At 49.2% G+C, this 72,089-nt stretch overlaps 1 long non-coding RNA gene across 1 annotated transcript; it reads right to left on the reverse strand.

Annotated features, from left to right (window-relative positions):
* Positions 1–18,243: 18,243 nt before the first annotated feature.
* LOC119968668 lies at positions 18,244–56,612 on the reverse strand. Its single transcript, XR_005461173.1, has 3 exons — positions 56,453–56,612; positions 19,884–20,002; positions 18,244–18,396 (listed from the first exon to the last, which is right to left on the reverse strand). It is a non-coding gene; the product is annotated as an uncharacterized LOC119968668 (long non-coding RNA).
* Positions 56,613–72,089: the final 15,477 nt, after the last annotated feature.

Genomic DNA, 72,089 nt, shown 5'->3' on the forward strand with positions numbered 1-72,089 from the left:
AAACCCCGCAGACACACCCAAGCCCCAAAGAACCATCATTGCAAATTAAAGTCCCAACTCTTCCCTTGTTCAAATGTACAACATCGACTAATTTAGTACGTACACCAACACCCAGTGAAAAAATAAAGTTACATGAGGCTACATCGGTACACGACCGACTCTCAGTCCCATTTCTCAATTCTGCCAGTGTCCTTCTGCCTTCGCAAACTCCTCCACCGCTTCTGCCGTCCCAAATAAAAGTCCTTGGATTTGTATGTCACCCTCAACTTAGCTGGATATACTATGCCGCACTGCACCTTGCCGATGTACAGTGCCTTCTTCACCCGGCTGAAAGCCGCCCACCGCCTCGACAGTTGCACCGTAAAGTCCTGGTATATGCATATACCAGCTCCAGCCCACTGCACCACCCGCTTCTGCTTTGCCCAGCACAGGACCTTCTCCTTCACGCTGTACCTACAGAAACACACAGTTACTACTCTTGGTGGCTCACTCGCCATTGGTATTGGCCTCCACGACCGATGAGCCCGATCCAGTTCATATCGGGAGGAATCGTCCCCCTCCCCCAATAGCCTCGTCAACATCATGGCAAAATACTCCATCAGCCTCGGGCCTTCCACCCCTTCAGGCAGACCCACGATTCTCAGATTCTGCCACCTGGATCTGTTTTCCAGGTCTTCCATTTTGGCTCGCAGACCCTTGTTGATCTCTATCACCTTCCTCAACTCCTTCCCCATCGAGGTGAGTTGATCACTGTGCTGTGATAATGCCTCTTCCACATCTTTCAGTGTCTCACCTTGCTCCCGCACCTCTGCTGCTGCATTTGATACTGCCACCCTCACCGGGGCAATTGCCTCCTCCACCAGCACTTTCAAAACCGTCCCCATCTCATTCTTCATTGCTTCCATGTGCTTGCTGAACTGTTTTTCAAGTTCCACAACCATCACTTTGGTCATTTCTTCTGCTGTGAGCAATGTGGCCTCCCCTGGTGCCCCAGCCTCCACTTTCCTTGCAGTTCCCGCACTGACTTTTCCACTCACCGGCAGACTTTCATTACCCCCTTTTCCGCGGCCGTTTTGTTTCCAAACTTGGACATTTCTCCTCCCTGTTCCGTCTTACAGCTTTTTCAGCCTCCGTTGCCCCCGGGACCGGGCGTTAAAACCTCATAATTTCTATTCCCAAGCGGGAGCCCTCCAGTATGCGGCTGCCTCCTGCCTGCCATCACCGGAAGTCTTGTTATTGGGTTTTAATAGAGATACGAATAAGGACTATTGCTTTCTAGAAAGGAAAGAGACATAAAGCAGGAAATTACAGACGAGTTAGCTTAACATCTGTTTTAGGGAAAATGCTGGAATCTATTATTGAGGAGGTTATGGTGGGGCACTTTGAAAATTTCAATGAAATCAAGCAGAATTAGCATGGTTTAGTGAAAGGAAAATCCTTGTTTAACTCATTTCTTTTGAGGAAGGAACAAGCAGTGTTGATAGAGGTGGATGTGCTGGATGTGCTTATGTGATTTCCTGAAGACATTTGACAAGGTGCCACAACAAAGGCTACTACATAAAATAAGAGCTCATGGTATTGGGGAAATATATTAGCATGGATAGAGGATTGGTTTGCTAACAGGAAACAGAATAGGGATTAATAGATTTTTCAGATTGGCAAGATGTGACAAGTGGAGTGCCACAGGGATCAATCAGTGCTGGGTCCTCAAATTTTTACAATTTAAACAAATGACTCGGGTGAAGGGACCAAATGTATGATTGCTAATTTTGCTGACTACACAAAGATAGGTAGGAAAGTAAATTGTGAAGATGATATAAGATTTATGCAAAGGAACATAGGTTAGGAAGTGGGCAAAAATTTGACAGATGTGGGAAAATGCAAAGTAGTCCACTTTGGCAGGAAGAAAAGTAGCATCTTCTGGTTAGGCACACTACAGCCTTCTGGTCTTAACATCAAATTTAACAACTTCAGGATGGGTAGGAGAAGGGAGCATCTCGGACATTCACAAGGAACTTATGGGGTCAGAGGAAACGCGGACCGAGGAGCTGAAGCGCAAGTAGGAGGAGGAGCTGGGAGGAGAGATAGAGGATGGTCCATGGGCAGACACGTTGAGTAGAGTCAACGCATCCGTAACATGTGCCAGGCTCCTGATACAATTTAAGGTCATTCACCAGACTCACATGACAGTGGCCGGATGAGCAGATTCTTTGGGGTGGAAGACAGGTGTGCAAAATATGCGGGAGGGCCAGCGAACCATGTCCACATGTTCGGGACATGTCCGAAGCTTAGGGGATTCTGGCAGGGGTCTGCAGATGTCATGTCCACAGTGTTAAAAACAAGGATGGCGCTGAGTCCAGAGGTGGTGATTTTCGGGGTGTCAGAGGACCCGGGAATTCAGGAGAAGAGGCAGACATTCTGGCCTTTGCTTCCCTGGTAGCCCGGAGATGGATATTATTAGCTTGGAGGGACTCAAAGCCCCCGAAGTCGGAGACCTGGCTATCGGACATGGCTAGCTTTCTCTGTTTGGAGAAAATCAAGTTTGCCTTGAGAGGGTCACTGTTCGGGTTCGCCCAGAGGTGGCAACCGTTCGTCGACTTCTTCGCGGAAAAATAATCTTCAGCAGAAGGTGGTTGGGGGGGGGGGGGGGGTTAATTTAGCTTAGAGTAGTGGATTAATAAAGGTGGTACCTGGAAGGGAGGGAGATGGCTTTTACACTATGTTTATAGTTTCATGTACATTGTTTATTGTGGTGTTGTTATAATACCAAAAAATACCTCAATAAAATGTTTGCTAAAAAAAATGACTTCACCGGATGTAGTCATCTCTGCGTAGACCAACATTTATTGTCCATCGTTATTTGATCTTGAGGAGGTGGTGATGAGTTGCCTTCTCCAACCGTTGCAGTACATGTGGTGTAGGCAAACCCACGGAGCTGTTGGAAGGGAGTTCCAGAATTTCAACTCAGTGACAGTGAAGGAACAATGATGTATTTCCAGATCAAGATCGTGTGTGGTTTGAAGGGGAACTTGCAGGTGGAGATGTTTTCATGCATTGGTTGCCCCTGTGCTTCTATGTGGTAGAGGCCATGGGTTTGAAGGTGCTGTCAAAGAATCCTTTGGTGGCTTGCTGGTGAGTTTGTAGATATATAACATCAAGCATGAACCAGCTCCCTGTCCACTTTTGGGAAATTCAGCCCCCCCAAGAAGTGCCTCATCCCCTCCGGCCCCTAGGGGTTTCCGACCTATACAGCCTTCTGTAGAAATCCCTAAATGCCTTATTCACCCCTGCTGAATCTCCAACCAGGTTCCCATCTCCGTCATTTACTGTCCCTATCTCCCTGGCCGCCTCCCTCTTTCTAGAGGCAGCTGCTGTGCAAGCATTCTGCTGGCCTTCTCTCCATACTCATAGATCGCCCCCCTCACCTTTCTCAGCTGCTCCACCGCCCTTCCCTGTGGTTAACAAGCCGAACTCCGCCTGTAACTTCCGCCGTTCACTTAAAAACCCTTCCTCTGGGGTCTCCGCATACTTTCTATCGATCTGTAATATCTCCTTTACCAGTCGGTCCATCTCTGCCCTGTCCACCTTCTCCCTATGGAGATCAGCTCCCCTCTGACCACTGCCTTCAGTGCTTCCCAGACCATAGCTACTGAAATTTCCCCCGTGTCGTTGACCTGCAGGTAGTTCTGAATACATTCCCTCAGCCGCTCGCACACCCCTTCATCAGTCAAAAGTCTCACATCTAACCTCCAGTGCGGGTGCTGGTTACTGCCTTTACTAACCTGCCGGTCAGCCCAGTGCGGTGCATGGTCTGAGATTGTGATCGGCGAGTACCCAGTGTCCACCACCCTGCCAGTAAGGCCCTGCTCAAAATGAAGAAATCGATCCAGGAGTACACTTTATGCATGTGAGAGTAGAAGGAGAACTCCTTCACCCTCGGCTGCCCAAATCTCCATGGATCCACTCCCGCCGTCTGCTCCATGAACCCTTTTAGTTCCTTTGTCATTGCTGGCACCCTGCCCGTTTTTGAGCTTGACCGGTCTAAACCAGGATCAATAACTGTGTTGAAGTCCCCTCCCATGACCAACCTGTGCGAGTCTAGGTTCGGTATCGACCCCAGCATCCTCTTTATAAACTCCACATCATCCCAATTTGGCGCATACACATTTACTAATACCACCTGCACCCCCTCCAGTTTCCCACTGACCATAATGTACCGACCTCCCACATCCGAGACTATTCTACCCGCCTCAAACATCACCAGTTTACTGATCAGGATCACGACCCCTCTAGTCTTTGAATCCAGTACCGAGTGAAAGACCTGACTGACCCAGCCTTTTCTCATTCTAATCTGGTCAGTTACTCTAAACTGAGTCTCTTGCAACATTACCACGTCCGGCTTCAGTCCCCGTAGATGCGCAAACACACGTGCCCTCTTGACCGGCCCATTTAACCCTCGAACATTCCAGGTGATCAGCCTAGTTGGGGGGCTCATTGCCCCCCACCTTTGCCAATCAGCCATCCCCTTTTTTGGGCCCGCCTCCAGCTCATGTTCCGCGCCTCCACCGGCCCGTCTCCAGGCAGACTCCGCCCCCAACTTCCTCTCCGTCCCTTGGCCCAAGTCCCTCCCTTGTCAGCAGAACATTTTCCCCCCTCCCCCACCTCATAACAACACTCTGTAACCCAACCCCTTTGATAAACCGAACATATGCACAACCCCACTGCGCTTCCGTGAGCTAGCCCGCCCAGCTAGCTTAGTGGCCCCCATTCCTGGCACCGGAGAGTCTCCCACCTATTGTTTCCCCCCCCCCCCCCCCCCCCCCCCCCCCCCCCCCGCTCATACAAACATACTCCAACGTCAAACAATCCCCACACAATTGCCCGACAGAAAACACCAAATCTAAACAAGCACACCTCCATCCCCCAACAGTGCAAATGAAAACCTTAACTCACTCAGCTCTGCCACTGGTCCCAAATCAATACAGAAGGCATTACAAACAGCTCCCACAAAATGAAAAACAAAAACCTTTTAAAGATGAGAGAAAAAATAGAAAAAAAATGAACGTTGCAGCAAAATTTAAAAGTTCTCAGACTACCATCAGTCCTTTCCTTTTCCCAAAGTCCAGCGCGTCCTCAGGCGACTCAAAATAAAAGTGCTGTTCCTCATACGTGACCCAGACACGGGCCGGGTACAACAGTCTGAACTTCACCTTTTTCTCAAAAAGGATCGACCCCATCTGGTTGAAGCCCGCTCTTCTCCTGGCCACCTCCACACTCAGGTCTTGGTAAACTCACAGGATACAGTTGTCCCACTTAGAGCTCCGTGTCTGCTTGGCCCACTGTATAACACACCCCTTATCCAAGTACCTGGGGAATCTCACCACCATTGCCGTCGGGGGGGGGACTCCCATTCGCGCCTTCCTTGCGAGTGCTCTGTGAGCCCTGTCCATCTCCAAGGGCCGGGAGAATGCCCCATCACCCAGCAGCTTCTCAAACATGTCCGCGATGTATGCCCCAGCGTCCACTCCTTCGGACCCCTCCGGGACTCCAACGATTCTCAAGTTCTGCCGGCGGGACCTATTCTCTAGGTCCTCCACTTTCTCCAGGTGCTTCTTCTGCTGGTCTCTCAGCACCCCACCTCCAACTCCACCGCAGTTTGTTGTTCCTTCTGCTCAGCCAGCACCTTCTCCACCTTCTAGATTGCCCAATCTTGGGTGTCCAGTCTAAGCTCCAGCCGCTCAATTGACTCTTTTATCGGGTCCAAGCAGTCTCGTTTCTGCTTAGTGAAGCCTTCCTGAATAACTTGCATCAGCTGCTCCATTGACCGCTGGGTCGACAAACCAGAGGTCCAGTCCTCCGCCATGCTGTCTCCCGCTGCAGCTTCAGCCCAAGCCTTCTCTGTCTTTTTGTTTCTGCCTTTACGAGCACTTCTAGTCCTTCTCTCCATGCACCGATGTGGGAATTCAGTACACAACTGTCTTCAGTTTTACAGTTCAAGTCCAGTAGAAAATCAGGGCAAAAGTTCCAGAAGTCCGACCCGAGCGGGAGCCACCAATTGTGCGACTTACTCCTTCATAGCCGCCACCGGAAGTCCCCCTGTGAAGTAATTTTTAATAAGCAGACAGGTTTTCATGTTGTTGTTCCACAGTTCATTCTACTGTTCATTTAACTTACTTTGCTGCATGTACATTGAACATAATTCTGTGGAATGTTATCGTTCTTGTTTTCTCTTTTATACATAAAAAATGGGTGTCGAATTTATGGTAAATTTAGATACAAATAGCAAATGTTAGTTTAGCTCAATAGTAGTATTTGTGCCTCTTGATGAAAAATCATTGGAGGCTAAATTGGATAATGGAGCACTCTATTTTTAGGAACTACGCAGCCAACTTAAGACATTACCAGAGCTGGTGATGTGCCTGGACTCATCCCATGGCAGGTATACACGGTACCAAATTGGCAATGCTGTTTGCAGGCAGGCACATATGAATCACTGGAAAAATGCAGAGCGGTGAGGTGAAGAAATGAATCAGTGTGCCACCTGCTTAATGCCACCTTTGTCATTTCACAACTGAACACCCCAGTCAAAGGGTCAACTTAACCTCAGACTGTTAAATGGAATGAAGATGTCCCCACCAGTGCGATTTAAAGGAATCATGAAATACTTACAGATTAGCTACCGGATTATTGCTTTTGGCTTCTGACACAACTGTATACGTTTTTGGTGGTTTCCGACACTTGGCTAAAGTTTGAATATTCTTCAGGAAGTGGCCTGGTTGGTTCTGAGGTATGGTTTTCATCAAGTAACATATTGTGCTGTAGGAAGTTGCTTCCAAACGTAAGGGGAGTCTAAGAGGGCTTCTTCTGGGAATTGAGCATGAATGGCGGAATGTGGAGAGGTCACACGGGGCAGGACAAACCACTCAAAAGAGGAGGATGAGGTGAAGGGCAGGCAAAATTATCTTTAGAGAGCAAGTTGTTTACCCTATCTTAATATTGGTCCACATTGAAGCTGTCTTTGGGTCACAAAAGAGGTTTTGAGTGTGACCTGTCAGCTGTTGCAACCACAACTGCAGTTCTGAAGCAGAACAAGAACCCATTTCCTGTGGCAGTCAAGGTGACAGTGCTCAATGTGACGGTGATTCTATAATTAGGGGGATTGATAGAATCCTTTGTCAGTAGGATCGAGAGTCTCGCATGGTATGTTGCCTGCCCGGTTCCAGATTGAGGGACATCTCTGACCGGCTTGAATGGATATTGGAGTGGGAAGGGAGGATCCAGTTGCTGTGGTCCATGTTGGGACAAACGCCATAGGCAAGAATAGGAAAGAGGACCTGTTGGGGGATTATCAGGCACCAGGAACTAAATTAAAGAACAGGTCCTCAAGAGTTATAATCTCTGGATTACTACCCTATGTGCAAATTGGCATAGGAATAATAAAATTAGGGTAGTAAACACATGGCTAAAGGAATGGTGCGGGAAAGAGGGGTTCCTCATGGTGCATTGGCGTCAGTACTGGAACAGGAGGGATCTGTACCGTTGGGACGGTCTCCATCTGAACCGATCTGAGGCCCATGCTCTAGTGGAAAGGATAAATAGGGTGGTCTCAAGGACTTTAAACTAACAAGTTGGGGGGATGGTGAGGGTGGAGGGGAGGATAAAACTACGAGAACTATAATGGCTAATGGGAAGCAAAACAGCAGGTTAGCACGTAGGGAGGTGGGTTCAACTACAAGGAAAATTATGAAAAACGATAAAGGGAAGAACTCAGAAGATGTTATTAATGTAGGTGTTAGAATTCAAAAAGAAGGTATAAAAATTAGCTTAAGGACATGTTACCTAAATGCTCGTAGCATTCGAAGCAAAGTAAATGAGTTGACGGCACAATCATCACAAATGAGTTTGCTTTGGTGGCCATTACAGAGACATGGTTACAGGGTGAACACGACTGGGAGTTAAATATCCAGGGGTATCAGACTATTTGGAAGGACAGACAGGAAGGTTAAGGTGGTGTAGCTCTGATATTTAATGATAACATCAGGACGGTAGTGAGAGATGAAATAGGTTCCGTGGAGATAAAGGTTGAATCAATTTGGGTGGAAATTAGAAATAGTAAGGAGAAAAGGTCACTGATAGGTGTAGTCTATTGGCCACCAAATAATAACATCACGGTGCAGCAGGCAATAACAAAGAAATAACTGTTGCATGTAAAAATGGTACAGCAATTATCATGGGAGATTTTAATGTACATGTCGATTGGTCAAACCAGGTTGGTCAGGGCAGCCTTGAGGAGGAGTTCATCGGATAGTTTCCTTGAACTGTATGTACTGGAACCTATGAGGGAGAAAGTTAGCCTAGATCTGGTTATGTGTAATTGGACAGGAATAATTAATAATCTCATAGTTAGGGACCCTCTCAGAAGGAGTGATCATGGTATGTTTGAATTTAAAATAGAGATAGAGGTGAGAAGTGTCTTGTGCTTAAACAAAGGAGACTACAATGGGATGAGGGAGGAGCTAGGCTGGGACAATTGAGGAATTTCAAAGCGATTTTTCACAATGCTCAGCAAAACCATGTACCAGTGAAAAGTAAGGAATGTAGGAAAAGGGATAATCAGCCATGGATATCTAAGGAAATAAAGGAGGGTTTCAAATTGAAAGAAAATGCATATAAAGTGGCAAAGATTAGTGGGAAACTAGAGGATTGGGAAATCTTTAAAGGTCAACAAAATCCACAAAAAAGGTATAAAGAAAAGTATGATAGATTATGAGAGCAAACTAGCTCAGAGTATAAAAACAGATAGCAAACCTTTCTACAAATATACAAAACGAAAAAGAGTGGCTAAGGTAAATATTGGTCCTTTAGAGGGATTTAATAATGGGAAATTAGGAAATGGCCGAGACGTTGAACAGGTATTTGTGTCGGTCTTCACATTGGAAGGCACAAATAACATGCCAATAATTGATGGCATGGAGGCTATGGTAGGTTAGGACCTAGAAACGATAATTATTACGAAGGAGGTAGTGTTGGGCAAGCTAATGGGGCTAAAGGTAGACAAGTCTCCTGGCCCTGATGGAATACATCCCAAGGTACTAAAAGAGATGGAGGGGAAAATAGTAAATGCCCTCGTGGTAATTTACTAATGGACTCTGGGGTGGTTTTGGCAGATTGGAAAACAACAAAGGTGACACCACTGTTTGAAAAGGAGGCAGACAAAACTATAGGCTGGTTAGCTTCACTTCTGCAGTGGGGAAAATGCTTGAATGTATCTTCAAGGAAGAAATAGCGAGACATCTGGATAGAAATTGTCCCATTGGGCAGACACAGCAAGGGTTCATGAAAGGCAGGTCATGTTTAACTAATTTACTGGAATTCTTTGAGGACATTATGAGTATGGTAGACAATGGGGAACCAGTGGATGTGGTTTTTTATCATAGAATTTACAGTGCAGAAGGAGGCCATTCGGCCCATCGAGTCTGCACCGGCTCTTGGAAAGAGCACCCTACCCAAGGTCAACACCTCCACCCTATCCCCATAACCCAGTAATCCCACCCAACACTAAGGGCAATTTTGGACACTAAGGGCAATTTATCAAGGCCAATCCACCTAACCTGCACATCTTTGTGACTGTGGGAGGAAACCGGAGCACCCGGAGGAAACCAACGCACACACGGGGAGGATGTGCAGACTCCACACAGACAGTGACCCAAGCCAGAATAGAACCTGGGACCCTGGAGCTGTGAAGCGATTGTGCTATCCACAATGCTACCGTGCTACCGTGGTGTATCTAGGTTTCCAGAAGGCATTGGACAAGGTGCCGCACAAAAGGCTGCTGCATAGGATAAAGATGCACTGTGTTATGGGTAATTAATTAGCATGGATAGAGGATTGGTTCACTGACAGAAAGCAAAGAGTGGGGATAAATGGGTGTTTTTCTGGTCAGCAATCAGTGGCTAATGGTGTGCCTCAGGGGTCAGTGTTGGGACCGCAATTTTTACAATTTACATTAATGATTTGGAGTTGGGGACCAAGTGTGATGCGTCAAAATTCGTAGATGACACAAAGATGAGTGGCAGAGAAACGTGTGCAGAGGACACTGAAAGTCTGCAAAGGGATATAGGTAGTTTAAGTGAGTGGGCAAGGGTCCGGCAGATGGAGTACAATGTTGGTAGGAATAACAGCAAAATGGACTATTATTTAAATGGTAAAAAATTGCAGCAGGCTATTGTGCAGAGAGACCTGGGTGTCCTTGTGCATGAATCGGAAAAAGTTGGTTTGCAGGTGCAGCAGGCAATTAAGAAGGCAAATGGAATCAGGGAGGTTATGTCGCAGCTGTATAGGGTTCTGGTGAGGCCACATCTGGAGTACTCTGTACAATTTTGGTCTCCTCAGCTGAGAAAGGATGTGCTGGCACTGGAGGGTGTACAGAGGAGATTCATTAGGTTGATTCTGGGCGTGAGGGGATTGGCTTATGAGGAGAGACTAAATAGACTCATTGGAATTTAGAAAAATGAGGGGAGATTTTATAGAAACATATAAAATTATGAAGGGAATAGATTAGATAGAAGCAGGGAGGTTGTTTCCACTGGTGGGTGAAACTAGAACTAGGGGTTTTAGCCTCAAAGTAAGATTTAGGACTGAGTTGAGGAGGAACTTCTGCACCCAATTAAAGGGTTGTGAATCTGTGAAATTCCTAGCAGTTGAGGCTGCCTTGTTGAATGATTTTAAGGCAATTTTGATAGATTTTCAAACAGTAAAGGAATTAAGGATTATGGTGAGCGGGCGAGTAAGTGGAGCTGAGTCCACAAAAAGATCATGCATGATTTTATTGAATGGCAGAACAGGCTTGAGGTGCAGATGGCCTACTCCTACTCCGAGTTCTTACGTTCTGTTAACTTTTATACGTCTGCTTCCTTTTAAGTTGCTGCTGGAGGTGTAAGGATAATCTCAATTTTTGCAGTGCCTGATTCTAAAGGGAAACCACTGAGGCTCTCTATGCACAGAGAAACAGTTTTATCCAATTTCATCTTGCCAAAGACAAACAGGAGAAGAAAGCACAAGATTTTGCCAAACTTGCAAGTTTCCCCAGAATATACGGTTCCATTGACTGCACGCACCTTGCTTTGAATGATTCTCACCTGCACGACGCATCAACAGCAGGTGATTTTACTCCTTCACAGACAGTGCATCATTCAGGTTAATGGCCATTATCATGACAGGAGTCACAGTTCTTTCATTCTGCAGCAGTCATCTGTCCAACTGGTATTTGGACAAGCACCACATGTGGTGTTATTCCCACACGAGATGTCTCACGATTCCAGTCAAAGTTCATCCTCACATGCTCAGCAAATTTATGCTACTGTGTTGCACAACTTGGCCATTATGAGGAAACAATGCTTGCTTCTATTTATCAGGAACCTGAAGAGGAAGTGGAAGAGGAACAATACACACAGCCCCTTTCTTCAAAGGCTCCAGGTGATCAGGTCATTCGTGAGCAAAAACAGTGACCTCAACCATACCTGCCTGTTCAGTGACAGTCCCACACTTCTTACCTTTCCTTGGAGCAGAGAAGGGTGAGGGGAGATTTGGTGAAGGTGTACAGGGTTCTGACAGATTTAGATAAAATAGACAAAGAAAAGCTGTCCCATTAGCTGATGGTACAAGGACGAGGATTTAAGGACACAGTTAAGATTTGGGGTGTGGGTTATGGATGGGGAATGTGAGGAAGAATCTCTTTACACAGTGAATAAAGTGACCTGAAACTTGTTCCCTTTGAAGATGCGAGATGCAGAGCCGATTAATGATTTCGAAAGGAATTCAAGTGAGAGTACTTGGGAGAAATAAAGGGCTATGGGGATAGAGCAAGTTATAGGACTGATTGAATTGTTCTACAGAGCACCAGCATGACGTTGATGGGTCAAAAGGCCTCCTCTGTGGCATAATGGCCTATGGGCCGTATTTCTGTGGAAGAGGCGGCATGATCGTCTTGGCAACCATCTTGCATCAGCAGACCCAGCTGTCATTCGAACACCCTTCAAACGATTTAAATTGTCTCAAGTAGTCAACCTGTTGTAAAAACAAACAAGCATTTACTGACTCACCACATCAAAGATGAATAATTCTTTTATAAACTCTTAAATTGTCAACCAAAATCCGAAGACATGTTGGCAAAAGTGGTTCAACAACTTTTGAAATTCAACCAAGCATTCATAATGGGCCCAGATATCAAAACAAATCACGTGAAATTGAAACAGTGGCATTTATTTAAATTGAAAAACCAGGTGTCTCCCTAATCGCACACCAGAGAATCCTGCTTGGCTGGCGATCAACAGCACCAACCAAAGCTGCAGACTGGATGGCCAGCCTGTCAGAATTTCTCCACCTGGAGAAAATCAAATTCGTCATCCGAGGGTCAGAGGAGGATTCCACAAGATATGGAAGCCATTCACCAACTTGGTCCAGGACCCGTTTGTAGCCAACAACCAATAGAGTGAGGGGAGGGTGGGCCTGCACAGGACCCAAAGAACAGGAAGACGGAAGAGAGGAGGGAGGGTAGGGAGAGCAGAGGTGGGGGCAGTGGGAACAGCCAGAATAAACAACGGAGGGGGGACAAGGCCACAAAGACAGGGCTCTGCAGCAGGGATGAAGGGGCCCAAGTCAAAATTGGGTCCGGCCAAGGCCGCACCGCTCAGTATGGGGAGGGGTACCAACCACCGCCACCAGGTGGAGAAGTCCATTCCAACTGGCAAATCCACAGAACCAGTTACAGGGCCTAGGGCCATGCCGGGGCCAGCACAAGCAAATAACTAAAACCCTACCAAAATGTAAAATAGACCAAGGGAACACCTAAGCAGAGAGGTGGGGGGTGGGGGGGGGGGGGGGGGGGGGGGGGGGGGGAGAGAGAGAGAGGAGAGTAAGGGAGAGCTAACTGATAGGGGAGGAGAAGGTGTAAATACACAATGATCACTTTTTGTAAACTATGTATAAAAAACCCAATAGAAATATTTAAAATAAAGAAATGAAACCCACTGCCAGCCCTGCGCATTCCCTAGTGCTTGTCTTCCATGTGCCTTTACCTTTTTAAGTGTTACTATAAAGTGTTTCCCCAGTGGCTGCAGCATTGGAGGTGGTAGGGTATTGACCTTCAATTGAGGAAACTAAGTTAAACTTGGAGGTCAACCTCAAGCATCTGTGGACCCAAAGGGCTCAGTATCATGCTGCACTGTCTCGGCCTGCCCTTGAGCAGTCTGCATTGGTCTGATAAGCACTAGCAAGGGAACTAATGAAGTGAAAGGAGAGGAGTAGGAATTCTATAATCTAAGAGCCATCAGCAAGTTCATGTCCCATGGAGCCACTGCCACTCTCCCAAGGTGGCTTTTCAACAATGCTGATGGCCTGTTGGAGAACAGATTGCTGGACTGCAGTGACAGTCCAGAAGCCCCTTTGAACAATGGTTCTGAAGAGAACTTGGAAGGCAACATTTTGGACATTAATTGCTGTAGCCTAAATATTGTAGGGAACTGTTTGCTCTGTAATAAAGGTTGTTTTCACTTTTGTCCTCAGAGGCTGCATAATGGTGGGTTTCCCATTTGTTCTAAGCGAGATTGCCTTCCTATCCATTTCTGAAATGGTGAGCTGGCTTGAAGCTCTGCACAAAGCCTTGTGTCATGTTGAGGCTGGACTCCTCCATCCTCCTTGACATTGTGTGCAGCCTTTCTTTTTTTTAAATTTAGAGTACCCACTTATTTTTTATTTCCAATTAAGGGGCAATTTAGCATGGCCAATCCATCTACCCTGCACATCTTTGGGTTGTGGAGGTGAAACCCATGCGGGCACGGAGGGTTAGTGCAAACTCCACACGGACAGTGACCCAGAGCCGGGATTCGAACCTGGGTCCTCAGCGCCACAGTCCCAGTGCTAACCACTGCGCCACATGCTGCCCTTGTGTGCAGCCTTTCTGATTAGGTTTCCCATGCATCACGTAGTTTGTTTTATATGTTCATCATTCTCCTTTTGCAATTTAGACCATCAGATTATCCATCTGACTGCTCGGCAGCAGGACTGGTTTGAGGCCTTGCCCTCTGGTGACCTGGCACCTATGCTATCTGTTGTCCTTGCCCTGGCACCAGCACACTCTAGCTAACTTGGAGGAGGTGCTAAAGAAATTTCAAGAGCCTGGAACATGCCTTACGAAGGAAAAATTAACTTTTCAAGCCACTGAGGTAGTCTATCTGGACTATCGCGTAGGTATACAAAGATTATACTCCATGGAAAACAAGGCCAGAGCAACAAAGGATAAAATCCAGTACTGAGAAACAGGGACAGTGATTGATTCCTGTGTGATACTTTCTGAGAGAACTTGGCAGACGTGTTTCGAGCTTGGAAGGAGAAGGAACACACTCTCCGTCTCCCTTGTTTGTTGAAGTGAAAGAACTGCTTTACTTTTCTAAACAAGTGAGTACCTGGCACATCTTTTATGTAAACTTGAAATGATCCTGAATCTACAAAGAAAGTAGACAACCTTGCCAGGGAAAAGCATTTCAAGCCTAGAAGGAAGAAGTACCGAAATGAAAGCCTGAACTTCAGAAAAACACTAACAGAAGTCATCCCAGTGAATAAAAAGGTCCTTTATCCTTTTATTTTATTAATATTTTATTTACCTTTCAACCACCCTTTCCCCTCTCTGTTGTTTGTCTGTGTGTGTATATATATATAGAGAGAGAGAGAGAGTGGGGGTGAGTGAGCAAGGGGGAATTGGGAAAGTGGTGTTAGATAGTCAATTACATTTTCAGTCCGTTTAATTATAATGCTGTACATAATAAAAGGTTTCTTCTGTTAAAGTTACAAACCTGGTTTGCAGTTTATTGGGCTCAACCAAGGACCTCATTTATTTTAAATAAAATCTCATCTCAGATGTGTTGCGATTAGGGGTCAAGTGGGGCTGGAATTAACCGTGCACTAGCCCAGGAACTCGTGACACTTGTTACATTCATTGTGTTTATTGGTGCACTTTGTCCTGTCTAAGAAATTGGTGTTGACTTATCACACCTCTCCACATTCCGTTGGTGCAGTATTGTCCCATAAGGTGGATGCCGGATCTGAGAGACTTATGGGGTATGTCTCAAGAACCCTCATAGGGCTACTCTCAAATTGAAAACGAAGGCTTGTCATTAGTATTTGCGTTCAAGAACTTCCACCAGTATATATATATGGGAGGTACTTTACCATTGTTACAGATCGCAAACCACTCTTGGTTCTTTTTGAAGAAGATAAGGCCACTCCACCATTCGCAAAAGCAAGAATTTAGCATTGGTCATTAATACTGTCCACCTATGAATACACATCCAAGCACCAGCCTGGAACTCATATTGTGAATGTGGATATGCCTAGTCACCTGCCTTTAGCAGAGAGCGTAGTACCACCGCCAGTAATAATAACCAGTTCATAGAATTTACAGTGCAGAAGGAGGCCATTCGGCCCATCGAGTCTGCACCAGCTCTTGGAAAGAGCACCCTACCCAAGGTAACCCCACCCAACACTAAGGGCAATTTTGTACACTAAGGGCAATTTATCATGGCCAATCCACCTAACCTGCACATCTTTGGACTGTGGGAGGAAACCGGAGCACCCGGAAGAAACCCACGCACACACGGGGTTCAATTCGGTGTCCAATATTTCTCACAAGGCGTATGGCGTATTGGCGTCTCTCTAAAATAATGACAGGTTACTTCTGGATCTAGATAGATGTTCGCCTGGAGACCCTAGCCGGGATTCTCCGAGCCTCCACCCCGAAGTCGCGGTCACGAGGGGGCAGAGAATGGGGCTTCAGACCCACGATCAAGTCCGACACCGGGACGCGAACCTTCGGAGAATCGGCGCCAGTCGCGCTTGCGCGGTCGATGGAGCGCCGGTCGGGATTCACTAAAAGAGGGTCCCGCAACGATTCTCCGCGGCCAACCGGCCGTGTTCCTGCCAGCGTGGTGCACGCAGGCTTTCACCCAGCCGGTGCTCGGCGTCGCAGCTGCAGTGTCCGTCCTGGTGGGGGGCAAGGGGTTAGTCTCCGGGGTGGCCCTCCGCAATGGCCAGGCCCGTGATCGGGGGCCACCGATTGGCGGGCGTGCGCTATCTGGGGGGGGGGGGGGCCTACCTTCTTCCGCGCCAGCCCACTCTGTGGGTCTGCCATGTTACGCGGGGCCAGCACGGAAGTGGCCGCTGCACGCATGCACTGACCCACAGCCAGAAGTGCAGGGCTGCCCTGTGGGCTACAGAGTCGCTGGGCCAAGAGGCCCGTTGATGCCGGCGTGAAACACTCCGGAATTTACGCCGGTGTCAACACTTAGCCACCGTTTTGAAGGATCCCAGCCCCTTCATTTTACCTAACTCATTGTGAAAAATGCTCTCATATTTCTTCATTAACTCAAGCAGTCCCTCTTCCCATACTTGCAAGATCTCCATCCAGTTTAACTTCATTACCTGGAGCTAATTATGGCCCCAATGGCCTTGACTTGATAGCATTATTATTATTGGGAGCTGATAGGACTGCTGCTGATAGCTTACAGGTACTGTGGTAGAGCCTTTTATCTTAATGGCTTCTCCTGTGCAAGTTTAGATTTAGAACAGTACAGCACAGAACAGGCCCTTCGGCCCTCGATGCTGTGCCGAGCAATGATCACCCTACTCAAACTCACATATCCACCCAATACCCGTAACCCAACAACTCCCCCTTAACCTTACTTTTAGGACACTACGGGCAATTTAGCATGGCCAATCCACCTAACCCGCACATCTTTGGACTGTGGGAGGAAACCGGAGCACCCGGAGGAAACCCACGCACACACGGGGAGGACGTGCAGACTCCGCACAGACAGTGACCCAGCCGGGAACCGAACCTGGGACCCTGGAGCTGTGAAGCATTGATGCTAACCACTATGCTACCGTGCTGCCCCGTTGTTTGTTTTGTTATGGTACCCCTCAAATACAATGGCTGGACTCCTTCTTGTAAATATTAAAATCCATATTCCCCTATCACCATGGCAGAGGCTCTCATGTCAACTTCCATCTTGACAGGCCTACCATTTACCAAAAGCATCATAGTGACGGGGGCTACTTTGGCCGCTTTCACATTGAACAATGAGTGAACATTTAGATCCGCAGTACTGCACTTTTCCATATTATGCAATGTATTATTAATTCTATAACTGGTAGACTTATCTTTACATCAGTGCCTTAAGTGACCTTTCCTGAGGCAGAGAAAACATTGAGCCTCTTTATACCGGAAGGCTTCGGGGGAGTGACTACTGCCACACTGGTAACACTCTACTTGGCTTTTTAAATCTTCTCACTCTATTTGTGGCTGTACTTGCTTCCTGTTTTAAAATGACATTTTCATTTTTGGTGCCACTGCTGACTGAAGCTTCCCACCCCAACTGGTGGACCACAGCATTTTGCACACGTTGAAGCTCCTGTGCATCTTCTCACTGCTCTCCATTGCCAACGTTATCTCCAGCACCTTCTTGCAATTTATATCCGCCTCTGTGGGATGACCTAATTAGTTACCCCACAGACTAAATCGTCCCGCAGCTTATTGTTGAGAGTGACTCTGAAGTCACAGTGCTCTGTGATTGGTCTTAACTTTATTATAGAAGTTGCAATAGTTTCCCCAGGGGCCCTCCCGGTTGAGTTAATCTTATAATCACCGCAATATTACCCATAGGTTCGGGTGTAGTGTGGGTCCCACACATGCTCAGAAGGGCTGCCTTCCTCTTCCCCGCCTGTTCTATTTTTTTGGCCTGAAAAAAGTAGCCCAAATGTTCAATGTATTGTGTCCAATCCTCCACAGAGGCATCAAAAGGATCCATCCATCCGAATAAGGGCACATCCGCAAGCACTGTTCTGTTCCTCAATTCGAACCGAATTTCAACGTGACTTAATACTGACGATCTTGGGGCTTCTTTTATTTTTTTAACCTCATCGCCAATGTAATATTTCCCATTCACTGGTTAAGTAAACAACAGCTGCAATGTGTATTTCCAAATAACTACAATGCAGATGCTTGCAGCCTCGTGGCTACAAGTCAGCTTCCAGGATTGAACTGATACAGAAACCCATGCCTTGGTTCTTGATTAATTACATGGGCCATGTGACCCTCTCAGCAGATCGCCCTTTAAAAGGGACAAATGCTACAGAACGTCATTTTAAAAGTGCACTTAATTATTAAAAAGAATTGTATGCGAGATTTTACAAAATATTGTGAGCAACTTTAGTGCCCTTTAATGGATGAAAGGCATTGCCCAAGCATTGAGTGAAAGTCTGTCATGAAGTGGAATTCCATCCAGAGAATTGTTGTTCTGAATGTTATAGTGTCCTTTCATAGATGGTGAGTCTCCATATGAACTTCTTAAAAGAAACAGAAACAGTGATTATGAATGTTTCCCAATGTCATCTTTGTAACCACCTGTATGTTATGAATTCGGTTTTTATTTCGAGACAGATTATCTACCACATGTGTCACCATTCAGTTATTATATGCACAATGCCATATTAGATGTCATATTTTGTCTCAACTACCAACAAATCACAACTGAGCCGGCTTTTATGAATCCATTTTTGAAGGTTTTGCTGACCGTCAGATAACCTGACTGCTGCTCAAGAAATGTAGCCAATCATCTGCCAGTTCAGAGAAACATCCAACTGTGTTCAGCCTCTAATTAACCTCAGCATTTGCTTGAGGATTATTTTAAAGGTTCTGGGCCAGGTTAGCAGTGTGGTGAATGTAACTTAGTACTGAAATTCACATCGTATTTACCAATACCATTGTAAGCGCAGTAGCGTTATCCGACCACTAGGGAGAGCAGCTCTGGGAATGCTCAGGAGTTTGTACAGGGCTCCACCCTTGGCTCCGCCCACGACTCCTCCCCTGGACTACTGTATAAATACCCTTGTCCAGAGCCAGCCTGCAGTTCATCGAGAGTTCAACGGGTAACAGGCTGGCTCTGTAGTAAGTAGATTAAACCCACTGTTCATATCTTAAAGCACGTGTCTAGTGAATTGATGGTTCCATCAAGCAGCTACACATATTCCATGCTGCCAATTAACAAAACCACCGAAAAATAGCTGGCAACCAATCAAAAAAATTACTCACTCATAACAAAAATACCTTCTTTCAGTCTAGTTCGAGAAATTGAAAGTAAATCTATTTAGGACCTAGGATCTGAACATCTGATAATTAATACTGAGTGTGTCTGGAAAGATTTAAAAAGAGGTGAAAGCAGTTTGACAAACTGAGAAACGATACTTATTATTGCATACTTTTATTTCATTACAAAATGGTGTCTCTCTATGATACTGAGAAGTGTTCTAAACTGTATCCTACATTATCTTAATGGTTCAGAACATCCAATTTTCGGAAGCAGATCATACCCCCACTGAGAATGCATTGGGGGAACCCCGAGAAGTCCCCAAGCAAGGTCTACACAGGAATTGTTCGGGAAGTTTAACTTGGGAACTATCCGAAACCCAAGGGAGTAGTCGGGTCGCGTTGGGAGGGATAGTCAGGTCAGGTCAGGGTGGATAGTGAGGTGGTGGGGGTGACTCAGGTGTGGTCAGAAGGGTAGTCGGGTCGGGTTGGAAGGGATAGCCAGGTAGTCGGGGCTTTCTATGGGTGGGAGAAATAGGCAGGTCCTGTCAGAGGCTTTGGAGATAGTCAGGGGTTGAAGGGGAGTGAGGGGCAGGTCAGTGTGAGTGATTGGGGTCAGTTCTGTTATTATCCAGGAGTTACACTATGATTTTTCTGTCTGACGTTTCCTGGGTAATTATTCAGGTACTTACATGGGAACTGCCCAAAGCTAGAGGCAGGAACTTTTGCAGCGGAACAGGGAAATTACCTGTTGGAAGTTCAAATTCCCGATTCATTCGCTCGGATGTCAATGTGGCAGGACTTCGGCGGGGTCCCAATACACAACTTGGATCGTATGGCTGGTTCGTGATCCGGAGACCGGAAGATCTGGGCATAATACATAACCTCAGTTAGAGCTCAGTTAGAGTGCTGCATGCAGTATTGAGCTCAAATATGTAGGACGAATATGTATGGAGCAGTGTTTTTCAAAGTGGGGGTGGCAACCTTTGGGTGGGTCACGGGATGTTGAAAACTGGGTCACCAAAAATGATTCCCCAGCTCACTGGTCCCAACTAATAAAATACTGCACAAATCAAAACTTTCCTGAGCGCTGTCACCACTGGCACATCTCCTCCAATGGAACACAAAGTCACATTCTGCCTAACACTCTACCTTCCTCATACTCTGTGTGAAAGCAAAAGACTGCAAATTGGTGAAGGGCATGTGGTGATCCACCACTGTGTAATTGTGTGTGTGCCTGTATTAGGGGATGTACAGCAGTACCTGTATTACAGGTTCGTCGGTAGCCCCTGCCGGCTAGCTCCGCCCACAGAGAGCCGTATAAATATGTATGAGTTCTCCTGAGCTTCCATTCTACCAGCTGCAGTCGGAGGATAAACATCTCACTGTAATAAAGCCTCTCTTGTACCGATTCGAGCCTTTAAGTGCAATTGATAGCGTATCAATTTATTACAGTGAGATTTTCCGCATCATGGACATCAGGATAAAACCAGATCGCTTGCAGCTGGATCCGCAATCGCCAAACGCCAGAAAAGACTTTAACCACTGGCTGGCTTGCTTCGAGGTCTATATCACCTCAGCGGACCCCGCACCGATGGAACCTCAGAAAATTCAACTCCTCTACTCAAGGGTGAGCTCCAGCGTGTTCCCGCTGGTACAGGACGCACCGAATTACGTATGCGCCATGGAACTCCTTAAAGAAAATTACGTCCAGAAGACGAACACTCTGCAAAGCATCTACTCGCCACTCGCGTATAACTACCTGGTGAATCGACTGAAGACTTATGTCGGGCCCTTATCCCTCTAGTACGGGACTGTGACTGTCAGGCCGTCACGGCCACGGAACATTCCAATCTCCTCATGCGTGATGCATTCGTGACGGGGATTGCATCGGACCCCATCCGGCAACGACTGCTGGAAAGGGCCGCGCTCGACCTAACGGCGACAAAACTTTAGCGCTCTCCATGACGGTTGCTTCCCGTAATGTACAGTCCTACCCCGCCCGCCGCGCGGTCCACCCATCCTACACCTTGTGGACCCCGCAACCGACCCCCCCGACTGGGGCCGCTCCCGCACAGTATGCCTGCGCTGCTAGCCACACCGCGCACTCTGGGTGTCCCCGCTGCTACTTCTGCAGCCAACAGAAGCACCCACGCCAGCGCTGCCCGGCCCGCACCGCTACCTGTAAAGCCTGTGGCAATAAGGGCCACTTTGCGGCGGTGTGTCAGGCCGGTGCGGTTGCTGCTATCGCGCCCAACTTCTCTCCCTTCCCTCAGCCGATCGCACAATGGGCACCGCCATCCTCTGCTTCCGGGGCCACGTGCGACCAGTGGGTGCCGCCATCTTCTCCCCCCAGATCCACGCGCGGCCATGGGTGCGGCCATCTTGCGCCGCCCCCACAACGTGCGCACCATGGGTGCCGCCATCTTCTCCCCCAGGTCCATGTGCGGCCAGCAGGCGCAGCCATCTTGCCCCACGCCCGCAACGTGCGCTGCATGGGCGCCGCCATCTTCTTCCCCACAGGTACTTCGGACGCCGCCATTTTGTCCTCCCCTCGGGACTGGACCGCGAGACCCGGGTCACTGCCGCTCCTCGTCGGAATCCTCGGACGATCGCCCGCTGTTCGCCTCCATGACGCTGGACCAGTCCCGTCCTTACAACCTGGCTTCCGCTTCGACGACGGTGCTCATCAACGGCCAGGTGACCTCCTGCCTACTGGACTACGGGAGCACTGATAGCTTCATCCACCCAGACACGGTAAGGCGCTGCTCCTTCGCAGTCCATCCCGCCAACCAGCGGATCTCCCTGGCCTCCGGATCCCACTCTGTCCCGATCCTGGGTATGGTCTCTGTATGGTCAACCTCACCGTACAAGGCGTTGACTTCAGCGGTTTCTGCCTGTACGTTCTCCCCAACCTCTGTGCTACACTGTTACTGGGTCTGGATTTCCAATGTAACCTCCAGAGTCTCACCCTCAAATTCGGCGGGCCCCTACCCCCACTCACCGTTTGCGGCCTCACGACCCTCAAGGTTGACCCTCCCTCCCTCTTTGCCAATCTGACTGCAGATTGCAAGCTCGTCACCACCAGGAGCAGACGGTACAGCACCCAGGACAAGGCCTTCATCAGGTCCGAAGTCCAGCGGCTGCTTCGGGAGGGTATTATCGAGGCCAGTAACAACCCCTGGAGAGCCCAAGTGGTGGTGGTTAAAACTGGGGAGAAACACAGGATGGTCGTGGACTACAGCCAGACCATCAATCGGTACACGCATCTCGACGCGTACCCCCTCCCTTGCATATCTGATATGGTCAATCAAATTGCACAGTACCGGGTCTTCTCAACGATTGACCTTAAATCCGCATACCACCATCTCCCCATCCGCAAATCAGACCGTCCCTACACGGGGCCCTACATGGGGCCTCACGGTAGCATGGTGGTTAGCATCAATGCTTCACAGCTCCAGGGTCCCAGGTTCGATTCCCGGCTGGGTCACTGTCTGTGTGGAGTCTGCACGTCCTCCCCGTGTGTGCGTGGGTTTCCTCCGGGTGCTCCGGTTTCCCCCCACAGTCCAAAGATGTGCGGGTCAGGTGGATTGGCCATGCTAAATTGCCCGTAGTGTAAGGTTAATGTGGGGATTGTTGGGTTAGGGGTATACGGGTTACGTGGGTTTAAGTAGGGTGATCATTGCTCGGCACAACATCGAGGGCCGAAGGGCCTGTTCTGTGCTATACTGTTCTATGTTCTATGTTCTATGTTCTACACTGCCTTCGAGGCGGACGGTCGCCTCTATCAATTTCTTAGGGTTCCCTTCGGCGTCACGAACGGGGTCTCGGTATTCCAAAGAGAAATGGACCGAATGGTTGACCGGTACGGACTGCGGGCCACGTTTCCATACCTTGACAACATCACCATCTGCGGCCATGACCAGCAGGGCCACGACGCCAACCTTGCCAAATTTCTCCACACTGCACCTCTCCTCAACCTCACTTACAACAAGGAGAAGTGCGTATTCAGCACGAACCGCTTAGCCATCCATGGCTACGTAGTCCAAAACGGACTTCTGGGGCCCGATCCCGACTGCATGCACCCTCTCATGGAGCTCCCTCTTCCCCACTGCCCCAAGGCCCTCAAACGCTGCCTGGGGTTCTTCTCCTACTACGCCCAGTGAGTCCCACAATACGCAGACAAGGCCCGCCTACTGATACAGGCTACTCAACTTCCCCTCACGGCCGAGGCACAACAGGCCTTCGCCCGTATTCGCTCAGACATAGCCAAGGCCGAGATGCGTGAAGTAGACGAGTCACTGCCCTTTCAAGTAGAGAGCGACGCTTCAGATGTTGCCCTTGCCGCCACTCTAAACCAGGCAGGCAGACCCGTGGCATTCGTTTCCCGCACCCTCCATGCCTCCGAAATTCGACATTCGTCTGTTGAAAAGGAGGCCCAGGCAATCGTAGAAGCTGTGCGGCACTGGAGGCATTACCTGGCCGGCATGAGATTCACTCTCCTCACTGACCAATGGTTGGTAGCCTTCATGTTCACTAACACACAGCGGGGCAAGATCAAAAACGATAAAATCTTGAGGTGGAGAATCAAGCTCTCCACCTATAATTACGAGATCTTGTATCGCCCCGCCAAGCTCAACGAGCCCCCAGACACCCTCTCCCGAGGTACATGTGCCAGCGCAAAAGTGGACCAGCTCCGTGCCCTGCATGACAGCCTTTGCCATCCGGGGGTCACTCGGTTGTACCACCTAGTCAAAGCCCGCAATCTGCCCTACTCCGTCGAGGAAGTACGGACAGTCACCAGAGACTGCCAGGTCTGTGCTGAGTGCAAGCCGCACTTCTACCAGCCAGATCGTGCGCGCCTGGTGAAAGCGTCCCGCCCCTTTGAACGCCTCAGTGTGGATTTCAAAGGGCCCCTCCCCTCCGCCGACCGCAACACGTATATCCTTAGTGTGGTCGATGAATTCTCTAGGTTCCCATTCGCCATCCCATGCCCGGATATGACGTCTGCCACCGTCATCAAGGCCCTCGATTCCATATTCGCTCTGTTCGGTTTCCCCGACTATATCCACAGTGACAGGGGATCCTCGTTCATGAGTGATGAGCTGCATCAGTTCCTGCTCAGCAGGGGTATCGCCTCCAGCAGGACGACCAGCTACAACCCCCGGGGAAACGGGCAGGTAGAGAAGGAGAACGGGATGGTTTGGAGGGCCGTCCAGCTGGCCCTACGGTCCAGAAACCTCCCAGCCGCTCGCTGGCAGCAGGTCCTCCCGGATGCATTGCACTCCATCCGGCCTCTACTATGCACTGCCACGAATAATACGCCCCATGAACGTGTTTTTACCTTCTCTAGGAAATCTATATCCGGGGTGTTGCTCCCGACTTGGCTCGCAGCTCCTGGGCCGGTTCTACTGCGTAGGCATGCCCGACTCCACAAAGCAGACCCTTTGGTGAACAAGGTACGCCTGCTCCACGCAAACCCCCAGTATGCCTACGTGGAGTTCCCCGACGGCCACCAGGATACGGTCTCGCTCAGGGACCTGGCTCCCTCGGGTGCCGATCCCACTCCCACACACCTCCCCACCCACGCGCCACCTCCCTTCCCCCGGCGCCCCCAGCATCAGCCCCACCAGGTCCATCCCTCATTCCCCTCCCCACGCTAGAGGACATGGAAGGTTTCGGCACACTCCCGGAGTCATCCAGCCACTGGCCAGCACCAACACCGCCAGTACCAACCCCGCCAGCACCGACGCCGTCGACGCCGACACCGCCTGTACAGACGTCGCCACCACTGTTGCGTCGCTCCGAACAAATCGTCAGACCACCGGACAGACTTAATCTCTGACGGGCACCGGGTTGCAAGATGGACACTTAATTTTTTTTTTCCCCCCCTCCCCTCTGTAAATAATTCACGGATTCTGTATATAGTCCCACGTCACGCCCGCCGGATTCATTTTTAACAGGGGGTGAATGAGGTGATCCACCACTGTGTAATTATGTGTGTGCCTGTATTAGGGGATATACAGCAGCACCTGTATTACAGGTTCGTCGGTAGCCCCTGCCGGCTAGCTCCGCCCACAGGGAGCCGTATAAATATGTATGGGTTCTCCTGAGCTGCCATTCTACCAGCTGCAGTCGGAGGATAAACATCTCACTGTAATAAAGCCTCTCTTGTACCGATTCGAGTCTTTAAGTGCAATTGATAGCGCATCAGGGCACTGGGCTCACAGTGTCATTGTGCACCATCACAGTGCCCCATTAAAACACACAGCAGCTAAATCTGCGGAATTTAAACCGCGTCTTGTTGATTATTGTCTCTCTTTTCGAAATAGTGGGTTGACAGACAAAATGTAAACATGTCCGCTGATGTGTAAATGAATCTGGGGTGAGCTTGTTGCTCCCCTCTCTCCCCCCTCTGTTTTTGTGGGATCTGTCTAGTATGGGGCCATTCGGTTTCAACGCACCTCCTCCCAGGGCCATGTGGGAGACAGGAGTCTGGCCTCTCAGTAACAACTGCAAGTGATTTTCCAACGTTCCCAACCAGACTGCATTCACTCCCATTGCTGATTAAAACATAACAATGCACTGCAACATTCTAATTGAATATGCACAATCATTCCCATCTATTTGTGAATGCAGAACATATTAAATATCTTCATTTCAGTGCATACTGTACTAGGATACAGATTTAGAAGACAAACATTTAAAAAAAAATATTCGGCTGGATTCTCCGTTTCAGAGGCTAAGTGCGGGATTCCCCGTTCCCCGACGGCGATTTCTTAATCCCCGATTTCAAAATCAGGGTCGGCGCCGGTTTGACGGCGGTTTCCGCGTCTCCACCCCTTCCAAAATGGTGTCATCGCGTCGCGCGCCGCACGCCGTTGTAAGAGCTTTAGGCTTAGAGACAAGGATGCTACCCACTGCACCACAAGACCTCTACAGGATTAATTGAGCAGACATTAATATTGCGCATTCATACCATGAATCACTAGATAATCTGGGGATGCAGATGACTTTGTGGTTGAGTGCAGGCGAGAATGGAGGGGCCATTTTGGGTAGGCCCAGCCAAATGGGGAGCCTGGTGATAGGGAAGGTTTCAAGTCAGGTCGGGATGGCGGACCTTAATAGAGGAGGGCCTCAGAGAGCCCCTGGTGAGGATAGTGACGTGGAACATACGGGAGCTGAACAGCCCGCTTAAACGGTCTCAGGTGTTCACACATTTGAAAAGCTTAAATGCAGATGTCTTCTTCCTTCAGGAGACACACCTGCAGGTGAAGGTCCAGGCTTGGTTAAGAAAGGGATGGGTGGGGTAGGCGTTCCACTCGGGATTCGATTTCAAGTTGAGGGGCTCATAATTCTGTTTAGTAAAAGGTTAGTATTCGTGGTGGCAAGTGAGGTGTGGGACTTGGGAGGGAGGTACGTGACAGTGAGTGGGGTTTCGGTGGGGGCGCTGATTGTGTTAGTGAACGCCTATGTGCTCAATTGGGACAACCCGGAATTTGTTAAGAAGACATTGGGGTCCATCCCGGACATGGATTTGCATCAGTTGATAATGGGTGTGGGGAGCGACGTCAATTGCGAGATGGACCCCAGGATTGAGCCCCAAGTCATTAGCCAAGTTGGGAATGGCAAAGGAGCTGGGGGTATTTATGGTTCTGATGGAGAGTGGGGTTCAGGCATCCGTGAGAGAGGGAGTTTTCCTTCTCCTCCCATGCGCATCAGGTATACTCCTGAATGGACTTTTTTGCGGTGCGGAGATCAATACACCCAGGGATTGTGGGGGTGGAGTCCGCAGTGATTGTGATTTTGGACACACACCACGTTAGTTCTGGCAGTGTTGGCGTCCCATCTCTTTGGGTATATAATGATTCATTGGAGCGGGGGGGGGTGTTGCCGGCCACACTGGCTCAGGCATCAATCTCTCTGATCCCGAAGAAGAGGAAGGTTCTAGTGGAGTGTGCGTCCAATAGGCCCATCTCCCTGTTAAACACCAATGTCTAGCTGTTGGCTAAGGTGCTGGCGAGGCGGTTGGAGGGTTGCGTGCCGGAGGTGGGTTTTGTTAAGAGGCAGACGTTGTTGAGCAATATCGGGTGACTGTTGAATGTGGTAATGACTCCGCCTAGGGGGAAAGCGCTGGACATTTTTATATCAATGGACGGGCAGCACAGTGGCGCAGTGGGTTAGCCCTGCTGCCTCACGGCGCCGAGGTCCCAGGTTCGATCCCGGCTCTGGGTCACTGTCCATGTGGAGATTGCACATTCTCCCTCCGTTTGCATGGGTTTCGCCCCCCCCCAACCCAAATGATGTGCAGGTTAGGTGGATTGGCCACGCTAAATTGTCCCTTAATTTGAAAACATGAATTGGATACTCTAAATTTATATTTAAAATAAATCAATGGACGCAGAGAAGGCTTTTGACTGGGTAAAATGGAGGTACTTATTTGAGATCCTGGGGCAGTTTGGGGTTGGGCCATTGTTCATTTCGTGGGTGTGATTGCTGTATGCTGCCCCATGGTAAGTGTGAGGACAAACACAATGAATTTGGGATATTTTCGGCTCCATAGGGGCACATGGCAGGAATGCCCTCTGACCCCACTGCTAGGTGTGCTGTCTATTGAGCCTTTGGCTATCACACTCAGGAACGTAAACAGTGTGGAAGGACATTGAAAGGGGAGGTAGGGAGCATAGGGTGTCCTTGCATGAGGATAATCTGGTGTTATATGTTTCAAACCCACTTCAGTGTATGGGGAAAATAATGGACCTATTAGGGAAGTTATACCTTTTCTTGGTATGAATTGAATGTGGAAAAGAGTGAGGTATTCCTGATGAATGCCCAGGGGGAGTGTTAATTTGGGAGCCCTGCCATTCAAGCTGGCCAAAACAAGGTTTTGGTATCTGGTGATTCAGGTGGCCCATGACTGGGCCATGGCGCATAAGTGGAACTTGGCCGGTTTGGTGGAGAGTGTAAAAGGGGATCTGAAGAGGTGGGATGCCCTACTGCTGTCCTTAGTGGGGAAGGTGCAGATCACAAAGATGAACATTTTCCCGAGCTTTTTATTTGTTTTCCAGTCTCTTCCGATATTCCTTCCAAAAGCATTCTTTCGGAGGGTAAATAAGCTAATCTTGGAATTTATGTGGGCAGGCAAGACTCCCAGGAGTCAGAGGACCTTTTTGCAGAGAGGTCGGTGGTTGGGGGGGCTGGTGCTCCCAACCCTGCTATATTATTATTGGGCAGCAAATGTGGAGAAGATGCAATGGTGATGGGGGGAGGGAAGGCCGGAATGAGCACGGGTGGAGGAGTACTTTTGTGTGGGGGCATGTTTGAAGGCACTGGTGATGGCACCCTCTTCCCATTTTCCCAGGTTAGGTACAACAATAACCTGTTCGTGGTGTCATCCCTCAAGGTATGGAACCAGCTGAGGTGGCACTTTGGGGTGGGGTATGTCAGCACTTCATGCATCAGGAGCTCCCTTCGTTCCCTCAGTTGCCAACGTCTACTCTATTGGATAAATTGTTAACTCAGGATCAGCTGGCGGAAGGGAGGATTTTGGATATTTATGGGTGGTGGTGGGAAATGGAAAAGGCGTCAGTGGAGAAGATAAGATGGAAATGGGAGCAGGAGCTGGAGATAGAGCTCGAGGGGTGGGAGGGTCTGGAGTGAAATTATACACCGGGTGAATTCCCGTACCAGCCTCCCCGGACAGGCGCCGGAATGTGGCGACTAGGGGCTTTTCACAGTAACTTCATTGAAGCCTACTCGTGACAATAAAGCGATTTTTCATTTTTTTTTTCACTCAAAATCATCCTGTGCCAGAGTGATCCTGATACAGTTTAAGGTGGCACACAGGACCCATATGACTCGGGCTCATACAAGTGGGTTCTTCCCTGAGGTTGAGGACAAATACAAGAGGTGCCTGTGAATCAAGGGGGCCTGTGAATCATGTCCATAGGTTTTGGTCTTGCCGAAAGTTAGGGAGATTCTGGACATAGATGTTCGAGATACTGTCAGAGATTGTGGGGGTGAGAATGGCACTGTTTCCATCGGTGGCGATCTTCGGAGTTTCGGAGCTGTTGGAGCTACTGGAGGGGAGGGGGGCCGATGTCTGATATCCCGGCGGCGAATCCTATTGGATTGGAGGTCGGAGGAACCACCGAGGTGTCAGCACGGTTGGGATATATGGCGGAGTTCTTACAATTGGAGAAAATTAAGTTCACTCTAGAGGGTCAGAAGATGGATTTTATGTAAGATGGAGGCTTTTTCTCCTCTGCTATTTTGTTTCTAAGTTAGTGGCTTAATTTTGAACTTTTCTATTTACCCAGGGTTAGCCAAACAATAATTGGGCCACAGCAAAATGTAAGAACCATAGCTGTAACTTTAAATTTCACTTCCTTCATTAAGAAAGTTCCTCTTTTTAAACAGCCTCTGCTTTTTAAAAGGTATATTCTTCTCTTCAACAAAAGTGGAGGAAACGCTAACCTTTAAATACATGTTGCTTTGGAAATTTTAGTTTAAATAATGGACAGATACCAGGAATTGTTAAATGCACTCAAAAATTGCAAAACTGAGTGTTTCTATTTATTCTAGATTTTAATTTTTCAAAGGAAACCCACAAATACGAGAATTGGATATTGTTTTTAAATAATGAATTATAAATGCTCGGGTGACTTCCTGCCAGTCAATGGTCCAGGTGAGATGGGGAACAGAAGTGGTGAACAAAGATGAACCACTTCTCCACAAAAAGAGGAGAAATCAAGTTGGATCACCTCATGAATTCTTGGCAGAATGACCATTTACAGAGGCATTGAATATACATATTATAATATGTGTCAATGATAATTGGTAACATGGAGCCTTTCAAACACTTATCTATTGCCTGTGCTGAACATCCAAGATAATCCATACTGGTGACTGTATGAGTGAAGTTTCATTTCATGGTAGCTTTCACATTTTCTGCAAAAGAATGCACGATGTTAATATAGCTTGTGATATATTTACGATTTAGATGTGGGCAGAATAATGTAAGTCACGATATTAGGAATCACGTAATTGATATTAGCAGCCAAATGCTTTCATTGTTCACACAGCATTCCATTGTCCAGTGTTTTAGCAGAGGCTTGAGCCTATTTAAAATAGTCTCTTAGGTGCTGGCTGCTTCCAAAAATTGTCTGACTATTTTGGGATGTGCCCATGCAGTCAAATGGAGTTGCGGGAAAATGGGCATGGTTTTGAAATGTGACAACATGTTCAAGGATTTTGTCATGATATGCAAACTTGCAGCTAATTAACACATAGAATAGGACACGACCAATGAGCAGTCAGGACACTCAAGGGTGGTCTTTCACTATAAAAGGGATTGAGGCACTCAATCTTTCCACAGACCAACATCTACAGAGTGAGACAGGGTGTATCCTCAGCATCACACCCCAGCACGTGGCTTAGAGCAAGGCTGGTTCAGTTAGACTGAGTTACTACATTTAGATTAGCAGAGAGTCGAACTCATTGAGAACTATGCTAATAGTTCAATAAACACGTTGAACTCACTTCAAAGTCTGGAGCATCTTTTACTCAAAACTGCATCAAGTGGCAGCTTGTCTTATTCCAAATTAGATAACACAACATGATACCAGGAGTCTGTTCAATCTAGTTAGTTCAACTCAGCAAGACCTGTGATGACCAGCGAATGTATACCGGCACAATGGAAAAGTTTCCGGCTCCTCACCAGCTCAGGACCTCCAGCAATCTCAGTGCCAACTGGCGGACATTCAAGCAGAAATTTCAGCTTTACGTCGAAGCATCAGACCTCAATGGTGCGTCTGATGCACGGATGATAGCTCTTTTCCTCACCACAGCGGGTGATCATGTCTTGGAAATATTCGACTCCTTTCACTTCGCTGAAGACCAGGACAAGACAAAGTTTCAGACCACCCTGGACAAGTTTGACAGCCACTGTGAGGTGGACACCAACAAAATCTTTGAGCGCTACATATTCAAGCAGCGATTGCAAGGTAAAGACGAACCCTTCCACTCATATTTAACTAACCTTAGACCGCTAGTGCAATCCTGCAACTTCGGTGATATCACTGACTCCATGATCAGAGACAAAATCGTTTTTGGAGTTTACTCTGATCCTCTGAGAGAGCAGTTACTGAAGATCAAGCATATGACCCTGCCAGTCGCGATTGAAACATGCACAGTGCATACGACCAAAACGGCAGAAAATGATAACTAGGCTCCCACGAGGCGGAGAGTGTGTAGGCCATCTCCCGGATGCAGCGCCTCAACATTAATGAAAGCGGGGCAGCACGGTGGCGCAGTGAGTAGCACTGCTGCCTCAGGGCACCGAGGTCCCAGGTTCGATCCTGGCTCTGGGTCACTGTCTGTGTGGAGTTTGCACATTCTCCCCGTGTTTGCGTGGGTTTTGCCCCCACAACCCAAAGATGGGCAGAGTAGGTGGATTGGCCATGCTAAATTGCCCCTTAATTGGAAAAAAATAATTGGGTACACTAAATTTATTTTAAAAACATTGATGAAAGCAGCCATTTTGCGTGTTCTTCCCGGGGCCTGACGCATGCGAGATGCGAACGGGATAACGAAGCGGCCGAAACCCGCACTTCGCAGGTGCAAACATCTGAGAACCGCACTGTGCATGTGCAACGATGCACGGGGCGTCAGGACGATGACGTCATGACGTTTTAGAACTGTGGCACCGCCCAGTTAAAGAAACACTGCCTTGCAAGAGGCAGACGCTGTTTAAACTGCGGGAAGCCAGGCCACTATGCAGCCCTGTGCAGATCTGCACCAGCAGTCAGGAGCCAGTGCTCCCAATTCCGACGACGGCGCATCCGGAGTGTGCAACAACGCCTACAGGATTCTGATCCCGGCAGTGCAACGGATCCAGTTGATGAATGCCTGGACAACGCCTACCGTGTGGGCATTATTACAAAGTGTGAATATGCCACACCAGACGCATCACAAGTCCAGTCAATCCTAGCTGTGGATTCCGAGGACGAATGGCGAGCAGTGATGAAGATCAACCATTGCCCCATCCAGTTCAAGCTGGACACAGGTGCCTCTGCCAACCTCCTCTCACAGTCAGACCTCAGACGCATTAAGAAGCCCCCCACGGTCCTTCCAGCTGCCTGCAAGCTCCTGGATTACCATGGGAATGCCATCACGGCACTGGGATCCTGCCATCTGCACGTATCCAACCGACACACACAATATAGATATATAGAATTTACAGTGCAGAAGGAGGCCATTTGGCCCATCAAGTCCCCACCGACTCTTGGAAAGAGCACCCCACCCAAGCCCACACCCCACCCTATCCCCATAACCCAGTAATCCCACCCAACACTAAGGGCAATTTTGGACACTAAGGGCAATTTAGCATGGCCAAGCCACCTAACCTGCACATCTTTGGACTGTGGGAGGAAACTGGAGCACCCGGAGGAAACCCACGCAGACACGGGGAGAACGTGCAGACTCCGCACAGACAGTGACCCAAGCCGGGAATCGAACCTGGAACCCTGGAGCTGTGAAGCAATTGTGCAAACCACTATGCTACCATGCTGCCCTAAGCACAGGTACGCTTTGAAATTGTTAAGCCGGACAGGGCATCCCTACTAGGTGCACGCGCCTGCAAGCAGCTGAACCTCATACATAGGGTTTATACCACAACATCCTCCCATGTGAATCTTCAGGCCGGCATCGACGACATTTTCGTCCAGTATCCAGATGTGTTCAACGGGATGGGCACGCTGCCGTATCGATACAAGATTCTGCTACGACCTGATACCAAGCCAGTGGTCCACGCACCACGACGAGTCCCTGCTCCACTGAGAGAGCGCCTGAAGGCACAGCTCAAGGATCTTCAGCAAAAAGGCATCATATCCAAGGTCACCGAACCGACTGACTGGGTCAGCTTGATGGTGTGCGTAAAGAAGCCTTCGGGGGACCTGTGCATTTGCATTGATCCCAAGGATCTCAATAAGAATATCATGCGGGAACACTACCCCATCCCGAAGCGGGAGGAACTCAGATGGCACACGCGCGCTTCTTCACCAAATAGGATGCATCACAGGGATTTTGGCAAATCCAGCTGGAAGAATCCAGCAGAAGATTCTGCACTTTCAACACACCTTTTGGCAGATACTGCTAAAATCGCATGCCATTTGGCATCATCTCGGCATCAGAGATATTCCATCGCATCATGGAGGAGATGATGGAAGGCATTGAAGGGGTTCATGTGTACGTGAATGACATCATCATCTGGTCCACGACCCCTGAGGAACATGTGTCCCACATCCAGAAGGTATTCCGCCGTGTACATGCCAACAGCCTGAAGTTAAACAGGTCCAAATGTTGTTTTGGCACATCGACGCTCAGGTTCCTAGGCGACCAGATCTCACAGCGTGGTGTGCGCCCGGACACAGACAAAAGCAAGGCCATCGAGGCGATGAAGGTCCCTGAGGAGAAAAAGGCGGTGCTGCGCTTCTTGGGTATGGTCAATTTTCTGAGCAAGTTCATTCCAAACATGGCTACACACACCACGGCCCTACGCAACCTGGTGAAAATGTCAACTGCCTTTGAGTGGAAGGCGGCACACCAGACAGAGTGGCTGGAGCTGAAAGCCAAGCTCACCACTGCACCAGTCCTGGCATTCTTCGACCCGGATCGGGAGACAAAGATATTCACAGATCCGAGTCAGGGTGGCATTGGTGCGGTGTTGCTTCAACGAGATGACACATCATCCTGGGCACCAGTAGCCTACGCATCAAGGGAGATGACGCCCACTGAAACCAGATATGCTCAGATTGAGAAGGAGTGCTTGGGTCTTCTCACTGGCATCCTCAAATTTCCACAGGAGATCATCCAGCACATCGAATTGCAGGTGCAGTGGTGTGCTAGCACTCTCCCGGCGACAGATGAGAAGGTAATTCTCATCCGTGATGAGACAGCCAAGGACCCCCTCTTGCAGTGCGTCATCCACAACCTCATCATTGGCTGGCAGAAAGGGCAGTGCCCACAATTTTACAATGTGAGGATGACCTTTCGGTGATTGATGGTATCCTTCTCAAGCTGGACAGGATTGTCATTCCGCTCAGTCGCCAGAGTTTGGTGCTGCGCCAGATTCATGAGGGACACCTGGGCGTCGAGAAGTGCAGACGTAGAGCCCGACAAGCTGTCTACTGGCCCGGCATCAGCCAGGACATCACGAACATCATCCTGAACTGTGCTACCTGTCAGCGGTTCCAGCCAGCGCAGAGCAAAGAGACGCTCCAACAGCATGACATAGTGACCTCTCCATGGTCCAAAGTTGGCATCAACCTCTTTCATACGAATGGTCGCGACTACATATTGATCATTGACTATTTCTCAAGTTACGCTGAGGTGCTGAAGCTCCCGGACCTCACCTCTCGGACCGTCATCAAAGCTTGTAAGGAGATGTTCTCAAGGTATGGCATCCTAATCACTGTCATGAGCGACAATGGCCTGTGCTTTAACAGTTGAGAATGGTCCACGTTTGGCAGGTCTTCCAATTTCCAGCATGTCACCTCCAGTCCGCACTATCCGCGGTCCAATGGAAAAGTCAAGAAAGGGATGCACATTGTCAAACAGCTCATCTGCAAGGCCGCGGACTCTGCTTCCGACATACACCTTGCACTGCTCGCGTACAGGGTGACTCCATTGTCCACTGGCATGTCGCCAGCTCAACTGCTGATGAACAGGGACCTGCGGACGACACTTCCAGCCATAAACCTGCCCAACCTGGATCACCTCCCGGTGCTGCAGAAGATGCAGCAGCTCAGAGGCCATCAAAAGCCGGGAGATGATGCCCATGCCACCGATCTGGCCGTGCTATCCCCGGCATGGATCAAGGATCAAGATACTGGATGGTGGGTGGTCTGCCCCGGCTGTCGTTGTTCGACAGGCGGCGCCCCGCTCTTATGTTGTACGTATGGCTGATGGCTCCATCGTGCAAAGGAATCGAGGGGCGCTAAGCAAAGTTGCCTGCCTGCAACCACTTTCTCCTCCATTTCCATATGTTAAATTGCCACCTCTTGATACCTCGCACCACGAGGCCACCAGTCAGGCTTCTATCCCGCCTGTCAAGGCGCCGTTGTCCCCTCCGCCACCTCTCCGGCAGTCGACCAGGATCAGACGCAAGCCTCAGAGCCTGTACTTGTGAACGTTTGTTTTGTTTGCTCTGTTCTGTTGTCCTCCGTCAATCACGTTGGACAGACTCATTCACATGTAAATACATTCACATACGCCAACAAAACATAAAAAAAGGGAAGATGTCATGATATTCAATGAACACATAGAATAGGACATGACCAATGAGCAGTCAGGACACTCAGGGGTGGTCTCTCACTATAAAAGGGATTGAGGCACTCATACCCCACCTATTTCCACAGACCAACATCTACAGAGTGACACAGGATGTATCCTCAGCATCACACCCCAGCACGTGGCTTAGAGCAAGGCTGGTTCAGTTAGACTGAGCTACTACATTTAGATTAGCAGAGAGTCGAACTCATTGAGAACTGTGCTAATAGTTCAATAAAACACATTGAACTCACTTCAAGGTCTGGAGCATCTTTTACTCAAAATTGCATCAAGTGGCAGCTTGTCTTATTCCAAATTACATAACACAACAGATTTCAGACAGGAACGGGAGTTGAAGGAATGGCACAACTGAGGTACGAAGCTTGCTAATTTGTGGAAGGAGTGATGAAGGCAGTTTTTTAAAGGGAGAAGGACTATGTGTGAGGGGAGAGAAAACCACCCATAAGCTAACACGGGATAGTAGGTACAACATTTCTAGTTTGATGGGGAGGGTGAAAGCTGATCTGGCAAGGTTGGATGGTCTCCCTCTGTCACTGGCGGGTCGTGTACAAACGGCTAAAATGAAAGTGTTGCCACAATTTCTGTTTATTTTCCAGTGCCTCCGATATTCTTGCCAAAGGCATTTTTTAGAGAGATTGAAGGAATGATTATCTTGTTCATATCCGGAGGGAAGGTGGCCAGAATTAGAAAGGTGCTGCTACAGAGGGAAAGGCAGGCAGGGGGTTTGAGTCTTCCGAGCCTGATGTATTATTACTGGGCGGTGAATGTGGAGAAGGCGCGGAGAAGGGTCAGAGGGGTTGATTCCCAGTGGGTCAGAATGGAGGAGAGTTTGTGCAGGGGGTCGGGATTGAAAGCACTAGCAACAGCGCCGCTCCCGATAGCTCCGGGGAAATACTCAGGGAGTCCGGCAATAATAGCTTCATTGAGAATTTGGAGGCAGTTTCGCCAACACTTCGGGTTGGGGGTAGGGTCAAGGGAAATGCCGATTCAGGGGAACCATAGATTTGAGCCAGGGAAGTGGGACGGAAATTTTCAGAAATGGGAGGAGAAGGGGATTAAGATACTAAAAGATTTGTTTCTTCGGGGTCGGTTTGCAGGATTGAAAGAGCTGGAAGCGATGTACGGGCTGGAACAGGGAGAAATGTTTAGATACATGCAGGTTCGAGATTTTGCCAGGAAGGAGATACAGAGCTTCCTGGAGGAACCGGCCTCCACATTGCTGGAGGAGGTGCTGACGACAAGGGGACTGGAGAAGGGGGTAGTGTCAGCGGTACGGAGCTATTTTGGTGTTGCTACTGGTGTTAGTGCTGATATTGTGGCAGCTGCTGTTACTGTTGCTGGTGTTGCTTCGGCTAGTGTTGGTGCATGTGTTGTTGCTGCTGGCGCTGGTGTTGCTGCAGCTGGTGTTGCTGCTGCCGCTGGTATTCTGAGTGTTGTTGGAGTTGCTGCTCCTCTTACACCTGATCAAAGTAGAGCTGCATGAATTGTTGCTATGCTGCGATGAAAGCCGACAAACAGGAAGTGCTGCTTTAGTTGCATGACGTCCAGGATAGGTGAACTGGACTTGTAAGAAATTGGAAATCACATGTTTGGCAGTCTCAGAGGTATTGTGAGCACAGCCACGCACCTGGGGAGGACTGCAGCTCCTCAGTTTCATTATTTAAAGACTTCCCAGTCTGTCAGTTTCACTGAAGAATCATTCCCCGCTGTGCTTCCACTTGGCGAGTTACTGGACAACTCAGGAAACCTGTGTCCTGAATGTTCAAAAACGTATATTTTGTTCCACATGCCCCAGTCCCTCTTAAACAGTATAAAATCCGTCTGTTTCTCCCTCGCTTGAGCTCTGAAGAAGAGTGATACGGACTCAAAAATGTTGGGCGCGATTCAGTGGACTCGAGTTAAAGTCCTGTGAACAGCATGTTTAGCAGGGTGTTTCTCGGGGTACGCAGGGCCGAGAAAGACCCCACTATTCAACGGCACTTTGCTGGGGGGGTTTTGTCTTCAGGGAGATTCTCTCCACTGAGGCCGCACGTAGAGGGATTTCCCGCTGGCTCATTTAATTATGCAGATCTGGATTTCGCCCAACGAGGGTAAAATCCAAATCACGGCAGGTAGAGTGAGTCAGGTGACTCGTGATCAGCCCAGTGCCCCGCGCAGAGACCGATTTTGGACTCGTGTGTGATTCAGCCGTTGCGCCCGGATTGGTGCCGGGCGCAATGGGTCACTGAATCGCGCCCGTTAACTTTGTCTCTCCACAGGTGCTTGGCAGTCCCGCTGTGTTTTTCATGTTTTTATTTCAGATTTCCAGCAGCCACAGTATTTATCGCAGAGTCATAGAATTGTTGCAGGACAGAAGGAGGCCATTCGGTCTCTCATGTCTGTGCTGGCTGTGGAGATACTGAGAAAATTCCTCATGCATCAGGCAGATAAGACACTTGTGGACAACGTTGACTCTCCACTCAGCAGAGATAGAGCCTGGAAGCAGACATATCTCCACACTCATTCCTCCCCCCGCCCTCCCAAACCCAGTCCTGCAACCCTTCCGTGAGATCTGCCTGGTGGAAAATCCCAACGTACCTTCTATTCCAGCTCATCACAGAGGACAGCCTATAATCCCAGCAGTGGCTACTGCTCTCAATGGCCCTGCTGAGATGATACAGCTGCTGGCCATCCGATTGGTTGGAAGCTCTTTAAAGTAGAACTTCCTCCGAGATAGGAGCAGAGGTCTAACCCTGAGCCAGAAAACAGACCAAGTCCAAAAATTGGTTCAGAGTGACCTAGCTAAGCAATGTTGTAAAAATCAACTGTTTCCTTACAAACCTAATAGGTAGAGGATAGTTATTTAGGATAAATATTAAGCCTCGGTTTTACCCATTTTGAATTAAGGATTTCAACACTCTCAAAACATAACAGTTCCCTAGAAGCAGCATAATTCACTTTAACTGATTTAATGAATACATTTTTCAAGTTAGTGTCTAAGGACAGAGCAGGACAGCCATAGCAACAGCATTGAACGACAAGGTAACATGAAGGCTCTATTGTTATAATAGCTAAGCCAGCAGAAAACCAGTTTTTGCTGGTCTTGATAAAGCACAATATTGCATTCTTTAACATACACAAGTATGCAGATACAAAACAATTAGAACCAATGTTGCATATTAAAGATGGACGGCCTGCCATCAAATCAGATGTGTTTGAGTATAACCCAAACCAATTAGGGTTATATTGGGGTGTAATTAGATGGCTTAAGACAGATATGAAACAGTATAACTGAAAAGTTTTGTTCGGCCATTATTAGTTGGTGGTGTTGGTTTGAAGCTGAAGATTAGCTGGATTTCTTTCTCTCTCTCTTTTTCTTCAATCGTCTATACTTTGATCTGAACTATTTACTGTCTCCCTGTATTTGTATTTCATTTTCAGACATTGACTTTTAAAATTAGTATCGAGCTGTTTGCCTAAGCATGAAGATAATTTCTTAGATTCTTTGAAAGCTTCAAATTGTTTACGAATTGCCTTTTTAAATGACTTTCAAATTGTAATCAATAGAAGACAAGTAAACAATTCCTATTTGCACCTGAGAAGTTTTAACTTAAATTTCTACTGAGTTCCAGTAATCGCAAAATGCTGCTGGTAACCGAATGGTTAAATTGATCAAACGTCAAGCCAGGAGGCAGGATGCCAGCTTCTGCATAAATTGCCGGCCAACATGAATACTGCTTGGCAAGCGAGAATTGAACTACATCTGCCTGTGTTGCTGGTTATTGATCACTTGCCTATCTGCCCATTTTGGTTAATGAGAAACATGGGGTGCGATTCTCCGCAAAAGCGGCGGGTCGTGAAGGCTGCCATAAAAACGGCCGTGTTTCACGGCAGCCTCCGAGCCCCCGCCCGGGACCCGATTCTGCTCCCCGGTCAGGGCTAGCATCGCGGCCCCGTGAACTACGGCATCGCGAGCTTAACGAATTTCGTTAAGCCCGCGCGCCAAAGTTAGCGACAGCTGACGCATTGATGACGTCAGCCGCGCATGCGCAGATTGGACGACTCCAACCCGTGCATGCGCGGATGACGCCATCCGCGCATATGCGTTAGACCCGCGCATGTGCGGTCGGTAATGCCCCTCAGCCGCCCCGCGGACTGATCCAGCGGGGCGGCGGAGTAACAACGAGTGCGCGGGTAAGTACCCGCTGCCCGCGATCGGTGGGCACCGATCGCGGGCCCATGCCACCCTTAGCACGGCCGTGGTGCGGCCGTGCCAATCGGTGGCATGGTTGTGCAGAACGGCACTTTGGCGCCGTTTTCACGAACTTGTATAGCAGGTGTATTCAAATCCGTGAAAACGGCCATAAAGGCCTTGGAAACCGGCCCATCGGCCAGGGGAGAATCTCTGCTCGCCGTAAAAAAATGGCGAGCTGCGATTCGTGTCGGGGGGGGGGGGCGGGCGTGGAGGGGGGGAGAATAGCGGGAGGGCGCCGGACCAGTGTCGCCTTTAAAATTTGCGCTGCCCGCTATTCTCCCCCCCGTCATGAGTGCGGAGAATCGTGCCCATGGCTTTTTGTGTTGGAGCTCAGATGGCAATCTGGGTGCTAGTTTTAGGAGTCCTGCAATGTTGGATCATTTCCAGAGGAAAGTTATGATTTTTTTTGTTGTTGGTGGGAACGATACATCAAGGGCCTTCATGGTGCAACAGTCTATTCTGGATTGGCAAATGGTGCTAATATCTGCCTTCGATCCTTAGAAGGAGCCCAGGAATAAACATTCAGTGCTACAGGGCGGCACGGTAGCACAGTGGGTAGCACTGTTTCTTCACAGCTCCAGGGTCCCAGGTTTGATTCCCGGCTTGGGTCACTGTCTGTGTGGAGTCTGCACATTCTCCCCGTGTCTGCGTGGGTTTCCTCCGGTGCTCCGGTTTCCTCCCACAAGTCCTGAAAGATGTGCTGTTAGGTAATTTGTACATTCCAAATTCTCCCTCTGTGTACCCGAACAGGCGCCAGAATGTGGCGACCAGGAGTTTTTACAGTAACTTCATTGCAGTGTTAATGTAAGCCTACTTGTGGCAATAAAAAGATTATTAAAAAAAGATTATAGTTATTCTAGTTGCCACTGAAAATGATATCCCTGCGGTCAAGGCTGTCTGTATACCACCTGCTTATACAACTCCATCCCTGCCAGGTAGCCAGCTTTCCTCACACATTTTCAGATGAGTGCTCAATGGCCAGCAACACAAGTTCTTGTAGTTCAATTCTCATCTCATCTCCCATACAGGAGCTACAAGGTTGGATTTTCACTGCATTCTGATGACTCGGAAGCCCTTTAAAAATGGAGCACAGGTCCTGATTCAAGGGTGCGGGTTGATTCAGGTGACAAATCCAAATGCACTTTATACTCTCGATCTGGCTGATTCCATTGCAGGATTGCATGTCCTAGCCCTCCCCAATTTTCATCAGGTTGGACCAACTTTTGAAAGAGTGGTGTTTCACTGCACCTCAGAGATGTTGTGAACCACAGAGGGGACCTTTTCAAAGGTAAGTTCAAAATATCGTTCTCATGCCAAGGTATGCCCCCCCCCCCCCCCCCCCCCCCCGAAACAACCTCTATGGCTCCTCCATGCCTATTCACCCACTTTACAATATATAGAACCAAAAATCTTCTCGTGACAGAAGGATGTGTAATCGGGCAGCACGGTAGCATTGTGGTTAGTACAGTTGCTTCACAGTTCCAGGGTCCCAGGTTCGATTCCCGGGCTGGGTCACTGTCTGTGCGGAGTCTGCACGTTCTCCCCGTGTCTGCGTGGGTTTCCTCCGGGTGCTCCGGTTTCCTTCCACAGTCCAAAGATGTGCAGGTTAGGTGGATTGGCCATGCTAAATTGCCCTTAGTGTTCAAAAAGGTTGGGTAGGGTTACTGGGTTACAGGGAGGGTGGGGCGTGGGCGTGCGTAGGGTGCTCTTTCCAAGGGCCGGTGCAGACTCGATGGGCCAAATGGCCTCCTTCTACACTGTAAATTCTATGAAATCGATAAAGCTTTATAAATAAACAATCATTAATTGCTCACTTCCCACCTTGAAAACTCTCATTTACTACAGCCCAATAAAAGTGTCAATCACCAGACCTTTTAAAGTACCAATAGCATAAACTGAAAACACGTGGAACTTCTTTATCCTGTGTCAATAAACATTGTGAATTGACAGCATAGATCAGGGAGCCAGAGCTGTCAATCAAGCAATGTTTCCCCTGGAACTCAGGTGTTCCTGACGTGAAGCAATGGTTTTATTAACAAAAGTTGAACAGGTTAGGCCTTTGTCCCTTGGAGTTTCTAAAAATAAGAGGTGATCTTATTAAACACATAAAGTCCTGATGGGATTTGATAGGGTAGGTACCTGAAGGATGTTACTTCCTGAGGGGGGGTCTAAAACTAGAGACTTGTCATGCCAAGAAGCCATGAAGAGAAGAAGTCTAAAATAATTATTTTTAATGCTATATCGTCTTGTTTAAATTTTGTTTTTTAAAATGGACAATTGCTGGGCTGATAAAATGGCCATAACTGGTCAGATGCTGCTTGTTCTGGAAGATTCTAAGCCCTTCCAATTGACAAATGCTAACCTATCATCCTCTTGGAATGTGACACCCACTTTGCATTGTGTGAACATTCCACCCAAGCCAACACAAAGGACTAGTAGATGAGGACCGTGATTCTCCCTTCTGGGACTAAGTCCCAACGCTGGCGGGAGAACCAGCGCCAACCACTCTGGCATCAACAGCCCCCGAAAGTACAGAATTCTCTGCACTTTCGGAGGCTAGGTGGACAGCGGAGGGGTTGGCGCCGCACCAACTGGCGGCGAAGGGACGGCGCAAGTTCGCGCATGCGCCGAACGGCCGGCGTGATCTCACACATTCGTGGAACCGCTGGCGTGGTTCCACACATGCGCGTGCCGGCCGACGTATTTTGGCGCATGTGCGGGGGTTCTCTTCTCCATGGCCGGCGCGGAAGGAAAAAGTGCCCCCAAGGAACACGCCCACCCGGAGATTGCTGGGCCCCGATCGTGGGCCAGGCCACCATGGGGGCCCCCATGGGGTCGGATCCCCCCATACCCCCCGAGGACCGCCCCCACCAAAAACAGATGGCCACTTGGCCCATCGGGGCCCGGAGAATTGGGGGGCGGGGGGCTAATGGCGCTGGAGAATACGGCAGCCAGCATCGGGGCGGGATTCGCACTGTCCCCCCCCCCCATCCCCCCCCGGGGATTCTCCGACCCACATCTCCAACGGTGTGTGAATGGTTCGACAGTTATCTGCCCAAAATAAAATGGGTTTTAACGAGTGTTCTGAACATACATCATTAGTTGAAAAGCTTGACCTGAAACTACCCTGTCACTAATCTGAAACTTGAACTGTTTCAATTGCTTTAATTGCCTTTGAATTCTGTCTTTAGTTGTGGTTCGACATCTGAAGAGAAAACCTGCCTTTGACATCCATCTCTTTCAAAGTCGGATCTCCGGAAAGAATCCTGGGTGGGATACTCCGTCGGCTGATGCCGGAATCGGGAAACGCGATTGGGCGGGGAATAGGTTCCAACGGCAAAATCATGGTGGGCGTCAATTTCACGCCAAATCACAATTCTCCGGGGCCTCCGTGAAGCTCCGCCTCCACCTGGGGGAATTCCCAACGGCGAGTATCACTTGTTTGCTTTTAAATGTCATGAAACAGGTGACATGGATGCTGAGAGAGAGAGGGGTAGGGGAACTGTCCAACAACGCAATAATTTGCTGAGTATCGTGCCGCTGGCCAGGGAGCTTCTGTCAGGACCGGGGGAGGAATAGCGAGGGGTGGCCAGGAGGTGGGCTGTGGGGTCAGGGTCGACGGGCATGGAACACCATTGCCGCAGCCTGCAAGACAGCCATGCAGCTGCGCACGCCATCGACTGCCCACTATGAATTTATGGCCACAGGCTGAATGGGTGTTCCCCCCCCCCCTCAGGGAACCCCCCCTAAGTGACCACTGGCCTCAGCCAGCCCATTAGCGGGATGGACACGCTCCTGAGCAACCCATGCCATCACTTTGGCTAGAATAACTGTGTGTGGGGTTTGTAATCTGCATATGCGGCTGCAGCCTGTCGGCCTCCCGAGTGTCCATCTTGGACCTGTCGAATCCCCCACCATTTCTCATTGGAATCGATTGTATTCCACGTGGTGCCAATGTTAGCCCCTCCACAGTCACTGAATCGGTCCAGATGCGGCGCCAGTTTTGCCGTCGTGGAAGTCCACGAATTCTGCCCTGGTGTCAACACTTAGTCTCAGGAATGGACAATCCTGACACCTGTATTTCACCTACAGAGCGAACAAACTCCCCGAATACTAGAATACTTTGCTGTGTCTTCAACCGCCTTAACCGAGTTTCTCGGACAAAGTACAGGAATTCGGCCAGACAAAGCCACCTGAAAGAATTTTCATTGGACATGGACTTACTGGACTCTAATCTTATGAATTAATGGCTATACCTTTTTGATTTTGATTTTTTTAATATAAATTTAGAATCCAGTAAACGTAGTGATAAGGAGTGGGTCGGATGTGTTGCATTCCGTTCTCCTTTAGTTAATTTGCGAATTCTTGCAAAATGAACTGTGGCTCACTGTCACTAACAAGTTGTTCAAGGTAACCAAATCATTTCTTCTTTTTTTCAATTCATTTTTTCCAATTAAGGGGCAATTTAGCGTGGCCAATCCACCTAACCTGCAGATCTTTGGGTTGTGGGGGCGAAACCCACGCAGGGAGAATGTACAAACTCCACACGGACAGTGACCCAGGGCCGAGATCGAACCTGGGACCTCGGCGCCGTGAGGCAGCAGTGATAACCACTGCGCCACCGTGCCGCCCTTTGATTTTGATTTTTAAGTAACTGGCGATTTGTAACCGCTTTCCCTTTCTTCCCTGCCTTTCTACCTTGTGTGCTCATGAGTGTGAATGTGTGCCGCAATCCATCCCTCGGGTTTAGAATGTGTTAATAAATCCTAGGTTTGTTTCACCTGAAAGAATTTGCTGCGGAGTTATTTTTAACACTGGACCTCATGAAATGGGGTTGGTGAAACACGCCATGGCCTATTTCGATAAGGGAAAGCATACTAAGGGAAACAAATTAAATTAGAAGTTGAAACCATCGCTGCCACGGGAAGAAGAAGGGAATAGTAATAATGATTCTATTTACTTCACCATCGTGTCAGTAACAAATAGTTTAAAATTAAGAGATCTCCTTTTTAATAAGGTGTTTGAATTTATTAAAGACTGGAATGTTTGTTGGGCAAGGGAGTCAAGAGTTATGGGGACAGACAGGAGAATGGAGCTGGTACCACAACCAGATCGGCGATGATCTGATTGAATGGTGGAGGAGGGTCAAAGGGCTGAATGGCTTACTCATGCTCCTATGTTCTTATGGTTTAACAGGCTAATGGATATCAACCAAGTGGTGAGGAGCATAAGGTGCCATGGATGGGAATTGGGGAATGTCTGGGATGTGAGGGTGTGTGTGTGTGGGATGAGGACTGGAGGGCCATTGTGTTTTTATTATAACTGGGATGAAGTCCCACTGCACTGGCGCAGGCCTTTTCAACAGGCCTCTACAATCTGCAGACCCCCGTGGCTGCCTCAGAACTTGTCCCCAGCTGGCTGGCCTGACTACAGCCATACCTCTCTCGGCACAATGAAAACCCATATTCCTGTCTGCACTTTTTCCCAAGGTGGGCAGGCCGAGCCAGGAATTTTCCCAACTCATAATACTCCTCCTTGAGGACGAAAATCCAGCCCATGGTGTCTTCATTTTTGGGTTGTAGGACAGTTAAAAAACTATTAAATGTCAGCCCTGCAACTAGCTGAAATCTGTGCTGAAGTAAACTTGCCAATTTGCTTAGAGGTGAAACTAAACAAAGTTTGTCAAAGACATGACAGATGGTCCGGGCAAAGAAGAAACAATGTTTGGATAGACCTTGGAGGTTGTCAAGCGTTAAGTGAAATGGGACCTAATTATCTGCTACCATTCTACATACATCTTGATTTGGATGGTTGACTACAAGGGGCTTCACATGTGAAGTAAAATTACTGAAGAAAGTTAAATCTTGGAATCCCCACAGTGCAGAATCAGGCCATTTGGCCCATTGAGTCTGCACCGACGCTCCGAATGAGCACTCCACCCAGATCCACTCTCCCGCCCACCCCACCCTATCCCTGTAAACCTGTAACCTAATCTGCACATTCTTGGACACAAGGGGCAATTGATCAGTGCCAATCCACCTAAACCAAACATCTTTGGACTGTGGGTGGAAACAGGAGTAGATTGAGTAAATCCACGCAGACACAGGGAGAACATGCAAACTCAACACAGTTACCTAAGGCTGGAATCGAAACTGGGCCCCCAGCGCTATAGAGCAGCAGCTTTCTGGCTGGGTTCAAACCCTATAGTTTGAACAAAGAACTCAGAATAAATTTGGTACTGTGACTTCAAGAGAAGTTTCATAGGACAGTGTAGTCTGTCAAAGTAGCAAGCTAACCTCATGCTTTGCAAAGGATATACAAAGATTAATATATTGACGATCTATACTGTAGTCACAGAACACCTTTGATGTGAGTGACCAGCATTTTCATGAAGGAGAAACCCAACTGTGTGTTGGAAAACAGGCTGAACATCAGAAGTACCGTCTGCAATCAAAGAGATCTGGCCACTTTGGGTGACTGGATAACTATTAGAATTACATACTTGAGAATTCTGGGGTCAGATAGCGGTAAAGCATTTTTTTTGCTGGTCATAGAGTAACAAGGTAGTTATGTTGCTTTTCTATTATTATTTTCTTTTCTCTTCTTTCTCAACCTGTTAAATCTGTAAACATTATCTGTAATTGTTTTAATTTCTCGATAATAATTTTAAACCTGTGCTTGCTTTACGTCTGCAGCTGTGGATACAAATAAACAAACCCTGTTAAGTATAAGAACTTTTCAAATGAATCATCAGTTTGTTCCTTTGTCTGTCATGGATCTAAATAAACAATAAGCCTGAGAAATGTTTTTAAAGCTAAAAGACTTGCAAGGCAGTCTTCTGTGGCTGAGTTGTTTAGGGTGAAGGCAAATTACAAAGATAGGTGGAGAAAAAGGTGAATGAAGCCACTGGATTGGCTATGGGCAGAGGTCAGGTGAAGATATGACATGCTGAATGCAGCAAAATACTCTTTATAATCATTTTATAGCCGCTCAAATGATGTGATAGCCCGTTATGGTCTTAAAAGTGATGACAGTTCTGCAATGGCTCCTCACTCTCTGGAGGTGGTGATTAAGCCTTTGGGATCCCATTCATACCACAGGTCCACAGTTTTATTTTAATTAACTTAAGGGATGGTGGACATCGCTGGCTAGGCCAGCATTCATTGTCCATCCCAAGTTGCCCATGAGGGGGTGGTGGCGAGCTGCCCCTTTGAACCGTTGCATCTGACAGATGTCAGAGGCAGTTTCTTTACTCAGAGAGTAGTAGGGGTGTGGAACACCCTGCCTGCAACAGTAGTAGACGCGCCAAATTTAAGGGCATTTAAGTGGTCACTGGATAGACATATGGATGAAAATTGAATAGTGTAGGTCAGATAGGCTTCAGATGGTTTCACGGGCCGGCGCAACATCGAGGGCCGAAGGGCCCGTACTGCGCTGTAATGTTCTATGTTCTATGTTCTATAGGTACACCCAGTGTTGTTAGGGAGGGAGTTTCAAGACTTCGACCCAGTAACAGTGAAGGAACAGTGATATATTCCCATGAATTTATTCAGGATAGATTGGGGAACCTGACTAAAGGGGTTGACTGTGGATAGGCAGTGGTTCATATTTAAAGAATGTTGTGCATGAATTACAGTTCTTCATTCCTGCCTGGCACAAAAATAAAAGAGGAATGGTGGCTCAATCAGGGCTCACAAAATAAATTACAGATAATATTAAATCCAAAGAGGAGATATAAAAAATTGTCAGAAAAAGCAGCAAGCCTGAACATTGGGAGAATTTGGGAATTTAGCAAAAGAGGACAAAAAATTTGATCAAGAGGCAGAAAATAGAGTGCAAGAGTAATATTGCAGGGACATAGAAACTGACCGTAAAAGCTGCTGGAAATTTGTGAAGAGGAAAAGATTAGTGAAGACAAATGTAGGTCCCCTATAGTCAGAAGCCGTGGAAATTATAACGGGGACCAAAGAAATGGCAGAAGAATTGAACACATACTTTGGCCCTGTCTTCACAAAAGAGGGCACAAATAATCTCCCAGAAATGTTAGAGAGTTAAGGGTTTGTGAGAGAGCGGAAGTGAGGGAAATCAGTATTAATAAGAAAATGGCGCTGGGGAAACTAATGGGCTTAAAAGCTGTCAGATCACCAGGGCCTGATAATCTACATCCCAGCGTATTAAAGGAAGCGACACTGGATATATTGAATGTGTTACTGGTCATCTTCCAAACTTCTATGGACTCTGGAGCAGTTCCTACAGATTGGAGGGTAGCAAATGTAACCCCACTAGTTAAAAAGGGAGGGAGAGAAAAAGGGACAATTATAGACTAGTTAGCCTGACGTCAGTAGCGGAGAAGATGATAGAAAACCAAATGCAACATTTCCAAACTTGTTGATGACACAAAACTGGGAGGAAATGTGAGTTGTGAGGAGGATGCAAGGCGGCTTCAAGGTGATTTAGACAAGTTGAGCGAGTGGGCAAACACATGGCAGATGCAGTATAATGTGGCTAAAGGTAAAGTTATACCCTCTGATGTGAAAAGCAGAAAGGAAGAGTATTTTCTAAATGGTGATATTTTGGGAAGTGTGGATGTATAAAGGTATCTGGGCGCCCTTGTACACCAGTCAATGAAAGTGGAGAGGCAGATGCAGCAAACAATTTGGAAGGCAAATGGTGTGTCAGCATTTATTATAAGAGGGTTTGAGTTCAGAAGTAAAGATGTCTTACTGCAGTTATATCGGGCCTTGGTGAGACCACACCTAGAGTATTGTGTGCAGTTTTGGTCTCCCTGGACGGGATTCTCCAAGCCCCACACTGGGCCGGAGAATCACCGCAACCACGCCACGCCGGCACGCGATTCTTCGTGAAGCGGAGAATAGGCGCCATTTATGCCAGCGCGTTTGGCGCAGCGCTGGTCACGGGCCGCTGACCATGGCCGGGCCACTGATTCTCCGGCCTTGATGGGCCGAGCGGCCGCGCGGAAACGGCAGAGTCCCGCCGGCACCGTCCACATCTGCTCGCAGCCGGCGGGAACTCAGAGGATCCCGGAGGCTGCCCGCGGAGCCAGGTCCCACCGTTAAGTACCTGTCATAACATACACCGGCGGGACCGACCTAAAACGGGCGGCCAATTGGCCCATCGCAGGACGGAGAATCGCCGGGATGACTGCTGCCAGTGGCCGCCGACTGGTGCGGTACGATTCCCGCCCCCGCTAAATCCCTGGCGCTGGAGAATTCGGCGGGATGCCCTATCCCGAGGTATATGTGCCAGCGCACAAGTGGACCGACGCCGCCCCCCGCCGATTCTCCAACCCGGCAGGGGGTGGGAGAATCCCGCCCAGTGTCACTAGGCGCCTGTCAGTACCGTTTCCCAGGTAATTATGTAACAGACCAAATACATACAAAAGAAAATGCTAAGCATAGTTCAGCTGACCAATATGCAAAACGTGCAGGCACATTCCATTCCATTTTATACACCTGCAACATTCCACCAGCTCCTGTTTACATGAGTGAGGCTTAATCGCCAGCTAATGCCATCCTTGGCGAACAATTGAAGTCCTGATAAAGGTAGAGGCAAAAATCATTGCAGTATAGGAACCAATTCAGCTGATGGAGTCCATGTAGCCGCACAGTAGTGACGGATGCTTGGGGAAGAGTACCTGGGAAGATGGGGTGGATGGCGGTGGGGAAAATTATGTAAAAAAAGGCACGTTCTTGAAGAAGAAGAGCCCCAGTGTGAAGCGACAAATCATCAGTGGAAGGAGTGGACTTAGGGGCTTGTACGGGTGGAGGAGGCTGCACATCTGGGTTAACTGAGAGAATGATAAAGGACGCACGGGGTTTGTTAGTGACACACTGAACTCAAGAAATAATACAGATCCCGGCGCTGCACATAGTAGTGGGAAATGCCACTCAAACCGAACTTTACAAGTCTCTGACTGCAAAATGGCCCAACTACCCAGAAGCCCAGCGAGGCAAGGACACCAGCTTCTACATCAGCCTCATGTGGTCATACACTGTACTGCAGTGAGAATTGATATAGTGGGAAAACGGGAAAAATGGTCAGGGAATCTTTGGGGATCATTTTTGTGGATCTTTTGGCGACACATTCTAAACTATCCTGCAACCCATTCGCAGGTCACTTTGAAAATCACTGCACTAGAATTTAGAAGGATGAGAGGAGACCTGATTGAAACATACAACGTTCTAAAAGGGCTAGACAGACTAGATATAGCGAGGATGTTTCCTTGGTTGGAGAAAATAGAACCAGGGGACACAGTCTCAGGATACGGGGTAGGCCCGCATTTGGGACTGAGATGAGGAAAATATTCTTCATCCAAAGCGTAGTGAACCGATAGAATTCTCTACCACAGAGGCTGTAGAGGCCAAGTCACTGAATGTTTTCAAGAAAAATATATTTTTTTTAGATTTTAATGGCATCAAGGGGTATGGGGAGAAAGTGGGATATGGCATTGAGATTGAGGATCAACCATGACCATATTGAATGACGGAGCAGGCTCGAAGGCCGAATGGCCCCCTGCTGCATTTAGTTTCTATGTTTCATGAGGCCCCCATCTGAAATTGCCTATGTCTACTCACATGAGTTGAGTATCTGTGATAAAATGGATTTGATCTCAATTCCTTCCTTTCATTCTGTTCTTCCTCTTTGAAACATGAAAATAATATGATGAGCAATCCCCATATTCTGATTTTTAACTGGAACAGTCAAAATTCTTGCTGCTAATAATCATGCCAGAAGACACACTGCCAAATAAATCATTGGTTGGGCTAGAGATAGAATGCGGTGTTCAGTTGAAAATCTCATGGGAAAGGATACAGAATACATTATTAAAGGCACTAACAGGCAGCATGGTGGCACAGTGGGTTAGCACTGCGGCCTCACGGTGCCGAGGTCCCAGATTCGGTCCCGGCTCTGGGTCACTGTCCGTGTGGAGTTTGCACATTGCACGTGTTTGCGTGGGTTTCACTCCCACATCCCAAATGTGTGCAAACTAGATGGATTGGCCACGCTAAATTGCCCCTTAATTGGAAAATATAAATTGGGTACTCTAAAATTATAGAAAAAAAAAATTAAAGGCAATAACAGTGATCATGTTGATGACTGTGTAGTTGGCAGATTTCATGTCCACTGTCGAGAAGACCCGGTACTGTGCAATCTGATTGACCATCAGATATGCGAGAGAGGGGGTACGCGTCGAGCTCCATGTACCGATTGATGGTCTGGCTGTAGTCAACAACCATCCTGTTTTTCTTCCCAGTTTTGACCACTACCACTTGGGCTCTCCAGGGGCTGTTGCTGGCTTCGATGGTGCCTTCCCGAAGCAGCCACTGGACTTCAGACCTGATGAATATCCTGTCCTGGGCGCTGTACCATCTGCTCCTGGTGGCGACGTGTTTGCAATCCAGGGTTAGGTTTGCAAAAAGGGAAGGTGGGTCGACCTTAAGGGTCGCGAGGCCGCACACAGTAAGGGGTGGTAGGGGCCCGCCGAATTTCAGTGTTAGGCTCTGGAGGTTGCACTGAAAGACCAGGCTGAGTAGCAAGGCAGCGCAGAGGTTGGGGAGGACGTAGAGGCGGATGCCACTGAACTCCACGCCCTGGACAGTGAGAGTGGCGATGCAGTACCCCCGAATCGGCACGGAGTCCAGCACGCAGGAGATCTCGTGTCCGTTGACCTTCACTTTAGTTGAAGCAGTCGCGAGGTTGTGTGGTCGAGACTGGTCAATCGTGACCAAGGCGCGACGCGGCGGTTGCAAGCGATGAGCGGCCGGATGAGGTGCCCGAAGGGCAGGGGTCTTGAGTCGGGTAAGATGGCGGCGTCCACGAGCCGTACGTGTCATGGAGGAGGCAAGATGGCGGTGCCCTGGGGCTGCACTTGTCATGGGGAAGGCAAGATGGCGGCGCCCGTTGGTCCTGGGAGGAACAAGATGGCGGCGCCCATGGGTCGCATGCGTTGCAAGTCGAGCAAGGTGGCAGTGTCCACTGGCCGCACGTTGTCCGAGGAGGGGAAGATGGTGGCGCCCACTGGCAGCACATGGGGGGTGCCGGGACAATAGCGGCAATTGAGCGGGCCTGGCACACTGCAGCGAAATGTCCCTTCTTGCCACAGGCCTTGTAGAGGGCGCTCTGCGCTGGGCAGCGCTGTCGGGGGTGTTTTGACTGCCCACAGAAGTAGCATTTGGGCCCCCCCGGGGATGGTTGGCTGCCGCGCGGCACAGGCGTGGGGTTGGCTGAGGGCAGTCGCTGATGGGGTCCACGATGGGGTGGCCATCTGCGGAGTCCACGATGCACAGTGGGGGTGGGCCACGCGGTTGGGGGCATAGGCCTGAATGTTGCGTGATGCGACCATAAGTGAGAACGCTAGTTTTTTGGTCACCACGGGACGAGCGTGGCCCCCTCTAAGAGGCGCTGGCGGATGTAGACAGACCCTATCCTATGCCCGTAACAAATGCGTCTCTCATTAGCAAATTTGAGTGTTCCGTGGCCGAAACGGCCTGACAGTCACAGTCTCTAACTAGGGCGAGCAGGGTACGCCTGAAATCTTCCACCGGCTCACCGGGATGTTGGCACTGCGGGAAAGGAGTTGCCTGGCGTAGATTTTGTTAGTCCGCTAAGCGTAGTTTTCCTTCAGTAGAGCCATGGCCTCTGCGTAGGTTGGCACGTCCTGGACGAGTGGAAAGACGTTGGAGCTCAGCCGCGTGTAAAGGATCTGGAGCTTCTGTGCTTCTGGAATTCTGTCTGGCGCAGACCTGATGTAGACTTCAAAACAGGCTAGCCAATGTTCAAAGACCTTTTTGGTTTTGTCTGCTTGAGGATGCAGCTGCAGGCGATCCGGCTTGATGCGGAGGTCCATCTCTGAAAGACTCAATGTAATAAATTGATGCACTATCAATTAAGCAAAGACGAGAGTGGGATGTAATCGAGGCTTTATTACAGCTGACTAAATGGCTGCTGTACGGGGAGCACACATATTTATACTCTGCCTACTGGGCGGAGCCAGCAGGCAGGGATCTACCCCTGTACCTGTAGTACAGGGGCCTTACCGTAAAGCACCTATATCAACATCCTATATATACAATATATACATCAGTGGTAACAACCACAGAAATTTAGTATAATGTGAGGAAAAATGTGAAGATCAGTGAAGGTTGTCCCAGACATTTTTGTGATGATATTAAACAAAGTAGATGTTTATTAAACAATAAAACACACGAAGAAAATCAACTACAAATACACTTAACTGCATCAATGGCTATACATGGAATCTTTAAATTTACACAGTTCCAAATCCCTCTGTTTTCCAAATCTCTGGGCTAAAAATCCCCAAACAACATCCCTAGATTTTAAAACAATAAGTGAAATCCATCAATAGTTGGCACATCGGGCAACTATGTATTTTGGGAGTTCTTCCAACTTAGATTAGAGATAATTGGCTTCTCAGCCAGGCTTTCTCCAGGCACACCTTATTGGGAGTGGTCACATCTTGCTGCTGTGGGCTGCAGTCTCAAACTGTTCTCTTGCATAGAGTGATCTTCCCTCTGATATGTTGTTTTGCCTTTTGATCTTCCCTTATCTGAACCTTCTCAGAAACTGCCCTTAATTACTTTTCTTACATGAGGTCACCTTTTAGAGTGTAAAGATGTATTTTTGGATTTTTACCATCATTTCTTGAACTTTTGAAACTCAATCTCCCATTGTTACCAACTTGTCTTAGGTAAACATCTGTTAATAATTTTGCTAGCTTAATCAGCTAATCAAAATCTCAATTCCATCAACTCAACTAACCTGCCTTTCTCCATTTTCAATTTTAAAATAGCTTGCTTTCCTTTCAACAGAAAAGCCACAGGAACACATTCCCTATTATGAGACTTCTTATTTTTTAGTTTATCCCAATTTCCGACCATATGTTCAAGAGTCTATTGAAGATGCCTTCCCAGTTTGGTGAAGAGCAAGAGACAATGCTGCCCACATCTGTACTTAACAAGATATGTGGTGGCTTATATCTGTCACATGTTGCAGGAGGATTTAATGCCCTATCCTGTGCGAATCCCTGAAGGTACTGCCACACTCAATTTTCTTGCCAGCATGTCATTCCAGGATCAACAGGGGACCTATGGACCCCTGGGCAGCACTGTGGCACTGCTGCTTCATGCACCAGGGACCCGGGTTCAATTCCAGCCTTGGGCGGCTGTGAAGAGTTTGCAGGTTCTCCCCATGTCTGCATGGGTTTCCTCCGGGTGTTCTGGTTTTCTCTCACAGTCCAAAGATGAGCAGGTTAGGTGGATTGGCCATGCTAAATTGCCCTTAGTGACCAAAGGTTAGGTGGGGTTATAGGGTTACGCAGATAGGGAGGGACGGTGGGCATAGGCAGGGTGCTCTTTCAGAGGGTCAGTGCAGACTCGATGGGCTGAATGGCCTTCTTCTGCACTTTAGGGATTCTATGATTCTATGTGGCATGTCTCAGTTGTCAACACTAAACTGTATCAAAGAGGTGACATTTGCCCTTTCTTGCAATAGCTCATAACAATGTGAGGTTTGCACTGATGAAACCAGCCAGGCTGATAGATTATGGGCGTTATGGTAATCTCTGTCTTCTCTCAAGTACAGGATACAATCGCTGGCACACATGTGGCTTCGAGTGCTCCATGCCAGCAGCCCCTGGTGTTCACTAACAAGAAAGGAATCCACTCCATAAACGTTCAACTGGCGTGTGATCATCAGAAGTACATCAGGCACATCTGTGCCAGGTACCCAGGGAGTTCCCATGGCTCTTCCATATCATGTCACTCCCAGGTGCCTCAGATATTTGAAGGATCGAAGCGCTAACAGGGCTGGCTGCTAGCTGGTAAGGGTACCTTTTGAAAAGATGATCCCTGACACAGGTGCATCATCCTCAAGGTACCTCAGAGGAGAGATACAATGCGGCGCACAACTCAACAGGATCCATCATAGAGCAGGCTATTGGCATTCTCAAGATGTGTTTCCAATGCTTGGTCCACTCAAGTGGGTCTCTGCAGTACCCTCCATTGAGGGTGTCCTGCATAATAATGGTATGTCGTGATCTGCACAACCTGGCACTTCAAAAGGGAGGTGACCTACCTGAGGGAGGCATGGAGGAGGTTGTAGAATTCTATGTCTTGTTGGCTTTGGTGATTTTGGCAGGTATCCTCTGTTGGACTGAGATCTCGAGACCTGAGCCCTACTTTGGGTGTCTTGCTGTGAGGCAGGTGCAGCCTCCTCGGCGTGTGCAGTTGGAGATCAGAGGGTCACAGAGAAGGGTCTGAGATTGGCTGGACAAGCTTGCAGTCACCTGAGTGAATGGCGGGGTGTCCAGCTGCTAGCCCTCTTCCCATTGGGTGCCTGAGGGCTGTTGCTTAACACCGTGAGGAGAAGCGACACCTGGAGTGAGGGTGAGTAGCCCCTCCTGCCTCTCACCTAAACACTGATGGAGCCCACCAATGCCTATTAGCAATGGAGTGCAGGTCCACTCGTAAATCTAGCGGAATCAGCTGGTCAAGGTCACCAAGGCTGGTGACCCTTCCCATGGAGACCTTGAAGCGCACGCATGTTCGAGCTAAGATATCAGGCGGGACACAAATGGACTCCTCCATCCTTCGCTCTAGTCTGTTGACTACCTCTGACAGCGCTGTCTGATGTTCTGCCACCGATCTTTGCATCTCCAGCATGTTAGAGACGGCTGCTTCCAGAGGCTCATCATCTGACTCGGACTCAGCGGGTGCCTGTTCTGTAGCACTCCTTCAAGAATTGGAGACCTGGGCTGTCACTGCCTCTGACTGCTGTAGATATGTGTAGTAAGGTATTCCTCAGAATGTAACCCTGAGTCTAATGCAGATATGTGCCAACCGGGATGTGCATCGCTGCGCTGGTGGAGGGTGCAGGAATGCTACAATGGGTCTTCTTCAAATAGATCCTCATTATCCTCCTCCTCTGAGGTGGCCTGGGGTCTGGGGCTTATGTTGCCTGTGCTGGTCTGTCTGGATCCGCTGCTGCCTATAAGCGAGTGATGATATATTTAGTTCACGAACAGGTTAAATGCAACATTGCAAGTCACTCACTGTGAATGTCAGGGTGTGATCAACCCATGGAGACCTCATCCACACCAGCTTGCTGGGAGAGGCTGATCTCAGCTTCCCCCACAGGAGTGATCTCTGGCCTCACTCGCCAATCCGATGACATTCTCCTTGAATTCGGAGAGCTCCTAGATGCCAACCATCCCTCCTCCAGCCTAGGATCTCTTCCCCTTGTTGGGGGCAAATGGAGACAAATGGAGAATGTGATGAGAAGGGATGGAGCAGACTTTGGGAAGCAGCCACTTCCCTCCATGTCCTACCTCCTCTCTCTCACTCCCTCCCTCAGCAGTCACCACACAGGTTTCACGATTTTTGAAAGCACAAGTGAACCACACCATCGTGAGCTGGGCCCATTGTAGGAGGAGAATCGTGGAGACCCCGGAGAATAGCGGGTTCCAGAATGCATTGACGCCGCTGTCGAGGCAACGGAGAATCACAATTTGGTGTCAAAACCGGCACCCGCCGCGATTTTGGCTTCGGAACCTATTCTCCGCCCAATCGCGTTTCACGATTTCGCCACCAGCAAACAGAGAATCCTGCCGCTGAGCTTTTGTGATGCTTTGATGCTTTGAGTGCATAATGCCATTATGAGAGTCTGAGTTTGGAGTGAGTTGAGAGTTGACTTACCTTGGCAGTGTGGATGAAATCATTCATCCTCTTCGTGCACTGGTTAGCATTTCTCTGGCTGTTACACATGGAGCTGACCTCTTTCACAACCGCCTCCCAGGCCGGCAAGGTGAGATTGGTGGACCTTTTGGATTCACCCCTAGGAAAAAGAGCCCCCCCAGTGCTGGTAGACACCTCTAATTAAAGCCTCCATGGAGACGTTGAAAAACCTTGACGTACTCTTTTACTTCCTTGGGTCCATCGTTGGAACTTCCAACCATACAACTGGGCTGCAGAGAGTAGCGTGTGTGTTCGGGTGGCATTTAAATATGGCATCAGGAACTTTGACCCCGTGGGATGATAGCTGGCAGACAATTCATTGGCCGCTTTGCCATGTGATTCAGTGAGCAGCTTGTCTATGCATAATCAATTAGGTTTTTTTCAATATGTTAACAACGGGGTTTTGAGCAAAAGGTGCAGAATGAGAACCCAACCAGTCCGGTGGGAAACTCGGCACCTGCCACTGCACATAGCCTCTGGAATGGAAAATTCTGCCCAATGTTTCAACTCAATGACCTTTCATCGGCTGTTTACACATTAAAATATTGCCACGACAACAGAAATCTGTGGGGCTTGATATAAAAACTGCCACAGCAGACTGCTAACGTGAAACTTCAATCCAACTCATTTTAAAAACTGAAACTTGGACAGGAAATTATTTCTCAATGTTGCAAAACACAGACATGCAGACATTAGTTTCATTCTATTAATTAAAGGCCTCAAGACACTATTTAACTAAGCCCAAAATTATAAAGCTACATCAGGAAGAACTAAGCTTTCAAAGTATGTATCAGCTGAAAGGAAATGACAAATAAATAATTGAAAGTTTTTATTAACAGTGAGAAGGTACATGAGATGGATAACTGCACAATGCTAATTTACAAATCTGATTATACAGCCGAAATTTACTTCAATATTGGATGGTTAGTTATTCAAATACTTGACATACCCTGGTTAAAAATTAATTCTGTTCACAATCTCAGCTGATGATTTCCATTATTTAAAGTTTTATGGTGTACAAATCATCACTATCCTCCCAAAAATCCACTGGCTTCTCATGCCTCAGAAAGGCAACTTTTAACACCTACTATTTGCCTGATCGTTATGTTCCTCCGTGGACTTCCTACGTCTGAGATCCACACCACTCTGACGACCCTGCACACATCCAGCGGTCTTCGGACTCCTGGGGTCACCATCACCAACAGTCTGTCCTGGTCCACTCACGTTGATGCAACAGTCAAGAAAGCCGAACAACGTCTCTACTTTCCACAGAAGCTAAAGAAATTCGGCATGTCTGCATTGACTCTCACAAACTTCTACAGATGTGCCATAGAGAGCATCCTATCCGGCTGCAATACAGCTTGGTATGGCAACTGCTCGGCCCAAGATCGCAAGAAACTGCAGAGTGTGGTGAACTCAGCCCAACGCCTCATACGAAGTGTGCCATCCTCCCATTGATTCTGTAAACACCTCCCTCTGCCTCAAGTAGGCAGACAGCATTGTCAGAGACCCATCACACCCAGACTTTGCCCTCTTTCAGACCCTTCCATCAGGCAGAAGATACAGAAATCTGAAGACCCATACATCCAGACGTAGGAACAGTTTCTTCCCCACAGCTCCCAGTCTCCTCAACGAATCTCCCTTGGACTGATCTCTTCCCTGTAAGAACACTATTCACAGCGCCCTTTGCTGCTCTTGTTTGGCCCTTGTTTTGCACTGTAACCAATCACTATTTGTCAATGTACTCTGTTGATTTTTCTTTTGTCTACTATGTACGTACAGTGTACATTCACTTGGCCGCAGAAAAATACTTTTCACTTCGGTACATATGACAATAAATATCAATCAATCAATCAATCAATTACCTCAGGTCCACAATCAATGATTGCTTCTTCAGCCAGCTCGCCTTTTCATCCAGAGTTTCTGTTTGTAACATCCCCACTCCCTCTTTCCTATATACTTAAAAAGCTTCCTAAGGGAATTAATTCTTCAAAATACTGCCACCGATCACCCTGCCACCTTCACAATGCATTTCCTGGTGCCAGTAGGTTTTATTGGCAGAGGAGTGGGGGGTCAGCCTCAATCCCATTCAATCCATTAAGAAGGCCAATTAACTTTACTAAAGAGCTCATTGAGAGCTTATTAAAGGCCGGGGTCTTATCTTCACAGGGCTTGCAGGCTGTACAATATGTCTGGGAGAGGACAGCTGAATGGAAGTGGGCACAGTCATGGCCAACCCATGGAATAAACTGTGCCCTATGAAAGGGTAAAACAGGGGAGGGGGGCTTTGCCTTTATGAACAAGTACATTCAGCCCATTGCAGGTGGTGGAGAGAATGAGTATAAAGCACTTGGGCAGTGCAGGGGACCATTCCCTATCCTGGCATGGAGGGTGCACAAGGAGGGGGCAAGGTTGCAAACCATAATTGGTGGGAGAGGCACCTAAACACAAGGAAGGTTGCAGTTGGCAATGGGGGCTCGACTCAGAGCTAAACAATGCTTACAATTTCAGACAAGCTCAGCCTCACTATACAAAGGAAATTGGGTTTTGTCTCCAGCGCTACATTTCTCCAATTGCAGGGCATCATCGATTGCAGCGATGTGGCCATCAGGGCATCCAGTGACCAGCCAGTGAGATTCATCAACAGGAAGGACTTCCACTGTCTCAACATCGCGCTGGTCTGCAAGAACAAGCACTTCCTCTATGTAACCGTTCACTTTCTTGGCAGCTGCCATGATTTCTCCACCTCCTCAATGCCTTCAATATCGGTGCCCATCTCATTCAGTCATGTTTCAGCTAAGCTTCTCTGACACAGGAGGAATGGGATGGGATGGAACTCGCTCTGACTTGCCTGTGTTAACGCTTCCATTGAAGATGCAGCCTGTAACATGTAATCCCTTACCACCAATGAAGAATACACATCAGCCTAAAGGTTTCATTGGTTGTCATGGTTGCTGTACCCTTTCTGTCTCCTTTTTTGCTTCCTTCCTCTTCTCTTGTCCCATCATTAATAAAAGGAGGCTCACACATCTGGCTCAAAGTCAATAGCTATATGATTCTCCTAACAGAAAACAATGCAGTTACAGGTAGAAGACATCCCAGTGACCCACTCCGTGCTCTGCCTAATGCCATGGCCTCCACCCTTGCCTACTTCTAAGCGGCACTTCCCTCGAACCTCAGAGGAGGTGGAAGCAGTCTGCTCATTTGTCCCTGCCTGCAGTTGAGATGTCAATCATCCTCATTGTGGAGATGCCAGTGGGGCACCTTCAGGGGTTGCTGTACCTGAATCGTTGCAGGTACAGCCACTGTCATTAGGCCTTGCTTCACAGTTGCTCCTGCTCTTAGAGGGGCCAAGGTTGCTAATGAAGATGAGGACACCTTCATCCCCCTCAGTGACTACCTCAGCCCTTGGCAGGTACTCCAGATAGCTGGAGGGGAGCACCAGCTGGGATGAAACTGGCATCACCTCCAGATATCCCTGTACCTTCCACGCCACTGGCCAACCCATGTTTGATTGTGTGGCATATATTCTGTGTACGACTTTGCACATTTCCTGCATGCACTCCAAGTGCTGTTGCATATGATCACAAAAGTCATTCTTTCAATGGAGGAAGTTGTGCTCAAACCTTGAGCCATTATGGTGCACATGAGCCTGATGGCCCTGACATTGCATTGCCTCAGTTGGTTTCAATGGAGTCTCCTCTCCTGTAATTAACTGAGGCCCTGCATGTGTCCCTAGTTTAACAGGACAGTGTCGGCCACCAACCCCCCTCTCCTCCAAGGGATCACCTCACAGCTGCCTCTCTCTCCAGTACCTCCTTATGTACATGCTCCTTGCATAGTGCCACCCTATCTAACTGAGTGGGAGGACCCAAGGTGACTGTATCTGTGCCGATGGTGGATGCGTTTGTAAGATAAGGCGATGCTTTTTCTGTTACTCTTGGCCCAGTGATGCTGAGGAAGTTGGTCATTCTAGCTCTTGATCTACTAACTTCTAAAACCTGAATCTACCAAAGTAGTGGCTGCCATGGTCTGTTCAAATCAGTCCCACACTTCAGCAGTCCTGCCTGCATCCCCATCCCAAAGCCGCTAATTGGCTGACAGGCCAAACAGCAGTTATTAAGAAGACAAGAGGAGTGCTGTGACAGGCTGGTTAGAAGGCCCACCTCAGTTATCTAGGACTTCATCCCAGTTGTTTTACAAGCTGTTAGGCCCTTTAGCCTTCTACTATCACACTATCATATTCAATGCCCCCCCCCCCCCCCGCCCCCCCCCCCCCCCCCATGACCCCTCATACTCTCCATACCACCTCCATAGCCAATCATCCAGTTTCCACCATGGGCAGAGCTATGTGGAGATGAAAAGATAACCTCTAACATTCTAATACAACTCCCACTCCTACCCACTTAAAACCTTTTAAGAACTCCCATTCCAGAAACCCAGTGAAAGCTGTTGCAGCTGCTCAATGATTAAACTCATTTAAAAAGAAACATCTGGTCAGACCCGACATTGAAGACACATAGTCCTTTATTGGCCCCTTTAAACTGTCAATCAAACTGTGAACTCAAAGTCCCTTGATGAGATTATTGTAGCTTTTGAAACTCAGTCAAGAATTTATAATGATAGCTCATGGGGGAATGCCAATTAAGAGTTCTGCTGCAACTACATGATTGGATGTTACTTTTTCTTCCTAAGTTGCAGCAGGTGGCCTGTCAATTAAAGCAGTCCAGCAGAGGATTTTTTTTAAAACTCTCAGTGACAGCTGCAGCCAGTTTTCTTTTTAAAGTTTAAAGAGCAGGAGATTATTAAACGTTCAGATCATGGCTGTTGTATAGACCATTTCCAGCCTTCAACGGTGTTTATTCCTACTCCATCAATTTTTGTCTCTCAGACTGAGTTAAGGCCCTTGGGCAGCCAAATGGAACATTTTAATAATAATAATCTTTATTGTCACAAGTAGGCTTACATTTCAGTGAAGTTATTTTGAAAAGCCCCTAGTGACCACATTCCGGCGCCTGTTCGGGTACACAGAGGGAGAACTCAGAATGTCCAAATTACCTAACAGCACGTCTTTCGGGACTTGTGGGAGGAAACCAGAGCACCCGAAGGAAACGCACGCGGACATGGGGGAACGTGCAGACTCCGCAGACAGTGACCCAGCCAGGAATTGAACCTGGGGCACTGCCGCTGTAATGCCACAGTGCTAACCACTGTGCTACCATGCTGTCCTTTTGAACTCAGCACTGAATTCAAATGGCCCTGCTAGGTTCCAATTTACTTCCTGTGTGAGTCACAACACATTCCTTTTCCCCTACAGCAAAAAAGTTGATCTGTGAGAAATGGGGGCACGTCTTCCACATTCGCCTGTCATTTTCAAAGATCCCCGAAATATTCCCAGCTAGGCAAAAAATGTCCCCCTTTAGCAGCTTTTCCTTTACCCTTTTCGATACATGGGAGTGAACAGCTGATCATCTACAAATTAATTTCCTGCTAAAGCTTTGAAATGCTTTTATGACACGACCGTACAAGTTGTTGTCAATGTGGGAAATATTCTGACTAGGTTTACAATGTCGCTAAAACATTACAGCCATAGCAAGTCTTTGCCCCAAAATGAGTGAATTAGAATTATAAGACTTGGAAATTAGGGCACAAAATGATGGGAAAGAAAATCAAGAAGTATAAAGAAAGAGAATATTAACCATTGGATTGCAGGGCTGTCTGAATAAAAAACGTAACCAAAAATATGGGTCAACATTGCATTGGTAAATCACAAGCAGAGAAGCAGCACTCGATAGGCGGAGTTGTGATAAAGTTAATTACAATTCTGGCAATGGGACTGAGCTATGAAATACGTAGTCAACTTAATGTAAATTCTGTGGATGGAAGCCATATTCAAATAGGGATCTGCTGCTCTGACCGTGGTTTTAGCACAGTCAACGTCTTTCATTTTTGACACGTCTCCAAAAAATGGTTTCCCAATCCATTTTAAAGAAACAACACAGTTACAATTGTGAAACAGGAAACCCAACGGAGGTTAGTGTTGGATTCCAGTAATGCAAGAGTTTGAACTTCCCTCCATATACAAATTGCTGTAACCGACTGGTATCTGCTGGAAATAGCATAGGAATGAATTTTGCAGATGATAATTGAAGTCAGCAAAATATGTTCTATTTTTAATATGGTTAAACTTCACCCAATCTTGATACATAATGGCCCAGAGGTAGCATTCTGAGCCAGAATGTCATCGGGTCAACCCCCACTCGAAACGCTTCCACACATAATCAAGATGGATACTTCAGTACCATACCAAAACAATGTGGCATTGTCGGAGGTGTTCCAAGTGAGATGTTACATTCAAAACCATTTGCCTGTTCAGGCATAACAGAATTTGGGCGCAATCTGAAGAAGTTACGAAAAATATATAATGGCATTGGGCAGGGTGCAAAATATATTTACAAGAATGACAGCTCAAATACCTTTCATACCTGATTGGGGTATATCTGTCAGGAATGGATGAAAAGTCCAGCTCTTTTTCTACTGAAAAGAGCGGTGATGATTTAATAGAGACCTTTGCAATTATGAAAGGTTTTGGTGGTGTAGGCACAGTTAAATTGTTTTCACTTGTGGAGAAGACAAAAACTAGAGGTCATCGATCTAAAGTAGTCCCCAGAAAACCAAACAACGAATTCAGTGAGAAACTGCTTTGCTCAGAGAGTGGTGAGAATGTTGAATTAGCTTCCAGAGGGAATGGTTGAAGCACTTAAAGGGAGGTTAGGTAAGTACATTGGGGTGAAGGGAATAGAGGCTTATGCTAATAGAGTTAGATGAGGAAAGGAGGAAGGAGGGTTGAGTCTGAGGGTTAAGAATGGCATGTCTGTTTATCCCAGATAACAGCAGTGGCTTTGTCCTGGTCAACATTTCACCCTCAGTCGACATCCCGGTAAACGATCAATTTTTTTTTTTTTTTTTAAATTTAGATTACCCAATTATTTTTTCCAATTAAGGGGCAATTTAGCATGGCCAATCCACCTAACCTGCACATTTTTGGGTTGTGGGGGCGAAACCCACGCAGACACGGGGAGAATGTGCAAACTCCACACAGACAGTGACCCAGAGCCGGGATCGAACCTGGGACCTCAGCGCCGTGAGGCAGTTGTGCTAACCACTAGGCCACCGTGCTGCCCTGGTAAACGATCAATTGGTCATTGGTCTTGTGTGTATCTTTGTGAGATCTCATTGTATATAGATTGACTGCCACATTTGCCTTTGTAAAGTTTTTCAAAAAATTGAGATGTCTGAATGTTATACAATTAAACATATGTAAGTGCACTGGGAAATATTAAGGAAGAACTGCAGTACATATGTAAGTATGTTCGTTTGATCTATGTGTTCGGAAGCTAGTTTATCTAATAAAGGCCACAATTTAACGGCCTCATCGCGCCCGGAATTGTGTCACGACAAGGCCGTTAAATCTTACGAGAGGCGTCTCTTGAGATTCGGGACGCTCGAGACATCTTGCGAGATCGACCGAACCTCGTGAGATATCGCAATCTGGATCTTACTCTACGCTGGGCTAGATCCAGATCCACATATTTACATGAGTCATTAGGATAATTTAAATGTGCATGCGCCGCATTTTCTGAGTTCCCGGTAACTAACAGCCGCATCAGCGAGGTTGCGACTGAGCATCGTTAGTAGTGGTCCACACAAACATGGACCACCTGGTAAAGACACCTGGGGGGGTTTCCCAGGCTATTGCAAACCCTTGGGCGGTCAAGGCCAGGGCAGGGTGGTTCCCTGGCTCTCCCTCTGGCACCCGGGCACCTTGGCACTGCCAGCCTAGCACTGCCACCCTGACATTGCCAAAGCGTCTGGGTTATGAAGGGGGGGTGAAATGCAGGGTTCCTGAAAGGGGCGGCCAAAAGTAGGGTGGGGCAGCCTGAAAAGGGGGGCCTTTAGCAACCCCATAGCATTGCATACTCACTTGAGGGGGGTAATGTCCATGTATGCCCGGGGGGGGGGTGGGGGGGTGACATTGCCCATGGGTGGGGGCTGAGCTCACTTAGAGATCGGGGCACCCTTTCAAAATGAAGGCCCATTCTCTGAGAAGCCGGTCTCATCGGCAGGTTTAGCTTCCCAGTGATGAAAATGTTTCGCTCAAACAAGGAGAAGATCCCCAATGTTCAAAACAATGACTAAGCGTGGTTGAATATCAGTGTGGATCTCGCCCAAAAAGCAGAAGGAAATACCCCTTCAAACTCGTCCAAAATGACTTTTAGAAATTGTTTGGTTAAATCACGTCCAAAGATTTTTGGGGTTGCGGTGGAGCCGGGAGTGCAGGAGGCGAAAGAGGCTGGTGCTCTGGCCTTTGTGTCCCTAGTAGCCTGGCGGAGGATTCTTCTTCAGTGGAAGCATGCGAGGCCCCCAAGCGTGGAACTCTGGATCAATGATATGGCGGGGTTTATTAAATTGGAGAGGGTGAAATTTGCCCTGAGGGGATCAGTGCAGGGGTTTTTCAGGCGGTGGCAGCCTTTCCTAGATTTCCTGGCAGAATGGTAGGGAAAAAGGCCAGCAGCAGCAGCAGCAGCAGCAGCCCGGGGGGCGGGGGGGGGGTTTCGGTGGGTTGGTTTGAAGGGACGTGTACATGTGTTCCTTGTTTATGACGGGTGTTAATCTATTTCTTCTTCTTTGTATTTACCGGGGTGGGGGGGCGGGGACGTGGGGGGGGGGGGGGGGTTTGCTCTTTCTTATTTTTCTTAGTTGTTAATATTTTTGTTTTTTGTTAATATTTTCTGTTATTGATGTTTTGTGAAAATCTGAATAAAAATTATTTTTTAAAAAAAGGAGGGGGACCTATTCCATGAACATTCAGGTGGTCTGCGACCACCGCATGATGATCCTGCACGTCTGCGCCCGGTACCCGGGAAGTGTACATGACTCATACGTATTGGCGCAGTCTTACATCCCCGGCATGTTCGAGGGACACCTGAGTGGCTGGTTTTTTTTTTATTTATATAATTTTTATTGGAATTTTTTACAGAAAATATAAAACATAACGACAAACAATGAAATGCAACAAAATAACCCATAATAACTGTAACACCCCCAGACCGTATCAACGCATGTATCCCATCCCCCACCCCCCCAACCCCAATGAACAACAAAAGAACTTAAAAATAAATTTAAATTAAATAAACAAACATAGTCATCGTCCGCCCCACCCCTCACCTTTTCCCTCCCCCTTCCCCTCTCCCCCCCCGGGTTGCTGCTGCTATTGTCCCCGTACCCTATCGTTGAGCCAGAAAGTCGAGAAAAGGTTGCCACCGCCTAAAGAGCCCTTGTACCGACCCTCTCAGGGCGAATTTGACCTTCTCTAGCTTAATGAAACCCGCCATGTCATTGATCCAGGTCTCCACGCTTGGGGGCCTCGCATCCTTCCATTGTAGCAAGATCCTTCGCCGGGCTACTAGGGACGCAAAGGCCAGCACATCGGCCTCTTTCGCCTCCTGCACTCCCGGCTCCACCCCAACCCCAAAAATCGCGAGTCCCCATCCTGGCTTGACCCTGGATCCCACCACCCTCGACACCGTCCTCGCCACCCCCTTCCAGAACTCCTCCAGTGCCGGGCATGCCCAGAACATATGGGCATGGTTCGCTGGACTCCTCGAGCACCTGACACACCTGTCTTCACCCCCAAAGAACCTACTCATCCTCGTCCCAGTCATGTGGGCCCGGTGCAGCACCTTGAATTGGATGAGGCTAAGCCGTGCACACGAGGAGGAAGAATTAACCCTCTCCAGGGCATCAGCCCATGTTCCGTCTTCGATCTGTTCCCCCAGTTCCCCCTCCCACTTAGCTTTCAGCTCCTCTACTGACGCCTCCTCCGCCTCCTGCATAACCTTGTAGATATCAAATATCTTCCCCTCTCCGACCCAGACCCCCGAGAGCACCCTGTCACTCACCCCCCTCGTGGGAAGCGAAGGGAATCCCTCCACCTGCCGCCTAGCAAATGCCTTTACCTGCAGATACCTGAACATGTTCCCCGGGGGAGCCCAAATTTCTCCTCCAACTCCCCCAGGCTCGCAAACCTCCCATCAATAAACAGGTCCCTCAGCTGTCTGATGCCCGCTCTGTGCCAACCCTGAAATCCCCCATCAATGTTCCCCGGGACAAACCTATGGTTCCCCCTTAACGGAGACTCCATTGAGCCCCCCACTTCTCCCCTATGTCGCCTCCACTGCCCCCAAATCTTGAGGGTAGCCGCCACCACCGGACTTGTGGTATAGCTTTGAGTGGCTGGTTTCTGGGCAACATGGGTTAGCCGTTGCAGTGGTGGCTGATGACGCCTATACGGAGGCCACAGACTGACACGGAGAACAGCTACAATGATGCCCATGCAGCGACCAGGGGTGTGATAGAGAGGTGCTTTGGCCTGCTAAAAATGCGTTTCAGGTGCCTGGACCGCTCTGGAGGGGCCCTCCAGTACCCGCGAGATAGGGTCGGTCACATCATTGTGGCGCACTGCGTCCTGCACAAAATAGCCCAGCAGAGGGGCGATGTGCCGCAGGCAGAGGAGGGGGGAGGAGCAGCAATCCTCCCCAGATGAGAAGGATGGGGGCAATGGTCAGGACAGATGGGCTGGACATGGGCGGGAGGCTGCCCACCGTTACCGGCTGGGCCAGCGGGCACGGGTCAGGCTGATAGCCGGCAGGTTCACTGACTAGAGGGGCGTGAGAATCGCCGAGTAGAGGCACAGACCACACACCATGGCACCAGCCGACCACCCTCACCCCCCCACCCACCCACCAACACCCTCAGCCCCCACCCACCCACCACCAACACCCTCACCCCCCCCACCCACCCACCACCAACACCCTCACCCATCCACCACCAACACCCCACCCCCATGCACACCACCCCTCCATTGCACACCCACCTGCGGCACAATGGGCCAGGCTCACACGAAGTGTCTGTTGCAGGCCATGGAAGATGATGACGACCCGCTCTGCGATGAGCTCCTGGCTCTACATCGTTGGACAATGCCTGGCCCATGGCCACAGTACCACCCTCCACTCGGACCATCCCTGCATGTGGCCGTCATGCTGTCACATGCCCGCTCTGTGCCAACCCTGAAATCCCCCATCAATGTTCCCCGGGACGAACCTATGGTTCCCCCTTAACGGAGCCTCCATTGAGCCCCCCACTTCTCCCCTATGTCGCCTCCACTGCCCCCAAATCTTGAGGGTAGCCGCCACCACCGGACTTGTGGTATACCTCTGAGTGGCTGGTTTCTGGGCAACACGGGGCGATGTGCCGCAGGCAGAGGAGGGGGGAGGAGCAGCAATCTTCCCCAGATGAGAAGGATGGGGGCAATGGTCAGGACAGATGGGCTGGACATGGGCGGGAGGCTGCCCACCGTTACCGGCTGGGCCAGCGGGCACGGGTCAGGCTGATAGCCGGCAGGTTCACTGACTAGAGGGGCGTGAGAATCGCCGAGTAGGGGCACAGACCACACACCATGGCACCAGCTGACCACCCTCACCCCCCCACCCACCCACTAACACCCTCAGCCCCCACCCACCCACCACCAACACCCTCACCCCCCCCACCCACCCGTGGGTCCCGTCCTCTGCCCGGGGGGAGGGGGGGCACACTCACCTGGGGCCGACGTAATACCACCCCTCACACACACACTGGCGCTCACCTCACACCATACCCCCGTACGCTTCGGACAGAGCACAAAAGCAGATTAGTATGTGTGAAAGTGATTTTAATGACAAACAGTCCATACACGTGCCCTAGCCCCAATAACTCGTCTGTGCCCTGCACCCATGCCAATTTACTCAGTGTCTAATTATTTGGCCTTACGGGCCCTTTGACTACGTCTAGGTGGTTCCCCAGTCGGTACAGCAGAACTGGAGGTGGACTCCTGTGATTCCTGCCCTGTGATTCGGGATCCTTTGGGCGGCCGTTTCCTGGGGCGGCCCGGCCTAGATGGGCCAGGCTGCGGCTCGGGCGACTGGGATGGTGAGCTGCCAGCCTGTCCTGCCCGTTGCCCACTAGATGCACCTGGGATGGAAGGGGGGGGAGTCCGAGGTGCCGCGGTGTTCCGGGACCTCCCCCACACCCAGGACGGCCCCCAACAGCTCCTCCTCCCTCGGGGTGCCCGATGGCCCCAGGGCCTCTACATGGGTTGGGGGTGCGAACGGACCGGCCATCCAACTCACCCACGACACCTGGCGCTTGCAGTCCTGGAGGCCCGCCAGGTATCGACAAGGGTCTGCAAGTCTGCAGCCATGGAGCTCAGGGAGTTTTGCCATCCCTGTCTGTGTCTGGGCGATGCCGGACAGCACATGGGCAATGGCGCCGATTCCCTCAGCGATGGCCTGCTGAGACTGGGCCATGGCCTGCAGAGACTGGGCCATGGCCTGCTGAGACAGGGCCACGGCATTGAGCGCCTCTGCCATCTGCCGCTGGCTCTGGCTCATGGCTTCCTGTGAGAGGGTAGCCATGTCCTGGGCCACACACGCCGCCTTCACGGAAAGCCCCAGGCCTTGCATACTGCTCCCCATGTCTGACACCGTCGCACCTATTGCCTCCACCGTGGACGCCACCCGTGCGGTTTTGGCCTGGGTGGCACGCATGACCGGCACAACTCCCAGCTCCTGGACGCGGGTGCACTCCTCCACCGTCTGCAGCCGCTGCAAGCCAGCCGTCACCCCCTTCGTCCCTGGTTCGGTGGCTGCATCGGGTCTATGACCTCTGCATCGGCAACCTCCCGGTCCTCGGGTCCGCCTGCCAGTTCCAGGGCCCTCTCCTCATGAACAGTGAGTGGTCTCTCATCTAGTTGGGCCCCCGCCAGTCCTCTCACGCTCCCTGTTAGTGTGCGCTCTTCTCCTATGGGGGGGCGGGAGGGTGGGTGGCAGGGATAAAGGCCAAGTGTTAGGCAGGGATATACATGCAGGCCAGCGGTTGTGCGTATATTGGCATAGGAACGCAGCACATTAGGGTTAGGATTAGGGTTTGTTGCACCTGGGGGTGTGCCGCACATCTTGGGGGGGCGGGGGGGGGGGGGCCAGGGGATACTCACCCTGGCTGCCCTGACGAGGTCATTCACCTTCTTGTGGCATTGTGCGCCTGTCCTTGGTGTTACAGCCACAGCGCTGACGGCCTCTGCCACCTCCCTCCACAGGCGCCGGCTGACGATTGGGGCAACCCTGTGGCCGTGTCCGGGTACAGGACCTCACTCCTCTACTCTACTGCGTCCAGGAGCGCCTCGATGTTGCGCTCCTGGAATCTCGGGGCTGCGTGGCGGGCGGCCATCTTGTCGGATCTCCGGGGGGGGGGGCTGCGTCTGTTGTGCTGTAACGCTGCGCATACGCGGTGGGTGGCGCCGGCGCGAATGGCGTCACGCCGCTACTAACCAATTCCGGACCAGAGAATTTGCGCCGTTTGGGGGGGGGGCCCGACGCCGGAGTGATCCGGACCATTTTTGCCGCCGGGTCCCAGCCATCGCACCAATTATCGGAGATTCCCGCCCAAGATAACTACGGGATTTCCTGAGAGCCACAATGAAAATGTGGGCTGGGATTCTCCGACCCCCCACCGGGTCGGAGATTCGCCAGGGGGCGACGTGAATCCCGCCACCGCCGGCCGCCGAATTCTACGGCACCAGAGATTCGGCGGGGGCGGGAATCGCGCCGGTCGGCGGCCGCTCGCAGCGGCTCCCCCGGCGATTCTCCGGCCCGTGATGGGCCGAAGTCCCGCTGGTTCTATGCCAGTCCCGCCGGCATGGATCAGACTAGGTCCCTTACCAGCGGGACCTGGCGGCATGGGCGGGTTCCGGGGTCGGGGGGGGGGGGGGCGCAGGGCGCTCTGGCCCCGAGGGGTTGCCCCCATGGTGGCCTGGCCCGCGATCAGGGCCCACCGATCTGCAGGCGGGCCTGTGACGTGGAGGCACTCATTTCCTATGCGTCGTCCGTGTCAGCTTCCGCGATGGCCGACGCGTAGGCGAACCCCCCCTGCGCATGCGCGGGGATGACGCCAGCAGCCACTGACGCTCCTGCGGATGCGCAGACTTGCGCCGGCCAGCGGAGTCCCTTCGGCCCCGGCTGTCGGGGCGCCAAAGGCCTTCCGCGCTAGCCAGCGGGGTGCAAACCACTCCGGCGCCGGCCTGGCCCCTGAAGGTGCAGAGGATTCCGGACCTTTGGGGCACGCCCCTGAAGGTGCGGAGGATTCCGCACCTTTGGGGCGGGCCGATGCCGGAGTGGTTCAGGCCACTTCGTCCCTCCGGGACCCCCCGCCCCGCCGTGTATGGGAGAATCCCGCCCGTGATGTTCTCTGAAAAACTCAATGTCCTTTTCCTCAGCTTTGTAAACTCTCTCTGGACCTTGCCTACCTAGATGTTTGCCCCAGGGGACAGCTGGCGGGCTTGGCAGAACGGGGTTGGGAAAGAGGACTGGCAGTCCCACTGCATTGTATGATGCATTGCTACTACTGGGAAACTTTCTCAGGAATAGGTAGGGAAGTGGATCGGCTGCCCACTACATGGAAATGGACAGTCAATTCACCTTGCTGAGGCCTCAGTTAGGGGTGTTTTTGAGGTCTCGTCAGCATATTTCTGCCAGCGGAGCAGCCCCAACCGCATATGCTGAGGACTCCAGCTCATTGGAGTTGTTCTCCATGCCACAGGTCCAGTGTCATTGGAGTGACACCCAAATGATTGGGCCATGGGCAGGATAGGCCGCTCCTGCAGTCCAATGTGTTCTTCCAGAGGGGCTTCACCTATTCTGGGAGGTTCCTATTTGCTTGTGTCCTGATAATCTTTATTTGTACCCACACTTCCAAGGGTGCCTCCATGTTGAAGCACATTCATGATCCCTGGCCTGCCTCAGCAGTGTCTAGCTCTCCTGGTAGGGCTAGAAATGACCCAGACTTCTGGGCCCTTTGGACAAGCAGCATCAAGAACCCACCCACCTTCCTTAATAGGATGGCAAATGTGAAGGCTGTCAACTAGGAGGCCACCTCCAGAAAAATTGCGCTGTCGGGAATGCTGTCGCTAAATGCAGGTTAGCCGCACCCCCCCCCCCCCCCCCCCCCCCCTCCTCACCCCTCATCCCCAGTCCTGATGTTGGTATTCAGAAGCCATAATATTATCCAGCCCATTATTTCCTCAAGATTCTAAAATGTAAATGTGTCAGTAGTATCAATCATCTGAAGCCTCCAACAGATGTCCAGGGTCAAGCTTTCGGAGCTCTGTATAAGGGAGCACACAAAAACAAGCTGACCTTTAATGTATGGCAAACTATCAAGAAATGGAGAGAGGAAAGCATGACACATGGAAAAATGGATGGACAACTAGGAGAGATGGAAAGAAAAACAGGAGTGACACAGGAGTAAATAATGATCAAGAAACAAAGTATGGGATGGAATAAATAAGGAAAAATCTGTTTCAGCAAACTACTAATATAATTGAATTATATAGAACATTATAGAACATTACAGCGCAGTACGGGCCCTTCGGCCCTCGATGTTGCGCCGACCTATGAAACCATCTGAAGCCTATCTGACCTACACTATTCCATTTTCATCCATATGT

The sequence above is a fragment of the Scyliorhinus canicula genome, chromosome 7 (genome assembly GCF_902713615.1).
Source record: "Scyliorhinus canicula chromosome 7, sScyCan1.1, whole genome shotgun sequence".
NCBI classification, from domain to species: Eukaryota; Metazoa; Chordata; class Chondrichthyes; order Carcharhiniformes; family Scyliorhinidae; genus Scyliorhinus; species Scyliorhinus canicula.